Below are 72,089 nucleotides of genomic sequence, written 5' to 3' on the forward strand. Positions count from 1 at the left end.
TTTAAAAACTAAACTGAATTTGCATCAAGGGATTGAATTTGGGCTCTTTATTCTGACTCCATGAAGAACAGTTCCAGGTTATACTAGAATATTAAATTTGCCACAAAGTTAGTGTTCTTAGATATCACTCTGTATCTTGAAAAGTCTATTTCCTTTGTCCTCTAATTCTCTCATTTTTCACCCTACCCTAGATTTTCATTTTAGGCACCCCACTCAGACATGACAAGGATTTACTGAAAATTTTATGAAGTTCAAAAGTGAAGTAACATAGTAGATGAGAAGGAAAAGTCCTATTTCTTCTATTGATTGGTAATTTGATTTAACTTCTGTTTTATTTGTTCGTTGTTTTCCAACAGAAATGGTGCTAGATGTCTGGGCAAAGTCTGGAAAATGTCTTTAAAATCTGTGAGTGGAATTCATCAGTAACCAATGTAGCCTTTTCATGAGCCCTAAAATTTGAGGTAGCACAAACTAATCATTTGCTATTACCACCTTTCAATTCACTGGCAAAGGAGTGAGTTGTAAATGTCTTGAGGTTAGAGGACCGTTTTTATTATCATTTTTCCTTTTGGTAAAAAAAAAAATCCCACATTTCACAAAGAATTCAAGATAGCAACTTGGGCTGGAGAAAAGAGCATGGATTATGTCCATTATCACCAGCTTATAAAAATGGAATAACGTTGAGAGCTAAGCCAACAATGCAAAGAATTCCCAGCCACCCTTGATTTTCTTCTTTCCTACAGAGTTTCTAATATTCTTGCATTTCATTTTTGTGTCCTTATTTTACTTCTTGGGCATTAAAAATATTGGGCTAAACTCCACTGGTAAACCACAGGCTAGGCTTTGTGCCACTCAAAGATTAAATAGAAAGATAATATCTTATTTATCATAGAAAAGAAAATAGTCTTTAACCTTATTTATTTCTATGGAAATGTTGCTAGTGAGTTGCAAACATTTTATAACCAATGAAAAACAAATAATTGCACTCTACAGATGAAATTCAGAACACAAATAGCAGAAGAATATACAACTAAAGAGTTAACTGCGGTTATCTCTGGATAGAAAGAATATGTATTTTTACTGCCTTCTTATTAGTAGCAATTTCTAACTTTTCAGCAAAAGGCATATATTGCTTTTGTAAAAAGAATAAACAATAAAAGTCATGTTTAATTAAAAAAAAACACACAGCCAGAACTTAGTCCACAAAAGAATTACAGAAGCCTCTATTCTTCTATTCAATCCTATGGTCTTGCAGGATGACAAGGATTTAGGAGAGACTCTTCACAAATATAGAAAGATCAGCTGGAAGTAAATACAGTGCAGTGGTTATAGGCATAGGTTTTGAGGTCAGACAGACTTATTTTGGAACTGTAGCTCTGCCTCTTACTCTGTATTTTTACCCAAGTTTCCTAAGCTCTCTCAACTTTGGTCTCCTCCATTGTGAAATGGAACTAACGATACCTACCAAAAAGTTTCAAAGTCACTGCGAGGATTAAGAAATTGCACAAGAGGAGAAAGGGGAACCATCCTACACTGTTGGTGGGAATGCAAGCTGGTGCAGCCACTCTGGAAAACGGTATGGAGGTTCCTCAAAAAGTTGAACATAGAGCTACCCTACAACCCAGCAACTGCACTACTGGGTATTTACCCCAAAGATACAAATGTAGTGATCTGAAGGGGCACCTGCACCCCAATGTTTCTAGCAGCAATGTCCACAATAGCCAAACTATGGAAAGAGCCTAGATGTCCATCAACAGATGAATGGATAAAGAAGATGTGGTATATATACAATGGAATATTATGCAGCCATCAAAAAATGAAATCTTGCCATTGGCAAAGACGTAGATGGAACCAGAGGGTATTATGCTAAATGAAATAAGTCAGTCAGAGAAAGACAATTATATGATCTCACTGATATGTGGAATTTGAGAAACAAGACAGAGGATCATAGGGGAGGAGAGGGAAAAATGAAACAAGACGAAACCAGAGAGGGAGACAAACCGTAAGAGACTCTTAATATCAGGAAACAAACTGAGGGTTGCTGGAGGGGAGGGGGGTGGGAGGGACGGGGGGCTGGGTGATGGACACTGGGGAGGGTATGTGCTATGGTGAGCACTGAATTGTGTAAGACTGATGAATCACAGACCTGTACCCCTGAAACAAATAATACATTATATGTTAATAAAAAATATTTTAAAAAAGAAAGAAAATTACTGAGCAGAAAAGAAAAAAAAGAAATCGCACAGGAACAAGAATATAGCAACATAATACAGGCTAAATAAGTAATAATAACTTAATACTAATAACAATAATAACCACAACATTATCTAACATTTATAGACCATACTGGGTGTCAGGCCCTATTCTAAGTGCATTCATGATTTACCTCATTGAATTGTAACAATTCTAAATGAAGTAGGTCATGCTATTTTCCCATTTTATACTTGAGGCAACTGAGTTATAGAAAGCCTCCAAGTACAAAGTCTTGACTTCCTCACCACCATGTTACACGATGTCTCTTAAGACTATCATTTTTGCTAGTGAATAATAACAATAATTTGTATGTATTGATTTGTTCACAAGAATTATGTGGATAATGTGTATAGTACTTTAGAAGCACAGAAGTTTAGAAGTCTTCGGGCTCTAAGTTTTATGTTAATTGAAACATACTTCAAAGACTATCAATGAGGGGTAATAAAAGGGAAGTTTAATTGAAAAGTCTGAAGCTGTGATTCATCCCCTAGAGCGTTTGTTACAAGGCTTTTCTTCCAAAAGCATTTTGGACTGGGGTTTGTCCTAATTAAGGAAACAAGCATCTTAGGAGCTATTCCGTGGCCCCTCCATATGGCATGATAGGAGACCAGCATTATTTTAGCCTTGGTCTCCTAAATGATGTTTTCTTCTCTTTGGAGTCCCAGAATGTTTCTATAGCCTTAATGGTGATTCCTCTTACAAGAGACATAAGGAGAAAGACAGGTAATAAGCCTTCCAGAAAATCTGTTTTTCTTGAGAATATATGACAATGTTCTGCTGTCTTTAGAATTTTCACTTTCCCTTTTCTAAGAATAAATAACCCCTCACGTAATATTCTAAATCACAATCCCTGAGCTTTTGCACTCAATTTCCTGTGAAATATTAAGGAAAACGATCTTATCACATTAAGAAAAACCTAGTGAGATTCTTTATACTTTGATACAGAAATCTAGTTTATTTTTCTTTTTTTTAAAGATTTTATTTGACACAGAGAGAGAGCGCACAAGCAGGGGGAGCAGCAGAGGGAGAGGGAGAAGAAGACTCCCCACTGAGCAGGGAGCCCAATGCAGGGCTCGATCCCAGGACCAGACGCTTAACCAACTGAGCCACCCAGGCGCCCCAGAAAGCTAGTTTATTTTTCTTGAATTCTATGAGGACTACGGTCACCTTTCATATCAAGTGGGTACATTTATCTACTACTTCTCCCTATGTAGAGCCTAATTTCAAGTTTTCTGGGCATATACATAATTTATTTACAAGAGCCTCAAGACTATTTGTATCCACATCAGAGAGCAGTATAATAATGATGGCCATTTACAGCAAGAGGTTCTTTTATAAATTGCAAAGCATTAATGCTTTAATTTACTCTCTCAGAATCTAGATGGGGATTGAATTCATAAGTTTATTCTTTCCTCTGGCTTCGTGCTGATTTATAAGGTGTGGAACTTTTAGGCAGTTCTGTTCTTTAGGATGTTATTAATCAAAATCTAGAAGAAGATGGCTTTTAGACTGAGGCCAGAACTCCTGGATTCTAGCTGTAATTCTACCACTTCCAAGGTCATTAGCCTTGGATAAGTTTACATTTCTGAGCCTCAGTCTTCTCAACTGCAAAATAAAAAGCTTAAACAGATGATTTTCCATGGGCCACTTCCAGTTCCAAAATTCAAGGGTTTTTAAGAGATGTTTAGTTTTATGTACTGTAGTTCATAAAATGAGAAAATTGGAAAGATATCTTGACTCATCAAAGGCATGTAAACGTTAAATTTTAACTGTCCAGAACACAATAGTCACACATTAGCAGTAATGATTATTTTTTCATGCATATTTCCCTATGAACATTGCCTAGAATATATTCCCTATGTATACAGAATATATTTCCTGTGTATATAGAATATTATTCAGATGTACACGCATCAAAAATTGTATTTATGGTGCATAAATTGTAAAGGGAAACTACTTCTTAGCCTCTGCTTTCACCAATCTTTCCTTTTTAATTAATCAGGTACTCATTCATTTAATTTAAAATTCAATAAGCATTTTTTGAGCATGTACATGTCGTGTGATATAAACAGACATTCCACTATTTATATTTAATTCTCCCAGAAATCCCAAGGGAGAGAAAACCGAGTATTAAAGAAGTTATATCTGGTTCAATGACAAAGAACTGATAAGTAGTGGAGCCAGAATTTGAACCCAGATTTGTTGGACCTATGCCAAATATTTTTGTTTGCCTTCCAGACCCATTTGTTCTCCATTCTTTTCCACCCTGACCCCATCCAGAATGCTGACCTGTATGATCACATCAATATGCCAATAGGGATGCCCAGAAAGAGATACTAGAGAAAATAGGAAGTGAGGGCAGATGAGGGCAAATTATGTTCTTGCCTCCTTCCCTGCAGGTTCACCAAGAGCTGGCTGCATCCCTTCACCAGAGCTCAGGGTTCCACTGAAGTTGGCCTATCCCACACAATTCTCCCTTCCAGGTTATGGTCACATTCCTTACTCTAGTGGGTCTAGTTGTGGTAACAGGTCTGGGGTACTGCATTTCATTTATGATTTCCTACATTTTGCCCCTGCCTTGGGAAACAGTCCCTTTTTAAGCCCTTCTCAGATTATCCTAACTAGAATAAACTTTCTCTTTCTTACTGCAACCCTAATACAGTCACCAAATCTCTTTCTACCAAGCCATGCCATTTCACAAGTTAGGATGAAACAACCAACTGATTTAATCAAGTATTTGAGACCAGATATCTTCCAATGGTGTCAGCAAAAGCTAGTATTTGAAAGACATTATCATTGTTCTGTTCCTGTATTTCTCTCAAGTAAAACTTAAAAAGAAATCAACAAAGATAAATGATTCAAGAATGACCAAAATTCTGTAATTGCCTCAGTGTGTTCTGCATCAGAATGATTCAAACAAACAAATCGAACCCACAGTGGTACTAAGTAACTGACCTATAATCAGCTCCTGCCATTAGAAGGAAATACTCTTGACATGCTATCCCTTCAACTACCCACACTTCAAGACAGGGCCTAGGATTAAGTTTGAAAGAGAATTAAACATTGGAGGGATCATGTGACATCACAAAAGAAGCACACCAACTCTTTGTGTTGTTATTTATATTGCCTGGAGGTTGACATAAACTCTAATTTTTTTGTCTCCTCTATCTGAACAAAAAGTAGTGGGAGGAACTTATGGTGATTCTACCAAATAGGCAGAATTCTAGGACTACTGGTGTTCTTACATCCTAGCTGAGGAAGATACCTACACACCAACCTCTTTGTTTGAATCAATTAGATATTAAGCCATGAGCTTCGAGAATTTCTTGGCCTGAAACAAGCAAAGACTGATTAATCTAAATGTCATTGCAATGATGGGAAAGACACGTTTAAGCATTGAAAAAGAGGTCTCTAGACTGTGAATCCCTAGTCTGGGGTCTACTGACCTGGGATTTTAAGTCTTGGTTTTTGGGAGGCTTTGAAACTACTGAAATATGTGAAAAACCTTGTGTGCATGTGCTTTTGACTGATGAGAGATTCCGTAGCATTAACTGAAATCTCAAAGAGACCTAAGAACTAAAGTTAATAGGGAAAAATGGGCAATATGTCTGCTTCACTGACAAGACAAGATTATACAGATTAGTAGACAAGATAACTTAGATATTATTCTGATTCCATATACTCATCAGGCAATCTTCTGATTTGTACTTTAATTTCCCACATAGAGTTTTGGAAAGATACGTATCTTAACTTCAATTATTGCTTTTAGCTAAAAATCGGTTTTGTGGATTTGAAATAGGTCCTTTATGTCTTTTTTCTCAAGGCTTGAGGTTCCCTGTATAAGTTATTTACTGAATTTCCAGACATATTGGACTGGGGAACTGGACCCAGAAACAAAGACAACCAAATAAATCTCTGATGTCTTTGAGATCTTTTCTCACCACCAACCATAACCCCACAACTACATAGCCTCTCACTGCTACAGGTTTAATCTGGAGTTTTAATATGCCAATACTGAATTCTGAAAAAGCTCACATGTTCTAGTACTTTCCTTCCCTTATATGTTTATTACTTTTTCTCATCAGGGAACCAGCAGTGAGTGATTTAATGACTATAAAATAATTTTTTTTTCATCTGAAAAACAGACGTCCTGAGGATATAATAAAGAATAACATTTGCTTAGAGGGAACAAGGTAATAATTGTTCCTTTCTATCCAGATCAGTGGACTTCACTTTTTGTGCTACAGGGTAAGAGGTAATAATGTATTTGGTCAGCTTTGTCCTCAAAGAGTTATTGATGTGATTTTTAAGAAGTTATATTTTTCTATTATTATGTTCACATGAAGGAGTGCTCTCTTCAAAGGAAATATGCTAGAAAGGAATCCATTATGATGCTGTAATGAGTGTCCTTCACCAAATGCAGAAAGAGAATTAAAGCTGTAACTCCAATGTTCTTATTCATGCTGGAAAAGATTTTGTATCTCTAGTTCCCATCATGGAATGCTCAGCTGTCTTTTAACACCATTATATCCAAGAGAAGCACTCTTAGTTCTCTCTGTAGCCCCCAAGTTTCTTTCAAACCCTCTCAAAATCATCACCCTTCCAATGCCTTCCAAGTCATTGATCATTTAGTGATCTCTGTCATTCTTTTTTTTAATTATGTTACCTCTGAAGCAAGTAATACATTATATATTTAAAAAGAAGAAGAAGAAGAAGAAGAAGATAGTAGGAAGATCTCTATCATTCTTGAACTGACTTTACCATTTGACACTAATAACTCCCTTCTTCAAAAACTGTATCTCCTTGGTTTAACTGCTGAGAATATTTTTTTCTTTTTTCTTGGTCTTATACCTCTCCACTCCTCCTGCCTCCTCTCTATTACTGACCATTCAGTGCCTCAGCCCTCCTCTTAAATGCTTCACTCTCCAAGGTTCCACCCTTGATAATTTTCTCATTGGGAAATCTTACCCACCACTTCTATGGTGGCAACACCCAGATCTGTGTCTTCATGCCAGGCCACTCTGATGAATATCTAGGTCCAGTGCATCTAAATACCAACCAGGCATCCTCAAATGGGTACTTGAGATTTACCTGCCCAAAATGGAATCCATTATCCCCCCTCACCTTCCCCCTAGCCAAACTAGTTCCCCCCTCTATAATCCTTCCTTTGCTTAATTTTGTCCCTGTTTACCCAGGTGTTCAAGTCAGAGGTGACTAACACTCTTAAGACCTTTACACAAGTGATAACATTTGAGCTTCATCCTCATGAATAAATAGAAATGTAACAATTTGGGGGTGCCTGGGTGGCTCAGTTGGTTAAGTTCGACTCTTGATTTTGGCTCAGGTCATGATCTCAGGGTTGTGAGATCGAGCCCTGCATTGGGTTCTGCTCTGAGCATGGAGCCTACTTAGATTCTCCCTTTCTCCCTCTCCCTCTACCCCTCCCACCCTGCTCACATGTGTGCACTCTCTCTCTCTCTCTCTAAAATAAAAATAAAAATTTTTTAATTAAAAAGAAGAAATGTACCAATTTGGAAAAAGCACAGAAGAGCGTTCCAAGAATGAGACAAGATTTTCAAAAAGTCATTGAGTTGAGCATTTTTCCTTATGTGTTCTTTCAAGTTCATAAAAAAAGGAAAGGACAAAGATAGGGGGGAAAGTCACTGAGTCATAAACAGCATGATGTGTTTAGAGAATGATAAGAAACTATACTGGGCTGGATTATAGAGAGTAAAGTAGAAATTGGCAGGAAATGAAATAGAAGTAAACTGGGGTCAGATTGTAAAAGATCTTGTGTATCATGCTAAGGCTTTGTATGTTATTCTATAAGCAATAGGAGGTCTCCTACAATCCTCAGAGAACGGTCTTTTTTTAGCAACACCTTGTGGTCTTTACACTGACTCTAATCTCTTCCAAATTCTCATCATATTTGTCTTGAGTCATTTTTGGGAAACTCATAACTCCCAGAGAAGCATTCAATATTTGTTGCTCAAGGTTCATGGGGGTTACAACAGCATTGTACTACCCTTATAATCTTCTTAATAAGGATATTGTAGTGAACATTTATTGTGTTAGATAGCTATCATCCACTTCCCCATCTTTTGGAAACAGAAACTCAATTTTCGGTGTGCCTGGGTGGCTCAGTCAGTTAAGCATCTGCCTTCAGCTGGTCATGATCTCGAGGTCCTAGGATCAAGCCCTGCATTGGGCTCTCTGATCAGCGGAGAGTCTGCTTCTCCCTCTCCCTCTGTGCACTCTCTCTCTCAAATAAATAAATAAAATCAGAAAGAAAGAGAGAGAGAGAGAGAGAGAAAGAAAGAAAGAAAAAGAAAGAAAGAAAGAAAGAAAAAGAAAGAAAGAAAGAAAGAAAGAAAGAAAGAAAGAAAGAAAGAAAGAAAGAAAGAAAGAAAGAAAGAAAGAAAGAAAGAAAAACTAACAAACTCAATTTTCCTTTGAGGATCACCTCTCTTCCACTGAAGTCTGTGTGCTTTAAGTGGAGGTGACTCTTTGTCCAGCTCCTGCACCCGTTCCTCCACCAACTGGGCCATTTCATCACTCTGACCAATGTAACGCTTCCGGGGTACCCACAACTCAATTAAAGCAAACGATAGTCAGGTCCAGATATTTTGTTTATACTATTTAGGGAAATGCTATCTTTTCTATGGAATCTGAATGTGAGAAGATGTTAATAGTGTAGCAACTGCAAACCAGCTTATCCCCTCCAAGAGCCTGAGGATAAAGACAATGTGGAATACAAAGATACAAATGTAGGGATCTGAAGGGGTATGTGCACCCCGATGTTTATAGCAGCAATGTCCACAATAGCCAAACTGTGGTGGAAAAAGCCAAGATGTCCATCGACAGATGAATGGATAAAGAAGAGGTGGTATATATACACAATGGAATATTATGCAGCCATCAAAAGGAATGAGCTCTTGCCATTTGCAACGACGTGGATGGAACTGGAGGGTGTTATGCTGAGTGAAATAAGTCAATCAGAGAAAGACATGTATCATATGACCTCACTGATATGAGGAATTCTTAATTTCAGGAAACAAACTGAGGGTTGCTGGAGTGGTGGGGGGTGGGAGGGATGGGGTGGCCGGGTGATAGACATTGAGGAAGGTATGTGCTATGGTGAGCGCTGTGAATTGTGCAAGACTGTTGAATCACAGATCTGTACTTCTGAAACAAATAATGCAATATATGTTAAGAAAAAAAGAAGAAGATAGTAGGAAGGGAAGAATGAAGGGGAGTAAGTCGGAGGGGGTGATGAACCATGAGAGACGATGGACTCTGAAAAACAAACTGAGGGTGCTAGAGGGGAGGGGGGTGGGGGCATGGGTTAGCCTGGTGATGGGTATTAAAGAAGGCACATTCTGCATGGAGCACTGGGTGTTATGCACAAACAATGAGTCATGGAACACTACATCAAAAACTAATGATGTAATGTATGGTGATTAACATAACAATAAAAAATTAAAAAAAAAGACAATGTGGAATAAAACATACACAAGAGATATCCACAGCTGTGTTTTGAATGCCATAGGGGATAGAGTGTAGTAATTGCAAGGCCTCTACCTTCACTAAGCTTAAAATATATCTGAGAAAACATAATAACTGTAAGAGTAATGCTTAAGAAAAAGAAGAAAATTGGGAGACTACCCAACTATTAAGACAAGCAGGAGAGTCTGCCAATCTGCGCAAACTTGAGGAAGGTGAGGTTGAAGAAGTATTAAATTAGGCATTTAGGCTTTCCTTTGTCTCTCAGTCTTCTTCTTTCTTCCCATCACCTCACATTCTTAAATATTAATGGGTAAAAATATTCTCACCCCTCAGCCTGCCCTGGCTTTATTCTGAACTATCTTATAACCATGTTTTTCTGTAGAAAAGGAAGGGTGTTGGCATACTAATTTTAAAACAGATTGACAGGCAACAGAAAGTTAGACTGAGAAATGCTCACATGATCTGAGTGCGATCCAGGGATGGCGATGGAAGAAAGATGCTTAAGAAAACTGCAAAATCAGGAGACAGGATGATTGAGTCAGACTGAAGAATGCAGAAAGAACTTAAGGTAATTTGAGCAGACCAGAGCAAAAAAAAAAAAAAAAAAAAAACCCACTAGTAAGTAAAACACTCCAGGCATAGAGAAAGCACCTGGAGGAGAGGTATTATTAAGATATTTTTTGTCATGCTGAGAGGAATCTAAACAAATGGAAGAAATATAAAATGGAAGTTTCAAAGACAGTTGTTTTGAACTGAAACTAAGGAGTAGACCTGAGATCAAAGTACAGAGCTGAAGATCAGAGGACTAAACTGCCTCATCCTGGAAAAGCCCAGCACTGTTTCTCTCTGGCTCATGCTGGATCGAGTAATGAGGCCATCTGCTTGTAATGTTTGCTCCGTGTGTGGCTTATGCCCAGAAATCTCCACGCCTTCCAGCAAAGTCATTTTTACACTGTACTTGACAGACAGAGCATGTGTTTGTGCTAAAAACACTGCAGGAAATGGGTACTGGGAGGAATCAGAAAAGACTTGACCTTGGAAGAAGACAGCCATGAGCTCTGAGGAGGTAGTATCAAAAAGCTAGGGGCAGTAGAATGCTGAGGAACCTACTAGAAGTAATTCCTTAGACTCCTACCACACCATGGTAGGCAAGAACATCTGTTTGCTGTTGCTTTGGGGGAAGACAAAGCATGGTGGCCTCATTCTTTGATTTTTAAGTAACTTTACTTTCTTCAATATTTAGCTAAAAGAAGTAAATCCAAAAAATGACTTTGAAAATCTTAGTGGGGACCCCATTGCCAACTGGATAAAGCCCAAATTCCTCATCATGATCCTTTACAATCTGACCCCAACTTACTTTGCCACCAACCCCATCTCAAGCCATTTACTACCATACCCACTCACATTTTTGACAATCCACAAATATGGCATACCCTTCGATGCCTCCACACCATTGAAAGTGTAGCTTGCACTACCCAAAATATAATTTTCACCCTTTTCCAGTGGATTATAATCCTGATGAAAAAAAGTTTCTATCCAGTTTGCTACTTCCAAATAATAGACATTGTGATTAAATGACATTCATTATATTCCTTTTCTGCTCAGCATCTTTCAGCAACTATTTTCTATCACGCCAAACCAGCTGTCTGTTCTTGTCCATTTAAGTCCTAACTGTTCTCCCACTTTTACTTCACAACCCTGATTGATTTTAGCACTGCTTTCTTAATTAAGCAAACCGGTTTTGGTTACACACACACACACACACACACACACACACACACACACACTTGCCCCCTGACTGTCTTGCATGGAGGGTGCTGGGCAGCAAGGATGGGAAGGGATCTAGCAAGTCTGAGGTGTGAATCAGGTCTAAGAAGCAACCACTCCAATGTAGCTGACAGAGAAACTAGAACCAGAACCCCAAGAAGTAGCCAGCAACAGAGAATAGGAAGACTAGAACAAGTAGGCTTGGAGGGGATGAAACCTCCCAAGGTGTCTACTATAAGCTCATGTAAGAGAAAGAGCCATGGAGGTTACCCTGTTTTTAAACAGGGAATAATGCCTCTCCTCTGCATCCCTCTAGACTCCTAGTTCTTTTTTTTTTTATTCCAGCGTACTTAACATACAGTCTCATATTTGTTTCGGATGTGCAATATAGTGATTCAACAACTTCATACATCCCCCTGTGCTCATCAGGACAAGTGCACTCCTTAATCCTCACATCTAATTCACCCACCCCCCAGCCGCTGGTAACCATCAGTTGTTCTCTATAGTTAAGAGTGAGTTTTTTTGGTTTGTCTCTTTATTTTTCCTTTGTTCATTTGTTTTATTTCTTAAATCCCACGTATGAGTGAAATCATATGGTATCTGTCTTTCTATGACTGACTTAACTTCACTTAGGATCATACCCTCTACACCCATACACATTCTTGCCAATGGCAAGATTTCATTCTTTTTTATAGCTGAGTAATATTCCATTATATATATACACTCACATACATATCACCTCTTCCTTAGCCAATCATCTATGGATGGACACGGGTGGCTTCCATAATTTGGCTATTGTAAATAATGCTGCAATAAACATAGGGGTGCATATATATATTTTTGAATTACTGTTTTTGTTTTCTTTGGGTAAATACCCAGGAATGGAATTCCTGGATCATATGGTAATTCTGTTTTTAATTTTTTGAGTAACGTCCATACTGTTCTCTACAGTGGCTGCACCAGTTTGCATTCCACCCACAGCACAAGAGGGTGCCTTTTTCTAGACTACTAGTTCTCATTTTCCCTGCCATTGCATATGATGCCCAGAACTCACCACCTCTCGGAAATCCCAACTCCACTCCGATATTCTGCTATGTTCCTTGCCCCTTGTAACTTCGTCAGCTTCTTCTTCAAGGCGTGCATGTCTGCCTCCACAATGAGACTGTAGGCAATGGCACTATCCTACTTAAGTTTCTGACATATGCTCAAACATACAGGACAGTTTGTGCTGAAACAGTGTCTGTTTCTGTATGAATTAGAGGTATTGTAGCCCCACCACCCATGTCATAATTGTTCTGTATATGAATTGAATGGATATTTTCTTCACCTCTTTTGCTGTTTGAGATATGTGATTTATATTTTTACAACCTACCATCATTCATGTTTTGTAAAGTTGAATGAAGTTCCCCTTTGTTCTGCAGCACCTTGTTGTATTTCATGTAAAGAATATTAGTCATCCTTCCAGGTCAGGAGTATTACATATTTGGATTGCACAATTTGTATTTTGTGAATAACTGCTTCTTGGCTATTTGTCCAGTTTCATCATGGTGATGACATGAGGAAGCACTTTGAAAGAGAAAAACTATTCCTGATTTTATATATTTCACATGTCCTGATTTTACATGTTCTGTAATATATTACTAGCATATTCAATTAGAGCTTTCAAGGAATTTTTTCTTAATGAAATTTTAATTTTGTTAATTCCAAGCCACAATAATTGGGACAGAGTGGGTTGAATTGGGACTTTATTCAGGAATATCGTTTTCATGGTCAGATTATGCCTTCAAAGTCCCTCAAATCTTCCACCCTACAAATGGATATGTAAAATGCTGTACAGACACTCTCTGTCATTGTCAAAGACAGTCACTGCTCTGCCCTCCAAGGAAAATATTGTGTTCACTTAGGTTAAGATACTTCATGCCAGGAAGGTTCATTTCAAAGTATCTTACAAGGCTGATTTTTTTTATTAGGGCAGGTTCATATTTTTAACCTATAAATCTTCTTAAAGAGCTTTTATTGCATAGTTAAATGTCATTTCAGTTTAAGGTTTTTGGCTTTTTTACTTTAAGAGAGGCGTTATTTCTAGTGGCTTTTAATTTTTTGAAACAAGAGTTGGAGTCCCTAATTCCTTGAGAAACCTCATAATTGTTTGCTCTTCAGTGCATTGTTTATATAGAAATAGTCAGACTTCAGTTTTTCTACCATCTTCACCTCATGTAACTAGAATCTTATTCTAGGAAACAAAATAAATTAAGACATTATGATAATGGCCATTTTGCTTTTGCTTTCTTTTTTTCCATTTGAAATCCCACAATGAATGTGTTTTAGATTTTTTTTTCCTAATCTGGACAGGTTAAAAAAAATTTATTTTCACTGATTTTATTATATGGTACTGCCATCTATGGGTACTACTCAAAGAATAATTTTGGCTTGGGGGAAAGAAATTTTTATAATTTGGAACCTAAAAAACCATCTAGTCCTCACCTCTTAGTTATAAATAAGAAATTCAAGACCTTAAGGGGCTAAATAACTTCAGTATGGGCACGTGGTTGGTCAATAATAGAGGCTGAATTATCGCCTATACCTAATGTTTTAGAACTGTACAAGTGATTTTTAATTTACTTTTTTTTGCCTCTTTTATAACTCAAACAGAAGTATCTGGTTCCTAACATTTGAAGATGTATTGTTTTTTTAAAAAGTGAGGTAAAGATGAGCTATTTTAACTATATAAACATCTAACCATTTAAGGATTCCTATGTTAAGTAATTAACTTACATATCTGTTTTGAGGAATTTTTTAAAGAATAAGGCAAGATCTCTGTACTTAAGGAAGTTTTAAACCTTGTTACATTAAAAAGATATTTGCATATAAAACTTAGGTAAGTGTTATTTAAAGGTAGGAGGAATAGGAATCCAATGTAATTTTTAATTACTTTGTGATAATCTCTAAACACAAGGGGATCAATGGAAGAAAACAAAAGTGTGGCTACTATTTCTGAGAGTAACTACAAAAATATTTTGAAAGTTTAGTGGCAAGAAATTCCAGTGAGAAATTCGTTTTATATTTCTTCCGAAAAAGTTCAAATTTAACAAAAAACACATTGGAGTATACTGATTTTCAACCTTCTTTTCCTTTTTTTTTTTGGTGTTCAATTTAATATTGCCAACGTTTTAATAATTGGAATTGCTTAGCAATAAAAGGGCCAGTGAAAGCAACTGGGAAATCCTTATTTCCAGAACTGCAGGAAGATAGATAATTGAAGAAGGACATACAGAGGTATTCAGATAGGTCAAAAGAGAACCAGGAAAAATGCTATAGAATGAAAAAGAGGAACAAGTTTCAAGGAGGGAATTGTCATATGCTTCAGGCCAGGGGAAGACAATAAGGGCTTAGAACAAATTTCATATTATACTAGGAGATTATCAGTGGTCTTTGACAGAAGATTTTGATTAGAGTGACCTTCCCCAAAATATTAATTTTCACCAACAGTGCCCTTTACCAACAGTGTTAGACTGCGTTATTTGCTCTCGACTACTAATTTACTCCCCATTCTCACCGTTCTTCTCAGTAGGAAGAATATGCCTCCAACACAATGACTTTGGGCTTGGCCTTACCAATTCTTTGAGCCGAAAGAATGTGAGCAGACTTATGTCTTCTTCTAGCGGTGGCATAGACTGTGCTTGTGTGGTTAGGCTCTGCCCCTCTTGTGTTCTGCCTTCTGCCACAAGGATTGCACAACCCGGATAGGGGCTGCTCCTTCAGCCTGGGTCCTGGAATGGGAAGATAGATGGAGCTCATCTCAGCTGAGCCCAGCCAAGACAGCTCAGCCACCTTTCAGCCCTCTTGCAATATAAGTTAAAAATAAATGTTTGTTCTTGTAAACCACTGAGTTATTGCGATTATTTGTTATCACAGCAAAAGATATGTCACCTTTAGAAAACAGATAAGACTGTTTAAAATTTCTAGAATCTTTGGAAATGTTGCTATTTGAAGTTCCTTGAGGCATACAAATTAAAAATGATTTACACTGGGGCGCCTGGGTGGCTCAGTCGTTAAGCGTCTGCCTTCGGCTCAGGTCATGATCCCAGGGTCCCGGGATCGAGCCCCGCATCGGGCTCCCTGCTCAGCAGGAAGCCTGCTTCTCCCTCTCCCACTCCCCCTGCCTCTGTTCCCTCTCTCGCTGTCTCTCTCTGTCAAATAAATAAAATCTTTTTAAAAATAAATAAATAAAAATAAAAATGATTTACATTAATCATTGTCATAAACCTGCATCAATGTTTGAAAAACATTGCCTATTAGCCCTTGGCCATTAAGTAATTTGTAGACATACATGAGCCTTTGTAAAGTCCTTCTAATAATGTGCTATACAAGATATAAAGCATACTTTCTTTTTATTTGTCTCCATGGGCTATTTAATAGCCATACAGCCACAGTCTCCCAATACTTGGATTTACCGTGGAAAGTACTTTTCCTCCCTGTTATTGTTGGCAAAAGCTGCATCATTCTGGTCTGTTCAGAACTCAACCATCTGTACTGCCAATTGTGCTATTACAGTGTCTCTTAAGATTTCCACCACTGTTCCTTTATTCTTGGTACTTCCTTTGTGATTTATGAGTTGTTTTATGGCATTGTAATGTGGCTCTTGACATATACTTGCAAAACATTAAATTACCCCAATTTAAATAAACAACTTAACATGTGAATGTATTGAAGCATTTTTAAATGTGGTATTTTTTCCCCTTGATTTGGCCTGAAAAGCCAATGGCATAAAAGTTTAAAAACACCCTGTCCTAGCTTATAATGTGCACAATGTTTCCATTGCTTCTTCTATTCATGATGTTGCTGGAGACTAAAATTGTGTGTTTTTGAGGAAACATAGTATATTGCTTTACAACATGAGGATGTCTTTCATTTACATCACAGTGTTTCCAAAATCATATGCATGCTTATGCTTGTATAAGCATACTTGTATAAAAATATTGATACTTACATAAAATATTGATAATTCAGTCTTTAATGGCGTTTCATATCAAATAATAAAGATGCAAAAGGTCAATAATGAACAAGTGTACACTATTTTCCTCATAAATATTACTATCCCCGCTCTCAGTGGCCAGAAGCATGTTGCTGATAATAATCTGTTACATCCGAAAAAAGAATGAGATTGAAGACATGCCCCCAAATGTGCTACTATCTTGAGTGCAAAAGTCGCATTTGTTACCACTGTTGACTCAGGTAAGGAGGCAGCAAATGGCACAATGGGGGCAGCCGTAACGTCCAGCAAGATACAAAGAGCCTAGTATGGAATGGTAGTGAGAAGATGAAAGGGATTCTTAAAAAATGAAAACTCACCAGCTTTCAAGACAAGACAAACTGAGGAGGGAAGGTTGTCAGTGGGAAATACATCAGACCTGCTTCAAAAAATATTTTAATAAAAGGAAATCTGGATTCTTAGAAAACAGTACCTGTCCAAATATTCTTTTCCCTGCTTTTATTACTTGGAAGTGTTTAGTTCTCATTCCTCATTAAATAACAGTACTACCTGTCTAATTGTGTTCTCAAGAGTGTATTTAATTACAGTTTCTACATTCAGTGGTTTGGTCATTAAATCAATACACTCTGACATCATGTTTCTACTAGAGCACACTCAAAAAGCATAACCCACTCAACCCTTGGATTTTCCTTTTTTTCTCCTGAAAACATTCCCTTTCTATACATATGGGAAAATATGGCATCTTTTTAAAAGATTTTATTTATTCATTTGAGACACAGAGATACAGAGAGAGAGCACACGTAGGGGGAGCGGCAGGGGAGAGGGAAAAGCAGGCTCCTGCAGAGCAGGGAGCCCAACATGGGGCTCGATCCCAGCACCCTGGGATCATGACCTGAGCCAAAGGCAGATGCTTAACGACTGAGCCACCTAGGCGCCCGAAAATACAGCATTTCAATTCCACTGTAATTTCTTCCTTCAGCAATGAAGCACCTGTAAAATTGCCTTGAACTATGAGCCTACTCACTCTTTGAGCCTTCACAGAGAGGCAGCCCTGAGCTCTGAATCCCATAAGATTGAATGGGAGTCGTACTTGAGCATCTACCTCAATTCAACCTCCATATTCAGTTCTTAGTTCCATTGTGGAGGCTGAGAAAAACCGGAAATTTTTGACCTTAGCAATTCATTTTCTCAAGTATCTCCACACATCAATAAAGCTAATGATTTATTTCTCTCAAGTGTTTTTTTTTCCCTTTCATAGTCTAGAAACCCTAAGAGACCAAAAATTAAATTTCCTACTAGAAACTATCAAATGTAACAATGCAAGCTATTTTCTGGTATAGTTCTCCAACAAAATTTTGGAAACCATGAACAACAGACAACACCAAAAGTACTCATCTTGTAAAATTCACAAAGGACCTATTTCAAGAATTAGTAAGGTAAACAGGAGAACAAGTTAAAGATGCCAACCCATATCATGAGGTTAGGTAAAATTCTACTTATTAATTTCAGCACACCATCCTTAGCAACTTTTGCACTCGAGATAGTAGCACATTTGAGGGCATGTCTTCAATCTCATTCTTTTCTCAGAAACTAAAATGTGTACTAACATTTCCCCTCTTCTTAACGAGTTTAGATGTTTAAGCTCAAATACTAAGTATAGTCATATTTAAATAATCAAATTATCAGTATAAAAAATAAAATTGAAAAGATTTTATTTCTTTAACTGTCAGAATTAGAACTACTTACATGACAGCTTAGGTTCTCATATCCTTTCTTCTGCTTCTATTATTTCCTAAGATCCACAATTTTCTTTCTTGTCGGCATAGCTTCAGTGTTTATAAGATTTTATATAAAGTACTAATACTGCTTCTGAATAAAGACATATGTTATATTTTCAGATTCCTAAAGATACTGGTAAGTTCTAGGTTTATTTAACATCAGTATTTTAATAAATGTATAAGCAAAGCACATACATAGGCTTAATTGAAAGTCAACAAGGTAGCTTGTGTGTTAGGTGCTGTCATCACCATTTTACAGATGAGAAATTGTAATTCAGTGAATTTTTTTTTAATTTTGCTTTAGGTTAAAATTAGTAGGTGAAAGCACCACCCAGATTTGGCTCTTTTTGCCTCATCACCTTTCCTTCCAGATCTGTTCTGTCCAAAGATCCACTGTCATCCCCTGATGCTTCTCACTGCCTACCTCACCTCTACCCTCCAAACTCATGACCATCAGGCCATATTAAACTGCTTTGCACCTCTGAGCCTTTTACCTCACTGTTCTGGAATTTCTCACTCTGCTTATGCCCGCCTGGAAACGAAATAGTTTTGGAAAAAATCACAGCTCAGAAGTCGCCATCTCTCAGGAGAGCTTCCATGAACTCCCTCTTATATTTTGCACCTACTACACCACATTGTAATCTTCCTCCCCCCACCTCTTTACCCCTTCTCTTCCTTGTCCTGAATCTCCTCCCAGATTGTGAGCAATATGAGGACAGGGACTAAGATTATTCATCTCTGAATCCACAACACTTAACGGTTGAAGACACCACTGGCCCTAACTGAAATTTGTTAATTTAGGCCCTCAACTGTGGACAACAACCATTAGCGGCCACACTAGAGTCAACCTGAACAACCAGCTAGTGATTCAGTCCCATTCTGAAGCAGGGTCTATATAAACAGTGGTGGATGTGACAGAAGATGGTGTTTCCAGAAGAAGTAAAAGAGACTTGTATTTTGTATCCTTAATGATTTGATAATACTTTTTAATGTGCTATTCTCCATTCATAAGTAAGAGAAAAACTTACATCCCCTTAAACATTTCTCGTCTCACAAAATAAGAATGGTGTCAATAGATAAGTGGTCCTACTATCTAATGACTGTCAGAAAGTATTACAGATCAGTTACTTCAAACAAAGAGCATTTTACTCAGTTTACAGCATATACTTTCATATGGCAAGGAATCTTATTTGTTTACCTATGTGTTCATATTTGTACTAATTATCTACTGCTGTATAACAAATTACCCAAAATTTAGTGGCTTAAAACAAAGTTTCTGAGAGTCAAGAGTCTAGGAACAGCTGACTTGGGTGAATGTGGTCTCTCATTAGGTAGTAGTCAAGCTGTTGACCTGGGTTGTAGTTATCTCAAGTCTCAACTACCACTGGAGGATTAATTTCCAAACTCATTTCCAGGGTTATTGGCAGGTCTCTTACTTCCTAACTGACAATTGGCTGGGGGCTTCAGTTCCTTGCCATGTGGGCCTCTCCACAGGGCTGCTGAAAACAGGGCAGCTTCTTTCCCCCAGAGCAAAAGAAATGAGAAGGAGGAGGGAGAAATGGAAGGAGAGAAAGAGAGAGGGAAACAGAGAAAAAAAGAAAGAGAAGAGAACACTCAAGCTGGAAGCCACAGTCTTTTTTATAACCTAATCTTGAAAGTGACATCCATAATTTCCACCATTTCCAGTCAGTTAGAACTGAATAAGTCCAGTACATACTCAGTAGGGAGGAATTGAACAAAGACATGAATACATGGAGTGAGGGGATCCTTGGGGGCCATCTTAGAGGTTATAATGTTACAAGTTTATCCTGGAGTAGTCACCTGGAGGATACACTGCTTAAAGCTAGATGTATTTTGGAGATAAAGATATTTATGGCCAAGTTGGACTTCTGGTTACACCTATTTTAATTTTGTTTAGCCTAAAATTACTGCAGTCATACTTTATATTATTGAAACTTGAGTTCTAAGTTATTAGTTGATGCATGTTTTTAGACTAAGTCCCAAATTAATTTTTTTAAAAGCTCTTAGTACTGACTCTAAGGGCTTTGATTTGAATACAGTCTTGTTTCATTTTGTCTTGTAAATATTAAATAACTTCTTTAACCTTGAACTTGGCTAAATTATTAAAGATATGGCTCCATAATTAACTGGCAATACAGACCAGCCAGCCAAACTCCAAATACTGGCTAGGAAATAACAATCTCCAATTGTATGCACAAAACATTTTAGCCCAGCTGAGAGAAACCAAATTTTTGGATGACTGACTGAAGTATATGGAATCCATTTGTTCCTCTAAAGATTCTAAAACAGTGTTTTTCAAGTGTGGTTCATAGACCTCTTGTACCATCAAAGACGCCCAAGGTGATTATCCAAACACAAATTCTAGGAATCCACTTCCAAACTACCGAGTCAGAATCTCTAAGTGGCAATAAGGATGGGAGAGATCCATGAATCTATACTTAAATGAACTACCCATGACCTTTGCTACATTAGGCCAGATCATTAAAGAATGATCATATTGGTCCCCTAGAAAACAGATTCTACTGAATTATATTCTAGCATCAGTGCTACTTTCCAACACTGATGAACCTTATGAGAAATAAATCTACAAGACTCGATATGTTGTATATCTAAGAATCCATGGGATAATTTCCTCAATGGTCTCAGTAGAGTTAACTCCCAAATGAATGACTTGATTCTATGTTATTGCCATTAAGAATCTTGTCACCAATCCTTTTCTTCTTCTGACTGATCACTAGAAAGGTCAAAGTCAATCTGTAGCCCACTTCTGGCCCGCCCATAAAACTTCACAGCTTGAACTTGATGTACTATTTTCATTCCTGCCTTCATTTTACTTGGCTGGCTTTATCCTCCTTTACCTCGCTTTTCCTAAAATAATTTTAATCTACTTAACCTTTCTATATTTTATGCTTCATTGTAAGTTTATTTAAAGACTTACTGGAACCAGGAGGATTAAATGATTTAAAGACATGACTATTTTGAATGAATGAATGAGAAAAGCATATATAATTTTTTTATTTTACCTTTCTAAACTCATTATTTTATCTATCTATCTATCTATCTATCTATCTATCTATCTATCTATCTTTTACCAAGTCTCTGAGCCAAGATCTAAGTTACTTATGTATCCTGAGCCTTCCTTGAGAAATGTTAGCTTGGAAGTACATTTATTATGTGGTTTCCCATCTATATTATTTCCCTTTAAATTTGTACTGCTTTTCCTTATAAATAATTTTACCAACTTATAGAATATACAGGAATTCTTTATGCTTTAATTTTAGAGACCTAAATGATTTTATTAAACAATTCATGAATCAGGCAGCATCCCAGCTAGCAGAGGGGCGCTACCAAGGAATTGTTTTTAAGTCACTCAAGATCTTATCATTTGAACATAGCTATTATTTTTGTTTTGGTGTATTTACTTCGAGTCACATTTTGTTAACCTATAACACTTTTCAATTTTACTCAGCAAATGTTTTCTGAGTGCTATGTGCCAGTCAGTATGTTACATACTGGGATGCAAAGATGAAGACAAAGTAATGACCTTCAGACAGCTCCCAGTCTGGCAAATTATGTCAACACGTAAATAAGTAATGCAATGCAACGTGACAAGTGTGTGGAGATCTAGAACCCTCCACAAACCAATAATCCTTAAGTCAGGACCTAAAAGATGATGAAGAGTTCTGTTGTTAACCATTGGAAAGAAAGGCATTTCACACTGTCACAGTTTGATGGCTTGAGTGGAGCAGTTACAGGGAATGAGGCCAGAGAGGTAGAGAGGGAGGGACCAGGATTGAAGGGTATTACATGCCAGGAAAAGGAATTTGGATATTCATTCTAGAGACAATTGCAAAACCAGAAAGAGTTCTAAGTGGAAGAGTAACATGATCAGATTTGCATTTCAGAAGTCATTTTGGTAGCACTAGAAAGGACTATTTGGAAGAAGGGCTGCCATTAAGACAGATAAGCCATCCGGGAGGTCATGGCAATGGTGGCAAGAGACAGTCTGAACTGTGTCAAAATAGTAAAAGTGAAGAGTCAAGGGACAAAACTGAGAAATGTTTAAAGAGAATCAACATGACTCAGTGACTATACAACAGGAACCATACAGCTCTTTCGCAGCCAGCACCAAGAGAGATGGGCATCTCTCAGGATAACTGGCACAAGCGCCGCAAGACCGGGGGCAAGAGAAAGCCCTACCACAAGAAGCGGAAGTATGAGCTGGGATGCCCCGCTGCCAACACTAAGATTGGCCCCCGCCGCATACACACAGTCCGAGTCCAGGGAGGCAATAAGAAGTACCGTGCCTTGAGGCTAGACGTGGGGAACTTCTCCTGGGGCTCTGAGTGTTGTACACGAAAAACAAGGATTATTGATGTTGTCTACAACGCATCCAACAACGAACAGGTCCGCACCAAGACCCTGGTGAAGAACTGTATTGTGCTCATTGACAGCACACCGTACCGACAGTGGTACGAGTCCCACTATGCACTGCCTCTGGGCCGCAAGAAGGGGGCCAAGCTGACGCCCAAGGAGGAAGAGATTTTAAACCAAAAACGATCAAAGAAAATTCAGAAGAAATATGATGAAAGGAAAAAGAATGCCAAAATCAGCAGTCTTCTGGAGGAGCAATCCCAGCAGGGCAAGCTTCTTGCGTGCATTGCTTCAAGACCAGGCCAATGTGGCCGAGCAGATGGCTACGTGCCAGAGGGCAAGGAGCTAGAGTTCTATCTGAGGAAAATCAAAGCCCGGAAAGGCAAATAAATCTCCCTCCTATCTTCGGTCATGTAATAAAGGTGTTTATTGTCCTGAAAAAAAAAAACCAAAAAACAAAACAGGAACCATACAATAGGGGGCCAGGTGGGAGCAAGGTAGGAAAACTGAATCTTAAGTGATTTCAAAGCTTCTAGTTTAGGCTGCTGGAATGACAACATTGCCATTAACTCAGAAAGGAAACATCTGTTAAAAAGAGTAGAAACAGGATTGTGGGGGAAGGGTAGAGACTAGTGAGAAGATGAGAATTATCTGAGACATCATCCAATTTGAAGTGCTAATGGGGCTCGGAGAGACATCCTTTGTGGCACTTGCATATACAGAGTTGGTAGAGATTTGGAGAAAGAAATTTGGGAGCATTCCATAAACAGCTGGTAATTAAAACTTGCTAAGCCTTTGTTAGGGCTGATTTAATGTGTACTGGAGGGAGGAGGGGAGGAGGCAGTAAAAACCTGATGGAAATGGATGGAATGGTTAACGAGGCACAAGGAAACAGAACCAGCACAGACTGGAGCCAAGATTTGGCTATAACTACAAAGACATACAAAGCCACAGGAGAGACTTCTTTAATTCAAGATGAGAGAGGCTAGAGTATATTTTTAGTTCACAGAACAAGCACTTACACTTACAGCAGACAAGGATGAGAGAAAGGAGAGAGGAATTAACCAGTGGAGTAAGAACACAAGGGGGGAAAGGGATGGGATCAAGAGACAGATGCAGAAATCACCCTGGAATTGGGGAGGAAATGCTTCTCGTAAGAGGAAAGGGAAGAAAGAGAAAATGGGTAGTGACAGAAATAATATTACAAGCGTGGAGTGGAGGTTTAAGGACCTTCAGATACATTAGCTTCTTGATGCTCAGGAGATGATGTCACCTGCTGGTCATGGACCGGGTGGGCAAGGTTGTCAGAAGAATCATAGAGTGTGGGGCACCTGGGTGGCTCAGTTGTTAAGCGACTGCCTTCGGCTCAGGTCATAATCCCAGGGTCCTGGGATCGAGCCCCACATTGGGCTATCTGCTCGGTGGGAAGCCTGCTTCTCCCTCTCCCACTCCCCCTGCTTGTGTTCCCTCTCTCACTCTCTCTCTCTCTCTCTGTCAAATAAATAAATAAAATCTTAAAAAAAAAAAAAGAATCATAGAGTGTGAGTGGAGCTACCACAGGAAGGGAAGAAAGCACCCACCAATGGCAAGGGAAAGATCACCCAGCACCATCCAGGCATCATTGCAAATTTACAATAGTAGTGAATTGATTTATGATTTGCTTCTAGCCATACTTGGCCAACTGAGTAAAAAGGAAGAGAACCCATATGTAAGCACTGATTCAGAGTTAGGAACTATTTTTAATTTTTGGTAAGACAGGGAACAATACATAACAACCTTTAATGATAAAAGCTAGTTTGCAGGATGGCCGAAAATTTAGGGAGTGATAAACAATGTGAGGCCTCCCCCTTCACTTCAAGGAGTGCAGCAGAATGTGTGCTCTCCATAGGCAGGCAGAGTTCAGAAACAAGGAGTGCAAGCTGTCTCTGCAAGCAGGCAAATCTGAAAAAGGATCTAGAAGAAGTTAAGCATGCTTAGATCTTCTTCCAAAATTCATCATCTAGGTAAGTCATTCCTTGTCTCCTAAAACGAATCCATGCAGGAACAGAAGCCAGGAAATTTTATTCTAGTGGAGGTCTGGCCACAGGGAGGAAGAAGAGGAGAGAAAGTGTCCCTTGTGCCTTAACAGAAGCTAGAGAAAAACAGGGGATAGAAACTGAACATGCTAGTGAGAGTGATTCTAGTGACTGTCCAGCCTAGAATAGGAAGGAAGCACAGACAAGAGAGGCTGATGGACATAAAAAAGAGAACTGCAAAGGGTGATGAACCTTTTTCATCAAACCTATAAGAACAGGTTTGATAGGAGTGAGGTAGATTTGGTGGAAAAGAGGGAGTTTGATAGTCCGATTTTTCTCAGCAAGTAAAGGAGCTCAGAACTTCAGAAAGCAAGCAGTTCTGATGACAGAAACAGGAGGGTGAAGTGGGCGTGGCTGCAGGTCACACTGCAGTTGAAAACATCAAGAAACTAAGAGGTGAGGTACTGGATAGGCTGACTACATGGACACTCAGATAACTCCCAATGTTGGCAAGACTCAGTGTAGAGAAGAAGACAGTCAAATACCAGAGTCCTTAAAGAATGTGAAGCAATGAACTACACTAGGTAAGTAGATGACACTAGCTGCTGGGATGATCCTAGCAACAAGTACGGGGATAGGTAACATAAATGTTGGATAAGCCTGGAGAAGACTTTGTTTCTAGTCTGCAAAAAAAATGCCTTAGTAACAACAGGAGAGCATTAAGAGAATGCATTCATTGCCTCTCTCCCCTGTTATCACTGGACCAAAAAGAATGAGCAACTTTAACTCAGGGCCTACGAATGTGAAACCTCCACTCTTCCATACTGTCTTCTTGAGTGTCCAGGATAAAACAGAATGATAGAGGAGTGGTAAAGGACCATGGATATCTTTCCAAATCATGTTCCCTTACAGTATACCAGGTCATGTTCCTACATAGTACATCCACTCCAAGGAAGTCTCGATAGCCAGAGAAGAAGACCTACAACACAAAAACCTGTTTAACTTGCATAAACCAAGACTTTCCTAATGATGTGATTAAAAGAGTTGCCCAACGGTTATTAGTGAGTTAGTAATACAATCCAGGTCCTTCTGAATATGAATCCAGGGGTCTTTCCAAGCATCCAGCTGTGCTTTACCTGTGTTCCTTGGAGTCAGGTGCTGAGAAGATACCTCAGAAGCCACCAGATGAGATAAAGAGGAGACCGGGTAGGTGGAGCTCCAGGTATACCCTGCCATTTCACTCAAAACAGCTTTGCCTTTGTCTGTTTTATATATCGGTGTTCCATTTAAAGTTTGAAATTATTTAATGTTTTAAAATAGTCTACTAGGCAGATGCATGTTTAAGATGGAAAATCATACTTTGATATAGCTAGTTGGGTGATTTTGTTTGGATCAAAAGCTCTAACCACCCAAACAAATTAGAGGCTCCTTAAAGGTCAGAATTTTGTCTTAAACTTCTTTGAATCTACTGTTACCCCTCTTACCAAGGGGTTTACACAAAATAGATGACCAGAAAAAATATTTATGAATGACAAGTTTGATGCCTAGACACTTTATTACTTAGTGGCCTTGCCTAGACACTTTATTACTTAGTGGCCTCTTCCCAAATGTCTCCATTAATAAACAGAAGACATAGGGAAAAGTCTTGTGCTAACAAAGGATCTTCATTTTCTCTGAAGTGTGAGTGTAAGGTGGGGCTCTTGAGAACAAAGCAAGTCTTGTTTATCAGCCAATGTGTTCCAACACCTGAGCAAGACAGGAAGCATGAGATGGGACCTGTGGTTGGAAGGTCAGAGCTCAGCCCCTTCAGTGGCCCAGAAACTAGACCCCATGAATATAAACAGAGAAAAATTAGTTCAGAGTGCCTAAGGAATTTCTCCTTTATTTTTACAAGAATCAGTACCACATGGTAGAAGGGAATGAGATAGACATAGATATAAAACCTGTTCCATGACTTAATAACTATGTGACTTTGGTTAAGTTCCTTAAACTGCCCCATCTTCAGTTTATTCATCCGTAAAATGGGGTGAACACTACATGCCTCACAGAGATGCTGAAGATTAAACAAGGTAATGTGTTTAACATGCATTGCACTATATAGTATCTCTACATAGTGCACGTAGTTATTTCTCAATAAGCAGTAGCATTATGTAAGAAACAGCGCAAGGTATAGTAGGAAAGATTGGTTTTCGGTGCCAGGGAGGATGGGAGGGACACACTGAATCTAATCTCTATCTTTGGCTCTACCACACTGATGGTGGGTCCCCTGTTCTTTATATGTATAGTAAGTTGGCGACACCTAATTCCCTCACCAAGTGATAGATCCCTGAGAAGGATTAGAGATCTGGAATCTTTTCTTTCATTTTTTTCATCTTTCCACAACAATGCAATGCTCATAAACCCATAACCCATGTAGTCTAGGTTGTAAATCATGCAGCATTTAAGAAAGCAATTGCTAAATCTAATTTCCAGCTTTATTTTCTTCTTTCAAAATTAGCCATTATTTCATATTTTCCAGCACCGCATCATCCCTGAGAGCCTCATATTCTTCCCTGTGAACTGGTCCCCGCCATCTTGTCTCCTCCATCATATCTCCCCCTCTGTCCTCTCAACCCAGCACATCCTCCATTGCACACAGTCCCCCAGGTGGACAGTGTATCCTTTGAATTTCTTTAAAGCTGGAAAAGAAGAAGCCGAGTGGTACTGTCTAAGGCTTTTCTGTTCTTGTCACATGGGGTATGGGAAAGGCTGTTTACCCCTACATGGAAATGATTCTTTCTTCTTTTTTTTTTTTTAAGATTTTTTATTTTTATTTATTCATGAGAGGCAGAGGGAGAAGCAGGCTTCCCGCTGAGCAGGGAGCCTGATGCAGGACTCAATCCCAGGACCCTGGGATTGTGACCTGAGCCAAAGGGACGCTTAACCATCTGAGCCACCCAGGCACCCCAGAAATGATTCTGTACTATCACCAAGAGATGATATTATCTTGTCTTCTCTACCCAGGGTCTATGAATTTGTAATTTTGTGCCTGTGTGAACTCAAAGCATAACAACACTTGGCTTACGAGCTCACACTCTGCTCCCTAAACATATACCATGGCATGGGCTGAGAAACAGGCATGTTTTTACTAATTCTTCCACTTACTAGGTTTTGTTTTGTTTTGTTTTTTTGTAATTCACAGAGACACCATTTGTGTTAGGGACAGCTCTGGCATTGCTGAAGAGTTCATTCTAGGGCAGTGGTTCTCAAACTTTGATTCACTTTTATCTTTAGAGGAACCATATGGCAAATCAAATCAGAATCTCTGGAGGTAAGATTGAAGCATCAGTATTTAAAAATCAAAACCAAAAAAAAACCCCAAAAACAAACAAACAAAAACATCTCATGTGATTACACTGCATACCCAAGTTTAAGGAACAGTGTTCTAGGGCAGTGCATCTCAAACTTGAACTATATAAGAATCCCCTAAAGAGGTTTGAAAAATTCTAATTCTTAGTCCCTATACTAATTATATCATAATCTATGGGGCCAAAGAGTCAATATCTTTTAAAACACCCTGTGTGATTCTATGTGGCCCATTTAAGAAGTACTGTTCTGTCAAGAGAATAACAAACCACAGACTGGGAGAAAATATTTGTAAAGCATATATCTAAGAAAGGACAACTACCCAAAATATACAAAGAACTCATAACTCAACAGTAAGAAATTGAACAACCCAATTAAAAATTGGACAAAAATCTGAACAGACACCCCAGCAGATGGCAAATAAGCATATGAAAAGATGTTCAACATCACATGTCAATACATCTCAGTTCCAACCAGAGATAATTCTCAATCCAGCTCTGAAACCAGCAATTATTTAAACTGTATGGAACTAGAGAAAGAGGAGGAAGGTGAGAAGGCAGAAAACAAGGAGGAAAAACATCCTATAAAGACTTTGGTTGAAGTATAGATGTACCATCCTTAAAGGATCAAGTGGCCAATACCCCTTCCAGGAAAAGATGATCCAGCAATTCTCAAAACACAACTCCTCACACCTACATCACACGCAGATTCCTGGGCCCCACCTAGACTTGCTGAATCTGAATCAATAAACATGAGGTAGAGAAATGAGAATTACTTTAGCAAGCATGCCAGAAGATTCACATGCCCAAAATATGTCTGTAAAATACTGATTTAGAGGAAAGCGAGTTCTACTCTCATAATGCCAAGTCATATAGCTCTCTTTTCAACTACCTGGAAAAGTAAAGCTTAAGTCTCTGAGGGCAGAATGAGAACAAAGCTCCAGCTGCCCTGAATGGAATTTGACACACAGTGCCCTTCCCAGGACTGAAGGATAAAGATTCCTATCATTCAGACATTTTACTGAATTGCACCCAGATGAGACCCAATCAGCTTACAGTAAGAGATGCCATGAAAAACAGGAATTTGGGGTGCCCGGGTGGCTCAGTTGGTTAAGCGTCTGCCTTTGGCACAGGTCGTGATCCCAGGGTCTTGGGATCGAATCCCACATCAGGCTCCCCGCTTAGCAGAGAGCCTGCTTCTCCCTCTCCTCCCTGCTCCTGCTCTCTCTCGCTATCTCCATCTCTCCCTCTCCAATAAATAAATAAAATCCTTAAAAAAACAAAACAAAACAGGAATTTGTTCTATCTCCTGCAATGAAGGCTTTGAAGATGTTGCTGATTTAGAAAATGTATTCTCTTTGTAAGACACTCAGGAGACATTTCTTTCTTACGCTGTAAATAGTGGTCCATCTTCTGAACAATTAGATTTTTTTTTATCTTTGGAGGAACTGAATTGCTTAAGTAATCAGAATTACCTCTGTACATTGACCAGTAGAACATTTACAGTTTAGTCTGAGGCTTATGCCCATCAAACGCCTAGAATTTAATAATGTGTATTTCTGAGTTAATTTCAGTCCTAACTCTTTTTATGATTTCTCCTTTTTCCCCCTTGCCTTTTTCACCTACTTCCAATTTGTTATCTTTCTTTTATGTATCCTTATAAGCCACTTTAAAACACTTTTTTGAAACAAAGCATGTTCTAGGCAAATAGATGGGTAGACAGAAAGATATAATCCTTACGGACCTCATTTTCCTCAGTTATAAATGAGGGATTCAGACCAGGTGATCATTAATGTATTCTTCCAGGTCTAAAGCCCAAAATGCTTACATAAGTTTTGGTACAAGAATGAAATCTTCTTTTAAACATACCATATTTCTAATGTGTTCTTGCAACATTTTGCTAACCAAGAGCTTAGTCAGAAAAGTGAAGGAATATCAATTTCAGAAAGGATTTTATATCTACATAATGTAACTGCTTTTCACTCCATCTGATTTTAGGATAGTGCTTTATGACTCTATGAAACCAACTGAAAAAGAGAAAAACTACAGTGTCAGTAAAAAAAAAAAAAATCTTAATTTTAATCAACTTTGCTTATTCCACCATCTTCCCCCATATTTTTAATCTTGTTGTTCCATCTTTTCCTTCTACCAGTAGATATAGATATGAAATTTTTTAGAGGCAATAGTTACAAAGTTTTGATTTTCAGACTATAACAACATCAAATATCATGAATGTATTCACAGTACATTATATGCTTACAAATAGTTAAAATGATACATATTATGTATATTTCACCACCATTTTTTAAAAAAACAAAAGTTAGCCATTATCAATCACAAGAGGTTGCTACCTTTAAACCTTACCCTGTGCGTTAATATCTTTGTATCATTCTTTTCTAATTTATGTTTGAATATTTCCTATATTCAAAAAACTATAAAATGGCAGTGTTAATTTGTAAATTCTAATTTCTTTTCAATAATGTTGCTATCTAAAGAAACATAAACAGTAGTTCACAGAATACAGCTGCCACAGAATTACCAGGGAGATACTGTTTTCTCCTAAATAATTTAGACACTTTTTAAATTTATTATCATTAACTTATTTGAATAACATTCGAGAGTGTTTCCTAGGATATACTTTCACTCCAAAACACTTCAGTGAGACTTCCATAAATCATCATCCCTGCCTAAATAACCCACTAGGTCTATTTTCAGCCCCTCTGTCCAAACATTAAGATCTTATTCACATTCCCTAAACAAAAGTCTGCTTTGTTTTACCTCAAAAAAAAAAAAAAAGTGTAAAGTCGTATATGTAGATATAAATGTAGCTAGACAGAGACACAGACATAAAGGTGACTGTTACTGCCAGATTGAAAATCCGCATTTAGCAAGCATGGGAAGCATGGAAAACTCAAAAAGGTGAGAGACAGTAGGAGAGAATTTAACCTGATCTTTATCAAGACCTTTTGTGTTTTGCAAGATGTTTGAAATAGAAAGTCTCATTGAATTCTTGTCCTCCAGTCTCAAACCAACAACACACCACTAGCACTTGAGACAGACTTGCACATCTCTTTCCTCTGTCCTCCTTCTACCTACTTTAATACCTTAACCCTAGTTCTAAACTGTTGGTTCTGTGGTGTCACTTCAGGCCCCACATTTGACCTCTTCAGATATGGCATTTGGACCTTTCCTGTAACAGAGAAAAAGCAGCACAATGCAGCCTCACCACCTGCTTCCTGCTGACCCCAAAAAGGCTGAATGAACGTACAGTTCCACCCACTACACCTTCTCTGAAGCAGGCTTATTTTTTTTTTTTTAAGATTTATTTATTTATTTGAGAGAGCGAGCACAAGCGGAGGGAGGGGCAGAAGGAGAGGGAGGGAAATCCTCAAGCACTCCCCGCTGAGTGGGGAGCCTGAGGCAGGGCTTGATTCCAGGACCCTGAAATCATGACCTGAGCCGAAATCAAGAGTTGGTCGGGTCGCCTAACCGATTGAGCCACCCAGGAGCCCCAAGGCAGGCTTATTTTTTCACGTGTGTCTGCTGACGGAAAGCACCACTCTGACCAAACAACAACCTACCCTAAAGGCAAAAGGAGAACTGGCCCCTTTCTGTACTTGCAACAAGTGGAATGTTGGAAATGATGGAATATTTTGGAAAACCACAGAACTAGAAGTAGCAGTCACTGGTCTCCCAATCCACATCACGGTAAATTCAAGAATCCTGTGGAGTTTTATAGACTTGACCTTGGTCCCACCCAAAATGGTCCCATGTAAGTGCATTAAGTGGACAGAGGCTCCTTCTTAGGAGCCAGCCACACAAGAAACCCTCTATACACATTACTGATTCTTCCCTTGGCCTTCTGTCTCTCATGGTTGGACCCCATACGCTACCACTGATCAAACAGTCCCGCCCTCCATTTTATACTTGGGTTCTCTCATTAGCCCAGATTTGAGATGTAAAGAATGTGAGCCTTCTTAATACTCCCAACCTACACTTCAAATAAATTTAACTGGCTGTCAAACCTTACTTTATCAAGTTATCACTACCGGAGACTTCATTTCATATAACTCATGGTTATTTATAAGACTTTATATTAAAGCAAACACCCGAAACAGGAAAAAGAAAGAGCAATAAACAGATTTTAAATATATAGACTAAAGCCTATAAGAATAGCTTCTTTCAAAGTCCTTCTGAAGTCTTACATTGAAACAATCATTAATACAAGTTAATTCACTAGCATAATGACAATTAAAAGTTGTTACAAATAAGAAAAATGAGCAAGTCACATTGTTACAAATATTTTTGTTGCCCTTTTAAAGATTTGTGAAATATAAGGTTGAACACAGTAATTTAATGTCTTTTAAACTGTCACCTAAATATCATGTTCCTTTTAAAATTACAACCTCTCTTAGTCCTAATGAATCATAAATCCATTACTGTTAAACTCATGACTGATTCTAGGCTAAAGAGCACCCCATAGTTGGCTTACATTTTATTATGCCCCGTTAAATTGCTTTTGCTATGTTCTTTCAAATTTTTTAAAGTGTGTTTTTCATTGAATATGCAGTAATTTTATATAGTTAGAAAAGAGGCAATTTTTTAAATGAAAATCTTAAGTTTTATTTCAGGATGCACAAGCTTCATCTTAATCGTCTTTATTAGACTGGTGCTTAGCATAGAGCCTGGCATATTACTGGCATCTAATAAATGCTGATTGAATTAAGAAAAAATGTTTTTCACACAATCAATTCCTGTATATATCTATGCTAAAGTTGTGCTATGATCATGACACTATTCTCTAGGCCTGCCCATGAAAGACTTGAAACTTCTAAGAGGGCTGTTCAGTTTTGCTTTTTTGCTTTCTTCTGGTTTGTTTTCCTCTTAGTGTGTTTAAGATGACATATTTCTTTAATCCTAAAGTTATATGGATTATAAAGGAAACATCAATTTAATAATAGCTTTTCAGGTGAAAAAAGAAAAAAAAGGAACTACCCAAGTGAATGTATACATCGATTTTATTATGTATCCCAATCTTACAAATGTGAAAACACAAAAACTTTGTGTCTTGGAACCCAGTAGATAAAGCATAATGGTGGTGATTTGTCATGTTATTATGAACTGTCTTTGTTCTGTTTTCCAGCCCATCAAATGAACTTATGATGGAAGGTGTTCTCATGATGCTGTTTGGGAGAAGTGTAGGGGCAGTACAGAGAGTGTGGTGGGTTTTTCTACTCATGACACTGTTTGGAGGAAGTCTATGGGAAGTATTAGATCAAAGGCTATATCTTCCCATAGCCTTTTGTTCAGTGTCTATTGTACCATGGATTCCTAACAAATATGAAATAGCAAGCATCTCATGCAACAAGGGAAAGCGTAATACTTTTCACCAAGCACAAGTACCAAGAGTACCTTGAAAGAGAATTTTGAAATGTGTATATGGAAATTTATATAATGGAGTTGTTTTTATCTAAATAATTATGAGAGGAATTAAAGTTTAAATTGCTCAGATTTCTCCTTCCTTATAACCCAGTCTAAATGACTCTATTTTGAAAACTTGAAGTTCAAACAATTACCAGGTTTATAAAGGCAGGTAAAAATAGCCTGGAAGAATAATAAGGAATGGAGAGACGAAGAAAAGAAGAGAGAATCAAAGGTAAAATATAGGTTAAAAAAGTTCTTGGGAGTTCTAGGACATTCTAATACAAATCATCAATTGTTACTTGTCCAACATAAAATGCCTGCCCTGCATTTATTTCTGGAATTGTAAATGGCCTGAAATAAACATCCTAACAAGGCGCATGAAACAAAGCATAAAAATGCTGTCACTGAGTCTCCTAAACAAGATGCTTTATTATGCCCAGATGATTTTTAATTCAACTTTTAATTCTTCTCTGCCTTTGAGCATGCTTCTGAGTTGTTTTTCCCTAATAAGAGTTTTCATATATCCAGGAAATGCAAGCTAATTTTAATTTCCATCTAAGCAAATCAAAGAGGAAGATAAGCATGATCCTGAAAATAAAATAATATGATGTATCCCAAATTCTCATCTAAATGATAGAAGCCTGCTACTATTTTTATTTGTGAATGTGAATAAGCAAAAGTTGATTATACAACAGTTGGAAAGAAAAGATTTTTTAAAAATTTCCATCATCTACTTACTTAATGCCACTATTTATATTACATTTAGAATGATTTTGTTAGTAGAAATTCTTTGTAGCAAATATAATTCTCAAATGCTTATCTGCTCTAAATAGAAAGCAACTGTGTTTGAATAATGATCATAGTCCCACTGGCACAATTCCTAATTTTTTATTCCAATTAATGATTATTGGAATACAAAGGTGATGGTTTTTTATAAACAGAGCTCTGATTTAGTAATGAAAATAAACATTCAGTATATCAATGTAGAAATTACATATTCATTCTAGTATAAACCATCAGAAGATCATTTAATTCATTCCCCAGGTTTCTATGTAAATGATGCAAAATAAATTATAGTTGATGATGTTCTTAAACATATCTAGTGGAGATTCTACTTTTTTTTTAAGATTTTATTTATTTGACAGAGAGACAGCGAGAGAAGGAACACAAGCAGGGGGAGTGGGAAAGGGAGAAGCAGGCTTCCTGAGGAGCAGGGAGCCCAATGCGGGGCTGGATCCCAGGACCCTGGGATCATGACCTGAGCTAAAGGCAGACACTTAATGACTGAGCCACCCAGGCACCCCAGATTCTACTTTCTTGAACAATAATTAGTTCTAGTGACACATTTCTGAGAATTCTTAAAAAAAAGTAATCTACCCCTGGCTAATCTAAATCCCTTCTGAAATGTTAATCCTATTTTTTTCTCTAGTGTCAAGAAGAGCCCAACTGGTAAAACTCTCTAAAAATGCATTTATCGGGACGCCTGGGTGGCTCAGTCGTTCAGCGTCTGCCTTCAGCTCAGGTCATGACCTCAGGGTCCTGGAATCGAGTCCCACATTGGGCTCCTTGCTCAGTGAGGAGCTTGCTTCTCCCTCTCCCTCTGCTGCTCCCCCTGCTTGTGCTCTCTCTCTCTCTGACAAATAAATAAAAATCGTTAAAAAAAGAAAAATGCATTTATCTTCTTCAATATGCACCAAACAAGACTGTGATATGAAATCAAGAAAGGTTTTTTTTTTGTCTTAGCTTCTAAGTTATCTAAGGATAAGGTGTGTCATTACATCTCCATAACCCTGGGTGAGACTACAGGTATGTAGATGTGCATATCTGTATACAATGCTTACATCCTGAGTTAGTTGTTTTGTTGTTGTTGTTGTTGTTTTTCATGGATACTTCACTTGAAAAAATCCTTTTCTGAGTGCCTTGAGTATTAGCTATAGGGTACATTGGAAAAGAGCTACAAAACATTACTCACAGTTATTGTTCCCCAAATAAGTAAAACAAGAGTTGGGAGGATTTAGAGTGTACCACTATCAGAGTTTCTCCTCCACCAGAATTATTCTGAGAGAGTAAAAAAAAAAAAAAAAAAAAAAAAAAAAGATTACATCTATAACTGGAAAAAGTTTGATCATGAGGGTTTTTTTTTTTATCCCCAGGAACTGAAGAATACATTACAACTTCTTTGAAATCAGTAAGGTGGATTATTACCTAAGGTTAAACAAACATCCAGAATTGAGCCTTGAAGGAAAAGCTACCTGGGATTTGAAGCCAATTTAGGATTCACAGAGGATAGAGAAGAAAATAAAGCTTTTAATGTGTATAGTAAAAAGAAAGGAGGAAAGAAAGAATGACAAATATCACATGAGAAAGAACACCTGTATATACCAGAAACTTTGTTTTGATTCAACAGGCTGCTCTACAATACTTCAAAGTTTTGGAATTTATTTAATACTTAAGTTTTAGCAATTTTAAGAAAGTTGGTATTTTTTTTAAGTAATGTCTACAGCCAAGGTGGGGCTCAAACTCATGACTCCAAGATCAAGAGTCGCATGCTTTTCCGACTGAGCCAGCCAGGAACCCCTGTATATTTTTAATTGTAAGTAATTTGTGGTTAATATTTCTAAAAATTTTCTCCAGTGAGAATGAGCAATCTAAAATACCCTGCCACCATCATGACACTGAATGTGTACTACAGTAATAGCTCCAGTGAAGAGAAATCTCACCACTAGACTATAGAAACTGCAAGATAACTTATAACTGAGAAATGGCACTTCAGAACTGTAATAAATTTTAGGATTCTGTTTTCTATTTTTGTAAAAAATGTCATTGGGATTTTGATATGAATTGCACTGAATCTGTACGTTGTGTTTGCCAATCCATGAACACAATTTCTTTGTATCTTTTTAGATTTCTTTCATCTATGTTTTACAAATTTCGGTATACAAGTCTTTCACCTTCTTTGGTAAGTTTATTCCTAAGTATTTGATTCTTTTTGGTCCTATTGTAAATGGGATTGTCTCTTAATTTCCTTTTCAAATGGTTCATTGTCAGTGTATAGAAACACAACTGATTTTTGTGTTGGGTTTGTATCCTGCAACTTTAATAAATTCATTTATTAGTTCTAACAATTTTTTGTGCAGCTTTAGAGTTTTCAATATATACAATCTAAAATTCATATGGGAACCACAAAGAACCCCAAATAGTCAAAACAATCTTGAGAAATAAAAATAAAGCTGGAAGCATTACACTTTCTGATTTTAAAATATATTGAAAAGCTACAGTAATTAGAACAGTATAGTGCTGGCATAAAGATAGACATGTAAATCACTGGCACAGAATAGGAAAATAAACCAAACATGTATAGTCAACTGACCTTCAACAGGGTACCAAGAATACATAATAAGGAAAGGACAGTCTTCTCAAACAAATGATGTGGGGAAAACTGTATATCCACATGCAAAAGAAAAGGACACAGTCCTGGGACGCCTAGGTGGCTCAGTCGTTAAGTGTCTGCATTGAGCTCAGGTCATGATCCCAGGGTCCTGGGATCGAGCCCCGCATTGGGCTCCCTGCTCCGCGTGAAGCCTGCTTCTCCCCCTCCCACTCTCCCTGCTTGTGTTCCCTCTCTCACTGTGTCTCTCTCTGTCAAATAAACAAAATCTTAAAAAAAAAAAGACACATTCCTTCCCTTCTAGAGTCTTTGAATGGCCTAATAATTAAATTGATATAAGACAGATTAATGGTAAAAAATAAATTTAATTTCATATGTACATGAGCTCATAAAAATATGACTCAAACAAATGACCAAAGCAAACAGCTTTCATACCTTTTAGACAGAGAAATAATGAATTTTTGAAAAACTGACAAAACAGAGAAGTTTGAGCTTGGGGTAGTAAATTAGCGAAGAAGTAACAAGGTTTGTTTATATAGCATTCACAGGTTATATAATTCCTTATCTTTGGTAATAAAGATGTCTTTATTAAATTCCTTATCTTTGATAATAAAGATGTCTTTCTTTTCTCTGGTACAAGGAGGGTACCTTCCAGATGGGAAATGTATTTTCTGCATTCAGGAGAACAAAGAAAGACCAGTGCATTTTTCTTGCACCAGCTGTTTCTTGAGTAACTTTAATTCAAAATAATCAAAATGCCAGAGTCAGTTTAGCATCCAACTCTTGGTTTCGGCTCAGGTCATGATCTCAGGGTCCTGGGATCAAGCCCTGCATCAGGCTCCATGCTCAGTGCACAGTCTGCTTGAGATTCTCTCTCCCTCTCCCTCTGCCCCGCCTGCTTGTGCTCTCTCTCTCTCTCAAATAAATAAATAAATCTTTTTAAAAAATAATTAACATGTCAAAGTGGAATATTTTTGGGTAGCTTGCCCTGAACCCCATCACACTATAGGCAAAAATCAACTCAATATGGATTAAAGGCTTAAATGTAAGACCTGAAACTGTAAAACACCTAGAATAAAACATAGGGGAAAAGCTTCAAGACATTGGCCTTAACAATGATTTCTTGAATATGACACTAAAAACACAGGCAAAAAAATCAAAAATAGACAAGTGGGGCTACATCAAACTACAGTGTTTCTGTACAGCAAACAAAACAATCAACAGAATAAAAAGGCAACATACAGAATGGGAGAAAATATTTCCAAACCATATATCTGGTAAGGGGTGAGTATCCAAATATACAAGGAACTCATATAACTCAATAGCAAACAAACAGAAATAACTAGATGAAAAAAAAAATGGGCAAAGGACCTGAATAGACATTTCTCCAAAGAAGACACACACAAGATTAAGAGGTATATGAAAAAATGTTCAACATCACTAATTATCAGGGAAATGCAAATCAAAACCATAATCAGATATCACCTCACATCTGTTAGAATGGCTACTATAAAAAAAAAAAAAAAGGATAGCAAGCGTTGGCAAGGATGTGAAGAAATTTGAACACTTGTACCCTATTGGTGGAAATTTAAAAAGGTTTTTCCACTATGGACATTCCTCAGAAAATTTTAAATAAAGCTACCATATGATTTAGCAATAATAATTTAGAAGAACTGCAATATAGATCCTGAAGAGATATTCACAGTCCCATTCAACACATCATTCACAACAGCCAAGATGTAGAAACAAGCTAAATGTCCAATGACAAATGACTGATGAAAGAAAATGTGGTATGTACACAGAATGGAATATTGATTGGCCTTTAAAAAAAAGGAAATGAGGGGCGCCTGGGTGGCTCAGTTGGTTAAGCGACTGCCTTCGGCTCAGGTCATGATCCTGGAGTCCCGGGATCGAGTCCCACATCAGGCTTCCTGCTCAGCGGGGAGTCTGCTTCTCCCTCTGACCCTCTGACCCTCTGACCCTCTTCACTCTTGTGCTTTCTATCTCTCATTCTCTCTCTCTCTCAAATAAATAAATAAAATCTTTAAAAAAAAATAAAAAATAAAAAATAAAAAAAAGGAAATGTTACCCATATGCAATTACATAAATGAACCTGAGGACATTATGTTAAGTAAAATAAGCCAGTCGCAAAAGGACAAATATTGCATGATCCATTTATATGAGAAATCTAAAATAGTCAAACTCATAGTAGCAGAGTAGAATGGTGGTTTCCAGGGTGCTGGGGAAGGGAGCAGTGGGAGTTGCTGTTCAGCAAGTATAAAGCTTCAGTTATGCAAGATGAATAAGTTCTAGAGATGTGTACAACACTGTGCCTGTAGTTAACAATACAGTATTGTACACTTTAAAACTTTTTTAAGAGGGCAGATCTCATGCCAAGTGTTCTTACCACACACACCCACACAGAACTGTAATAAAACCCATTTACAGCAAACCTAATTATTATAAGAAGATATATATATATGCACGTGTGTATACATACATATGTGTTATATGTAGAGCTAGAGTTCTGAACGTGTTTCTTTTATGTTTCTTAGAAATGAAAATTGAGTAGTACTTTTTGAAAATCACAACAGACTCAAGCACTGACTTTTTTTTTTTTTTAAGATTTTATTTATTTATTTGACAGAGAGAGAGAGAGCATGAGAGCAGGAACACAAGCAGGGGGAGTGGAAGAGGGAGAAGTAGGCTTCCTGCCGAGCAGGGAGCCCGATATGGGACTCGATCCCAGGATCCCGGAATCATGACCTGAGCCGAAGGCAGACGCTCAACGACTGAGCCACCCAGGCACCCTCAAGCACTGACTTTTGACATATGATTGGTAGCTCTTTATAAACATTTCTAAGAGAACTTATAGAAGGAATGGACATTCAGAACTATATTTCTACACACAAGTATATACACATAAGCATATATGGAAAGATATATACATATACACAACATACACACATATATGTAAATATACATATATATGCTTGCACACATATAAATGCATATAAATAAATGTACATACCACAGGTCAAATCAAAGCTAAATGAAATAAGTATCACATCATAATATGACATTATAAATGACATCAATATCCCCTTCACCATGCTCTATCCTACTAAAAGGGGCATTTTTTTCAAGTTTTTATTTTAATTTCAGTTAGTTAGCTTACAGTGTTATATTAGTTTCAGGTGTACGACATAGTAATTTAACACTTCCATACATCACCCTGTGCTCATCATAACAAGCATATATGTATGTGTGTGTATGTATATATATATGTACATATATACACACATATATATGAATATATATATGAATTAGTGTTTTTGTATTCTTTGGGTAAATATCCAGTAGTGCGATTGCTGGATCATAGGGTAGTTCTATTTTTAACTTTTGAAGAACCTCCATACAGTTTTCCCACAGTGGCTGCACCAGTTTGCATTCCTACCAACAGTGCATAAGTATTCCTTTTTCTCCACATCCTTGCCAACACCTGTCGTTTCTTGTGTTGTTGACTTTAGCCATTCTGACAGGTGTGAGGTGATAGCTCATTGTAGTTTTGATTTGTCTTTTCCTGATGATAAGTGATGATGAGCATCTTTTCATGTCTGTTGGCCTTCTGTATGGCTTCTTTGGAGAAATGTCTGCTTATGTCTTCTGTCCATTTTGTAATTGGTTTATTTGCTTTTTGGGTATTGAGCTGTATACATTTTTTATATATTTTGGATACTAACCCTTTATCAGATATATCATTTGCAAATATCTCCTCCTATTCCATCAGTTGCCTTTTTGTTTTGTTGATTGTTTCCTTTGCTGTGCAGAAGCTTTTTATTTTGACATAATCCTAATAGTTTATTTTTGTTTTTGTTTCCCTTGCCTCAGGAGAAATATGTAGAAAGAAGTTGCTATGGCTACGATTGATGTCAAAGAAGCTACTGCCTGTGTTCTCCTCTAGGATTTTTATGGTTTCAGGTCTCACATGTGGGTCTTTAATCCATTTTGAATTTATTTTTGTGTATGGTATAAGAAAGTGGTCAAGTTTCTTTCTTTTGCATGTTGCTGTCCAGTTTCCCAACACCTTTTGTTGAAGAAAGTGTCTTTTTCCCATTGGATATTCTTTGCTGCTTTGTCCAAGATTAATTGACCATATAATTGTGGGTTTATTTCTGGATTTTCTATTCTGTTCTATTGATTTATGTGTCTACTTTTGTGCCAGTACCATCCTTTTTGATCACTACAGCTTTGTAATATAACTTGAAGTCCAGAATTGTGATGCCTTCAGCTTTGTTTTTCTTTTTCAAGATTGCTTTGGCTATTCAGGGTCTTTTGTGGTTTCATACAGATTTTAGAATTATTTGTTCTAGTTGTGTGAAAAAATGCTGTTGTATTTTGATAGGGATTGCATTAAATGTGTAGATTGCTTTGGGTAGTGTAGGCATTTTAACAATATTTGTTCTTCCAATCCATGAGAATGGATTATCTTTCCATTTCTTTGTGTTGTCTTCAGTTTCTTTCATTAGTGTTATATAGTTTTCAGAGTACAGGTCTTTCATCTCCTTGGGAGGTTTATTCCTAGGTATCTTATTATTTTTGGTACAATTGTAAATGCGACTGTTTTCTTAATTTCTCTTCCTCCTGCTTCATTATGAGTATATAGAAATGCAACAGATTTCTGTACACAGATTTTGTATCCTCACACTTCCTTGAATTCATTTGTCAGTTTTAGCAGTTTTTTGGTGGAGTCTTTCAGGTTTTCTATATATAGTATTATGTCATCTATAAATAGTGAAAGTTTTACTTCTTCCTTACCAATCTGGACTTTTCTTTCTTTTTCTTGTCTGATTGCTATGGCTAGGACTTCTAGTACTATGTTGAATACAAGTGGTGAGAGTGGACATCTTCATCTTGTTCCTGACCTTACAGGAAAAGCTCTCAGTTTTTCCCCATTAAGGATGATGTTAGCTGTGGGCTTTTCATATATGGCCTTTATTATGTTGAGATATGTTCCCTCTAAACTTACTTTGTTGAGAGTTTTTATCATGAATGGATGTTGTTCTCTGTCAAATGCTTTTTCTGCAACCATTGAAAGGATCATATGGTTCTTATCCTTTCTCTTGTTGATGTGATTTATCTCGTTGACTGATTTGCAAATACTGAACCACCCTAGCAATCCAGGGATAAATCCCACTTGATCATGGTGAATGACTTTTTAATGTATTGTTGAATTCAGTTTGCTAGTATTTTGTTGAGAGTTTTTGCCTCTATGTTTATCAGGGATATTGGTCTGTAGTTCACTTTTTTAATGGTGTCTTTGTCTGGTTTTGGTATCTGGGTAATGCTGGCCTCATAGAATGAATTTGGAAGTTTTCCTTCTTCTTCTATTTCTTGGAATTAACTCTTCTTAAATGTTTGGTAGAGTTCACCTGTGAAGCCATCAGGTCCCAAACTTTTGTTTGTTGGGAGTTTTTTGATTACTGATTCAATTTCTTTGCTGCTTATTGGTCTGTCTGCTCAAATTTTCTATTTCTTCCTGTTTCAGTGTGGTAGTTTAAATGTTTCTTGGAATTTATCCATTTCTTCTGGGTTGTCCAAATTGTTGGCATATAGCTTTTCATAATATTGTCATAGTTGTTTGTATTTCTGTGGTGTTGGTTGTTATTTATCCTCTCTCATTTGTGATTTTATTTATTTGAGTCCTTTTTCTTTCTTGATAAGTCTGGCTAGAGTTTTGTCAACTTAATTAATTTTTTCAAGAACCAGTTCCTGGTTTCATTGATCTATTCTATGGTATTTTTAGGTCCTGTATCATTTATTTCTGCTCTAATCTTTGTTATTTCTGTCCTGTTGGTTTTAGGTTTTGTTGTTGTTCTTTTTCTAGCTCCTTTAGGTATAAAGTTAGGTTGTTTATTTGAGATTTTTCTTGCTTCTTGAGGTAGGCCTAGATTGCTATAAACTTTCCTCATGGAATCACTTTTGCTGTATCCCGGAGGTTTTGGACAATTATATTTTCAATTTCACTTGTTTCCAGTACTTTTATTTCTTCTTTTATTTCCTGGTTGACCCATTCATTGTACAGTACCATGTTATTTAACCTCCATGTATTTGCATTCTTTCCAGATTTTTTCTTGTGGTTGACTTCTAGTTTCATAGGTGTTGTGGTAAAAAAATATGCACGGTAGGAGTCAGCTGACTTTTAAAGCTCCAGGCTCCAAGTCCTACTAGTTTTACAAACTCATGGAATTCAGCCTCTCTGGTTTCTAGAGCCAAACATTATGGGGATTAGTCTTCCTCATGTGAGCCCCCTAGTAGGAGGGCCCATTTCTCTGCCCTCTCCCCACACCCTGCTCCCCCCCTCCTGCGAGCAACCTCCCTACACCTTCCCGATCTTCCTAAACTTTCAGATGCAGCTTCTTCTCTATATTTAGTTGTGGAGTTTGTTCTGTCAGTCTTCCAATCAAACTGCTCTTCAGTTTCTTGATTTTGATGTGGATGATATCTAGTTGTAAACATGAGATGGAGTGAGCTCAGGGTCTTCCTATTCCACCATCTTCCCAAGCTCCCTTCTAATAGAGGCATTTTTTAAACATTCACAGAAGTGTAACAAAAAGTAGTGTGAAAAACTTTTCTTTATGACACAATTAAAATGACATTCTTTTTAGTCATAAATTTTGGCTTACATTGAATTTTATGTTTATGCATCTAAGCTCCCAATCCTTATGTTTTTATAATCTATTTCTATATCTAATTCTGCTATAAAACTCTGTTTTCTCTTGGTATAGGAATTTACATTTTTTTAATGTTTGTAGTCTTAACTTTAGTCTTTCAGACAACAAATTTATGCATTCATTTCATTTACTTTTGAATATATTCTGCCTAATTTTGTCAAAAATCCCAAGAACATCTTGGAGAAAAAGTAGACCATTTACAAAATGAGAACACATGCAAATATTTGTCTTGAGGTCATAAAATAATCTAAGCATAAACCATAAAGATGCTGCTGATCAATTTTTAAATCTTTCATTTACCCACACAATTTATTTAAGGAGCTTCATGGTATCATTACACATGATATAGATGAAAATTCCCTAGATAAGAATTTATGAAGTTTGTTAAGAATGATAGTAGAGCTTTCCTCTGATAAGACTAGCCACATCAAAACTTTGATAGGTTTTTGTGGGTAAAATACTTTGAAATTTCTCATGTGTTTTGAAGGCAGGACACTGAGCTATAGACTAATTGTTAAACAGCTCATTTGTCATATACTTGAATATCATAATAAGGACAGACCTGGGAAATCACACATACCATGTGCCACCTTTGAAATATTGTTATTCACTCTTTATTTTAACCATTTCTTAAAAAAGAACTATTAAAGGAAACCATATGGTGTATACCAATTGGTTAAGTATTACTATAAGCATATTCCCCAGTAGGCATGTCTTCTGTGGGTTCCTGGGCTAAAGCAGACAGAAATGTTCGGTCTGGTGGTATGATGAAGTCTAAGAGGTGCTAGCTCTGTGCGTATCAAGTACTTATCACATTTCACAATCTCTAGCCCACTAAACATAAGAGATGAACGTGGGGAGGGAACTGTGCTAAAGACTGCAATCACAGGGGCACCTGGGTGGCTCAGTCGGTTAAGCATCTGCCTTCGGCTCAGCTCATGATCCCAGGGTCCTGGGATCAAGCCCCACATCAGGCTCCTTGCTCAATGGAAAGCCTGCTTCTCTCTTTCTCCCTCGGCTGCTCCCGCTGCTTGTGCTCTCTCTTTCTGTCAGATAATTTTTTTTTAAATCTTAAAAAAAAAAAAAGATTACAGTCACAGTCTCTGCCCCAGTTCAGAAATGTATATCCTCTGGGACCCCATCTAATGATCTAAGTGTCTTTTGTGAGACTTAGAAATCTTGTGATAGGTTACATGCTCCAGTTAGCACTGAAAAAGTTCCCCAGTGGCTTTTGGAATCTCCAAAACCTTGGCACAAACGTGATAGCTTAGATTCAAATATTTCTCCCCAACATTCAGCCAACACCAAGACTGTTTAAATTCTAAACACTCTGCTTGATCCATATAAATCTAATTCAACCACAAAAGGAGACTATGCATTGCTCTGGAATAAAGGAGAATGGAAGATTACATAAAGCATCAACAATGCATCACAAAGGCACAGTCTCCCAAAAGGGAAAAGAGAAGGGAAGTTGGGCTTTCAAATCTCTGTCTAGTATAATCATCACATTTCATTTCCCAAACACACTGGACCTCCAACATTTTAGTCCATTAGCATAGCAAGAAGGGTTCATTCTTCAGCCAGCCACTCACCAGTCCATCCATATCTCCGCACTCAAAAGGCCTTTCATTCACACATACACATACCACACCCGTATATTCCTACATCTCCTCCAGTAACTCATTCTCTTCTCTCTGCCCCGGTTATACCATTCCAACTTTCAAAACCATTCAGAAGGCCACCAAGAAACCAAAATGCTCCAGTTAATGGTAACAAACTTGAAAGAGAACATTATTATTCTGTTAGAAGTCAGACTTAAAGAATCCTGATCTTGGTTCTCCTTCTAATTTAGACAATGCTCTTACCATTTGTTTCCTTTTTTAAAATGTGCATTCAAATAGGGATGTGTGGTAGAGATGGCTAGCTCTCTACCTCTTTCATTGTTGCCCTACTTCACACAGGGCAATGTAATGCACCAGATAAATGACAGTGTTCCCAGATTCCTTAACATTCAATACCGTGAAGGGATTTAGCGCTCAACACTGAAAGAGGATTGCTCTGTGGAATTCCATGGAGGTTTCTTAAAGGGCTCCGACTGAGCTGGTAATTGCTCCCCTTTTGTCCCCCTCCCTTCTTTTGTGTTGCTTAGAACACAAACATGATGACTGGCATACATGCAGCCATCTTAAACCATGAAGTGACAGTGGAAGCCATATTCCAAGACAGTGGAGCCAAAACATAGAAGTGTCTGGCTCCCCAATGACAGAGGAATGGCCACCCCAGCCAGGGACATCATACCTCCAGACATCTTTCACTGGAGAAAGAAACAAACCTCTATTTTGTTTAAACCTCTTTTGCTTTGGATTTTCTGTTATATGTAACTGAACTTAATCCTATCTGAAACAACATTACGTTTTTTTCTGACTTGAAATTATATTAAGCCCCTAAGTGCTGACTTATTGACATAACTATTGTCCAGAAAAATCATATTCACTATAGAAATATAAAATTATTCAATAGAAGATTGAGTAGTACTTCTGCAAAATCATAACAGACTCAAGCACTGACTTTAGACACGATTGATAGCTCTTTATAAACATTTCTGAGACATTACAAAAGACATTCAGTACTCTAGCTCTACACATAACATTGCTTAAATGAGGGCCAAAACAGATCTCTGATAAAATATGAGGTTAATTCATTTGTTAACACATTGTCAGCATCTTTCTCATCATTTTAGTACATTTTCTATCCATTTTAATAGTTACCTTTTTAAATTTTGATCTCTCTATTCTTTATCTATATTTTCTTTTTAGATGTCATTTCTGCTAAAATTCTGAAATGAGGTATGAGTCACACAGACCTAACTCTGTTAACTCAACTATGCCAAAAAGCAGGAACACACTGCTTACATACCAATTAGTTTTCCTGAATTAAGGCCCTGAGCCCTGTTCAGTAACATTCTTCTCTCTGGAAGATGCACATTGAGATGTCCCTCTGTAAAATAAATGTGATCAAAGACTGGGACCTGGACAGAAAGCAGGAGGCCAGAGAAAGGAAATGTTTCATTGAGAAATGTTTTGGCAATTAGGATTGAATATTATTAATGTTTCACAGAAGCACTTCTTGTATTTTAGAATACAGGTCTCCAGGATAAGTACAGTGAAATTCACCAATCTCTATTTCTGATCTCTCAAATGTGCAGTTCCTTGACATTTTGTCCTTGACATCCAGAACTGGAAAATGAGCTTGATTTAACTTCAGGAACTTGAGTTGCTGAAGCCTAAAAACTATAAAATCTACATCATCCTGTATAGTTGGAACATAAGACATGCTTATCACCCTATCAAATTTTATTTTAGTGTTAGTAGTCAGTATGAACCACTTCCTCCAAATTAGAAACATTTCACTGATTTTATAAAAGCATCTGGACTAAGATTTGGCATCTAAACATGTTCATATTTCCCACCCCAGTACTCAGCTCTAGCATCTTCAAGATGCCAATGCTATACACAGAACAAAACCCTTCAGATACCTCTCGACTTCCCCCACTTTCCCAGGATTCAACCAGTGAAACAGAACAGTAGGAGATATATAATATATTAGACAGTTATTGCAAAAAATTGGCTCACACAATTGTGGGTGCTGTCTGGGCAAGTGTGAAACCCACAGGGCAGGCCATCAAGAAAGACTGGAACTCTCAAGAAAGAGAGAAGTTACTGTCCACAGGCAAATTTTTTCTTATTAGGGAAGACTCAGCTCTTAAGGTCTTTCAGCTGTTTGAATCAGATCCACACAAATTATCTAGGATAATCTCCCTTACTTAAAGTCAAGTGATTATAGCCTTTAATCACATCGACTAAATACCTTTACAGCAATACCTAGACTAGTGTTTGAATAACTGGTAAAGACCATCACACCCTCCTCCACAAACTCTTGGGCAGTTAGGTAGAGGGTTCACCCTCTGCCCTGGATTTTGATCCCTGTTAACAAATACTGACGATACAGACAGGCTACAGCTATTAGAAGTCCTGATCTTCACCTTCTCACAGAGTGTTATGTAAGAGGGTTTCAAGAACCTGTCATTGCACACGTCACTTTTCACTTTTTTATCTTCTCATATATGCTTTAGTTTCCTTGACTAAGAGGATTATGTAGTAAGTTCCCAGTTTAATACTATCCCAACTGAGACCTATGACACAGGAAAGAAAAACTCCACCTCCTATGGAGTAATTTTCTCAACTGTTATCTCAAGGAGGAAAGAGGAGAGCACAGCAAAGGTGTGACCTGGTTTCAATCCAGCAAATTGGTTTGACTTTCCTGGAGGCAAAGGCCATCAAAAGTCTTGCAGGTTCTCTGACCTCCTCTTTTCCCCTCTTCTTTTGTCTTTTACCACAGCAAAAACACACCCATTTTTATCTTGTACCTGCTATCCCTGGGGCTTTTAGTCTGCTTTCCCCACAGAATCCCAGCATTTTTAGCCAAAATTGTTGCATGCTGGGGCAAAGGAACAGAACCCTTAAACAATGATGATTTACTCTAAATAAAAATTTGCCATGGCAAAGGTTCAGTGGTTGAGTTAGAATTTCAGGATTGAGGAAGAAAAGAGGAGCGGCTTTTTAAAAATATTAACAAGGGGGTTAAAGTAGTGAAGTTTATCTTCAAAGACAGGTTTGGGTCTAATTTGTTTCCTTTATTAATTATACGACCTTTGAAAAGTCTCAACCTTCTTACGTTTCAGCTTTCTTGCCTATAAATAAGGGGAGGAGACCAACTTCTCTTACAGTTCTATTTTTCTTTGATCCTATGGACATAAAGCAGCATAACATGGAGAAGAGCTGACGAGAAAAAGTATAGAAGAGTAACTTAAAGTATAAAGTAGCATGAAATGCTCACTCTGGAAGGAAGGAAGGAAGGAAGGAGAAGGAAAAGAATAAAGAATGAGAGAAGAAAAAGCTGGGGTACAAAGGTAAAGTGTAAGAACATACAGGTACATACAAGGAGAGAAAGGTGGGAACTGTGGCAAACTGGAGAGTTCATGGCCCCTTACAAAAAGTAGCTACTATTCATCTCTATCCAACAGCTGGTGTGGGAAATACAGATCTAATGGTGCCAGGTTTTAGAATTTTTCCAAAAAGCCATAAATTTGGATTCTTATCTGACAACTCCTAATTTTTAAATGTGGACAAATTAGTTCAATTTTTAAAGAACAGTATGCAAAACAAACACAATATATAATAATTTTTAAGTAAAGATTATTGCAAAATAATGCATTAACAACAAAATATCAAAAATTGCTTTTTTATACATTTTAAACAGCTTTATTGAAGTATAATTTACATATCATAAAACTTATCTCTTATTTATTCATAATTTTTAAAATTTTAATTCCAGTATAGTCAACATATTAGTTATATTAGTTTCAGCTGTACAATATAGTGATTCAACAATTCTATACATTACTCAAGTGCTCATCCCGATTAAGTGTACTCTTAATCCCCTTCACCTATTTCACCCATCTCCCCACCCAACCCCTCTGGGAACCATCCATTTGTTCTCTCTAGTTAAGAGGCTGTTTTTTGGTTTGTCTCTCTTTTTTCTTTGTCCATTTGTTTTGTTTCTCAAATTCCATATATGAGTGAAATCATGTGGTATTTGTCTCTCTCTGGCTGACTTATTTCACTTAGCATTATACCCTCTAGGTCCATCCATGTTCTTGCAAATGGCAAGATTTCATTCTTTTTTATGCTGAGTAATATTCCATTGTATATATCTACCATGTCTTCTTTCTCCATTCCTCTATGGATGGATACCTGGGTTGCTTCCATAATTTGACTATTGAAAATAATGCTGCAACAAACATAGGGGTGCCTGTATCTTTTTTGAATTCGTGTTTTTGTATTCTTTGGGTAAAAACCCAGTAGTGGAATTACTGGATCATATGGTAATACTATTTTTAATTTTTTGAGGAACGTCCATACTGTGTTCCACATTGGCTGTGCCAGAAACTACCAAAAATTTCAATAAAGACAGGCTCTGACCCTGTATTTGCACAATTCACATCCCTGGCCTCACCCCAATCCTGGCTCTGTACCCTTGATAGCCTCTGGGTTAAAGGCTTACAACAGGGAGCCTGGTATTGCCATAAATGCAAATAGAAAAGAGGAAGAAAAGCAGGATTGGGAGTGGAGATAATGAATTCAACAGCAGGAATTCTATCTGAGGTGCTGTGTGGGCATCTAGATGAAGGAGACTCTAAGCATTTGAGAATAAGGAAGTGATATCAGTAAGTGGAAAAATTAATACTTGGTGTCTGTTATATGCTGGACAGTCTACATATATTACCTCATCCACCAACAGTTGTTAAGATGACTCTTTGATTATGAGGTTTAATCTCCATTTAAGATATTTTTTAATGGATATTAAGGTCACAGCCCCAAGATCATACAAGTAGCCAATAACACAATTGAGCCTGTCTGAATTCCAGGTTTGTCTGACTCCAAAATCCATCCTTGCCAACAAACTTTGCTGCCATGAGAAAGACACATACAAGTGCATGTCATCAATAAACCTGGAGATTGGATGAGATTCCCAGAGAGCGTAAATGACCCTTGCTGTTCATCAAGGCTGTGTTATTATCCTAGTGACCCTCTCAGGGATGGGGGGGGCCTTCCCTCTTGCTATTCTCAGGACTGGAGCTGTTCTTTGGACTGGAGCCTTTCCATCCACTAAGAAATTTCCCCTGCAGCCTTCTGGTCTGCAAGTATTATAGCCTCTGAATTCTAAGCTCTACTCACATGTAAAGACCCCTGGCTCTCTTCCATATTTACTCTCACCACTGCAGCTTTGTTAAAAATTACAACCTGTTTCCACACTCTTTGGAACCTTGTGACTTGACCACCAGTTTCTCTTAGGACTTGCATATGAGTCCCTACATTTTGGCAACATTTAGTTTCAGGTCATAACTCTTACCAAGTGTCCTGTTAATCAGGGCAAACCTAGCCATGTCTCAAGATAGGACATCCCCAAATTTCTGGTTCAGTCTTACTTCCCTAGCATTTCTTAATAGGTGATTGACTAAGGAAATGAATTATTTGTTTCTCAAATAAATTTTATATCTTCCTTCTCCACTCATTTCTTACAGTCATGTCTTTCCCTTAGACCATCATATTCCCTCCACTACTCCAGTATGAATCTTATCATACTTCTAAGAGTAGCTTATATTTTACTGCCTCGCAAAATGTTCCTTCACCAGCCCAGTCTGAATCAATCACTCTATCTATGAACTATGACACTGTTGATTCATTGGACACTCATGTGCCATTTTTAATCAACAACACATCAATCGTATCTACCTAACTAGAAGGAAAGGGGCCAATGTTTTATGCTTTGTTAATATTCCCAAAACTTCACACACACTGTAGGGGCTCTGATAAATAGCCATTGAATGATGTGTTTCTAAAGCATGGAAACCTGAAGTTTTAGTCCTGTATATTACTGACGGCCCTTAATTTTTCTCACTGGCCTCTTATTTCTAAAATAGGGATAGCATTATATGAAATTCCAGGGGTATTATGAGGAAGAGTATAATGAGGATATTTTAAAAATATCTACTGATATATTTTCCTTTTTGATCTCTTTCCTAGCAATCCTTAATCATTTTCTGCCCCAGTTAGGAGAGGGCAAATCCAGCTAAGAAAATAGAAGGATTTGACTGAAAGAAGTCCCAATGAGATAAGAGGAGAAAGAATAAAGCCCTTTTGACCAAGGGAAAAGGAACCAAATAGAGAGAGAAAGGGAAAAGAGCTTATTCACGAGTGTCCTCCCATCTCCTGCTTTGTTCCCAAAGTATCCTCAGCACCAGGGCCAAATCTAAGGAAAAGTGGTAGGAAGAGCCCAAAAATGCCAGAGAAACCAAAAGCAGGTTTGTGCCATCATTCCCATCCGGGACTCTAGAAGAAGACCACCATGAAGAAAGCTGTGCATTAATATAAAGCAAATATAGCAGAGTCGGGATGCTGTGTTTTGGCCTATGTCAGTTATGGAGATGGTGTAGAACTCCCAGCAGGTCCCAGAGAAGATGTAAAGAGTAGCTGAGGGTTCCAGGTGGTGAGCTCACTAATAAGATTCTTGCAGGAAGAAGACAAGGGATTCTGTAATAGAATATTTATAGGAAAGACCATCTAAGAAAATGAGCAAATTGGAGTCTCAGCCAGAATCAAAGAAAGTACTACCAGCAAGACCTGAAGACAAGAAAGGGTCCACCATTGCATCTTGACCGTGCCAAAGAAAAAAACCAAGAATCACACCAGACATGGACCATCATGAGCAGATGAAAGAGAGCAATCACACCGATTTTGTTTTCCAGAGACCATTAAGATACACAACTCGGGTGCCTGGGTGACTCAGATGGTTAAGCATCTGCCTTCAGCTCAGGTCATGATCCCAGGGTCCTGGGATTGAGCCCCACGTCTGGCTCCTGGCTCAGAGGGGAGCCTGCTTCTCCCTCTGCCTCTGCCTCTCCCCTGTTCATGCTCTCTTTGTATCTCTCTGTCTCAAGCGAATAAATAAAATCTTAAAAAAAGATAAACACCTCAATGGAAGAACAATAAATGTGCATAGGGCTCTCATTCAACACCATGTGGGAATTGGTTCTTCTCCATTTCCCAAGATAAGAACAGAAAAGACTTGAACTATTTGTCAATCTCCTCTAAAAAATTAGTTTTGACTAGGGAATAATGGAATTAGTTTAATTGACAAATTAAGTTTCCCTCTCCCTTTGTGAGATGAAGGGCTTGAGGGCAAATGAGAACAGTGATAACATAAAGATAGTTTTCTTTATACATTTGAATTATGGTGGGCCCATCTTGACATATATCTCCCCTCACAATAAATTTACAATGAATATTTTGTATTAACTTAAGAAAGCAACTTATGCTACAAAACTAAGGACAGTGCATCACTAGATGTGCTTTAAACACTTATTTTCCTGACTGCCTTAAAGTAGGTTAAGAAAAAAATCTTCCCCAAGTAAGAAAAGAAGACAAATCATTATGACACAAGACTTAACTGAAATTCTGCCCTATTAGATTTTGCTAAGAAGAGAGAAGTGCCAGATGAGGGGATTTCAGGGATAAGTTATTATATTTGCAAATTGGTATAATGAAAATTACCTAGGCAGTACCATGAATTTAAGTGAACTGTGATTTTTTTCCTTAAATTTTAATATAAAATAATTGTTCATTTCTTCCAAGAAATAGTTAAGGTTGCTGACTCTTTTGCATAAATCAATATGCTCTGAACAATAAAGCTAATAGCCCAGTAAAGCCACCCAGGTGCCCCTAAAATGTAGCTATGTAGCTGTTTCCAGGGCTTTATTCCAGGGGCTAAACAGCAGTTTCCATTTCTAGTCAACTGCTGTCTTTATCAAATTACTTCCTTGACTCAGGGACAGCTTTTTAAGACATCTTCTAAGGGAAAACTTTAATTTCTCATCTCTGTTCTTAAAGAATATAGTTTTTTTTTTGTTTTTTTTTAAAGATTTTATTTATGTATTCATGAGAGACAGAGGAGGAGAGAGAGAGAGGGAGAGAGAGAAGCAGAGGGAGAAGCAGGCTCCCAAGGAGCAGGGAGCCCGATGCGGGACTCGATCCCAGGACCCTGGGATCATGACCTGAGCCGAAGGCAGACGCTTAACCATCTGAGCCACCCAGGTGCCCAGAATATAGTTTTTAAAGTAGTAGGATTGACTACTATATATTTTTGAGGGTTTTTGATAATATTAAAAACAATTATGTACATGTAAAACTAGTACAAAACATAGTGACTTTGTTATTCATCATAGAAACATGCACGGTCTTACTAATTTTACTAAGAAAATGTTATCATATTTCATAGTTATCTAAAGTGTTAAGTTCTTTTTTTTTAAGATTTTATTTATTTATTTGACAGAGAGAGACACAGCGAGAGAGGGAACACAAGCAGGGGGAGTGGGAGAGGGAGAAGCAGGGAGCCTGATGCGGGGCTGGATCCCAGGACCCTGGGATCATGACCTGAGCGGAAGACAGTTGCTTAACAACTGAGTCACCCAGGCGCCTCTAAAGTGTTAAGTTCTAATATAAGCAAACAAAAGTATTTTAGTCCAATGACAAATAATTTGTTTTTAACCTTGTGTTCTTAGTCATGTAGCCTTTCCAAAAAAGAGATCCAAAGAAACAAATATAAGAAAGCACAATCAAAGAAAAAGCTTCTACTGAGAATGGGGTTAACAGTCTCAGAATTTTAGATTATTATGTTAAATATATCTTATTAGATATAAGATGGTAATGCTAATGGATGTTCACCCCTCAGCTTTCTCTGTGCAACAAAATTACGAAATGTGTTCTTAATGAATAAAGCACACTGGTTATGTTTATCTGACATGAAAATGGCTTAAAATATTACGTGGAGGGGCACCTGCATGGCTCAGTTGTTAAGCAACTGTCTTCGGCTCAGGTCGTGATCCCAGGGTCCTGGGATGGAGCCCCGCATTGGGCTCCCTGCTCTTCAGGGAGCCTGCTTCTCCCTCTCCCTCTCCCACTCCCCCTGCTTGTGTTCCCTCTCTAGCTGTGTCTCTGTCAAATAAATAAATAAAATTTTTTAAAAAAACTATTATGTGGAAAGTTTTAACTAATAATCCAAAAACACTTTAATCAAAAAAATATTTTATATCTAATTAAAGTACATTGTTGCTTATTCTTATTGTAACTCTTTAAAAAGCTAGAATAAATTGATCATTATGAATTCTGATGCCACAGTAATTTAATGTCCTATAAAATTTAAACCAGATTTGTTTTCCATTCTGTATATAAGCAAAATGAATTAGATGAACTCCATGATTCCCAAGATTATCTGCTGGTTTACCTAAAATTTTCATGCTAGAATTCAGTCATAAGGCATATCATTTATCTCAAAAATTTCTTAAAATACAGAGCAATTGTGGCAGACACACAGACTGTATGAGCTCAGAGTAACCTGAGACTTGAACTGTCCCTCTGGCATTTTCCCATTCTAAATATAGAGTGGCTTGATAATCCCTTTGGTTTCTAAATTGATTGAGAATGGTCTGAAAGGGAATTGATTTAATTCATACCCTCTGGTATAGCTTCAGAGCAGTCCCTTAGGGAGAGAGCATCAGTCCGAACCCAGACCCCAGGACATTCTGATCCATCTCCCAATCTGTCTAGGAATCCCAAAACACTTACAGGGAAGTTATCAAAGCCCAGCTCCAACAGGGTATGACTAATTATTTTTTAACAATTTAAGAAGGGGTATATGTGTTTGTACACATACACATACACACATACATACAACTTAATGATAAGTTGTCCATTCTGAGTATTCAATTTTTTATTTGTAGAATGAAAGGAACACACTAATGATCTCTAACCCTTTGCCGGTTCAAAAATTCTATGATTCCTCAAATTAGATCCCTTTCTCCCCATCTCCCTTTAAAATGGTGATGGATGAGACATAAAATTTTTCAGTAAGAAGAGAGTACTAAAAGTTTGCGTAAAAAGCTAAAAATCTAAAAGGTGTATTATAAAGAAAAAAGTTTATATTAGGCATAGAGTTTAAAGGAATAAATAACATTAGTTGTTAAAATGGAAGAAATCGGGGCGCCTGGGTGGCTCGGTCGGTTAAGCATCTGCCTTCGGCTCAGGTCATGATCCCAGGGTCCTGGGATCGAGCCCTGCATCGGGCTCCCTGCTCAGCGGGAAGCCTGCTTCTCCCTCTCCCTCTGCCTGCCTCTCTGCCTACCTGTTCTCTCTCTCTGCCAAATAAATAAATAAAAATCTTTTTTAAAAAATGGAAAAAAATCAATGTGAATGCAAGGACTTAGGGACAATTTTTTTTTTTTTGCATTTCTGTCATTAAAAGTAACCCAACTCAAAATGTTTGCTCATCAACATTCATGCACACCTCCTTGAAGCAAAAAGACAAGGAAACTTGGAAGATAACCAATTCCAAGTAAACTCTCATGAAGGAAATGCAACACCTTGTTGTGGTTAAAAAGTAAGAACATTTTCAAAACATATGTGATATTGGGTGACTAAAGAGACATCGGCCGAGAATTTTAGGCAGTTCTTCACTGGAGAATTCAGAAAAGATGGGGTTCTGATAGGATACAAAGGGAGCACCTTCCACAGGGTCATAAAGGATTTCATGATTCAGGGTGGGGATTTTGTTAATGGAGATGGTACTGAAGTTGCCAGTATTTACCGGAGGCCCATTTGCAGATGAAAATTTTAAAACTGAGACACTCAGCTCCAGGCCTGCTTTCCATGGCAAACAGTGGTCCCAGTACAAATGGCTGCCAGTTCTTCATCACCTGCTCTAAGTGTGATTGGCTGGATGGGAAGCACGTAGTGAAAAATCATTGATGGACTTCTAGTGATGCGAAAGATTGAGAATGTTCCCACAGGCCCCAACAATAAGCCCAAGCTGCCCGTGGTGATCTCACAGTGTGGAGAGATACAGTCCAGAGCAAGACTGATCAGGCCTTCCCTTGCTCTGGGTGACGATCTTGAGTAAGATAATCCGGATTGGCCCCTGTGTTTGCTTCCCTGCCTGCTGCAGCCCTTTCTGATCAAGAGACCTTGGAAATGTCACAGATTCAGAACCCAAGATTTTCTGTTTAAGTTTTCAATTGTAAATAAAGATTTGTTTTGGGCACCTGGGTGGCTCAGTTGGTTAAGCGAGTGCCTTTGGCTCAGGTCATGATCCTAGAGTCCCGGGATCGAGTCCCACATCGGGCTCCCTGCTCAGCGGGGAGTCTGCTTCTCCCTCTGACCCTCTTCCCTCTCATGCTCTCTATCTCTCATTCTCTCTCTCAAATAAATAAATAAAATCTTTAAAAAAAAAAGATTTGTTTTGTTTTGGTAAAAAAAAAAAGAGGGCACGTACTGAATGGAGCACTGGGTGTTATGAACAAACAATGAATCATGGAACAGTACACCAAAACAAATGATGTAATATATGGTGATTAACATAACAATAAAAAATTTTTAAAAAATGACAAAAAAAACTAATGATGTAATGTATGGTGATTATAATATAACATAACATAACATAATAACATAACATAATAAAATAATATAACATAACATAATATAATAAAACATAACATAACATAATAAAAATAATAGTAATAAATAAATAAATAAATAAAAATAAAGAGACATCTTACAGGAACTCTCATTGGCTAACCTGCAACCATCCAAGGGTGAAGAATAGTCAACTGACCAGCCTGAATAATTAAATGTCCATTATGTTATTTTTTTAAAGAAAATTAACATAAAACTACACAAGAAAAGTGATCCTAGCAGAAAAGAATCACTTTGTATTAACTGTAATACTAAGCAATATGTTAATATGAGTATTCTGTTTATTAATTATGTAACACATGCAGACGTACTGTCCTCATCTCGCGTAAACAGGGTAGATACAAGGAATTGGAGTAAGTCATACTGTCCCATTAATGGCAGAAACTACTCCAAGAGCAAGAAAGATTCACCACTAGTGGGCATTTCCAATAACCAGGTGAAAAGTTGATCCAAAGTTACTCAACATTGCTGGTCATGTACAGCATAGCAACTGTGTTCCAAGATGATAAATTAGCCAAATATCCTAAAAAAGAGATGTTTTTATGCAGGTTTCATCCCTTGTCTCCTGGGAGATGAAAACTTGATGGCCTTACTAATTAAGGCATTAATATATGTATTAAGGATAATTTTCCAGTAATACCTGCAAAGGAGGTCAAAATATAACAATTTCAGGACGATGAATATAACATTGTCTAAATGGAACTTAAAGAATATACCATTTGGAGAAAAACATGAAGTTCCAAACAACTAAAGCCTACAAAAAAGGGATATATTGAGTTTTTTAAAGCCCCATTGATAGAGCAGCTACATTCCTATTAAAAAAGGGCCGAGCCCACAGCATGTCATCTCAGATTGGGGAAATTGCAATTGGACTCTAATAGCTAATAATTCAATATCCCAATAAAAAAGCAGTTGCTTGGTAATTCAAAAACCTATAACCTTGGAAAGTTCAAGGTAGGATTTCTAACCCTAGGAAGGAAGATATGACAATAATAATATGTTCTAAGCTAATAAAGCAGTAAACTGAACTTCATAGAATCAATACCTCTGTAATTCATTTAATAAGTCTTATAAGAATTTTGGCAATGTTTGTGCCTTTTTCCTGATCTTTAAGGTATTCAAAGCTGTTTTTAAAATATGACCGTTAAGCTCTTAATTTTAGATAGGAGAATTTGATTAAATAGTTTTGTAATCCATGTTTTTGTCTCTGTAAAATTTTAACTTGATAAAGGTATAAGTTTTAATGTGTATATAATGTCTAAAAGTTTAGAGCTGTGTAGTCCAGTATGATACCTACTAGCTACGTGTGCTATTTAAATGTAAACAAATTAAAATTAAATACAATTAAAAATTCATACGTTTGATCACACTAGCCACATTTAAAGTGCTCAGTAGCTATAGGGCTAATGGCTAGCATATCTGACAGCACAGAGATTGAAGTATTAGCTTATTTTTAGATGTGTTAGTTAGGATATGGACTGACCAACTATATTTAGATAAGAGGCTCAAAAATACAGGTTCAGGGCGCCTGGGTGGCTCAGTTGGTTGAGCAACTGCCTTCGGCTCAGGTCATGATCCTGGAGTCCCGGGATCGAGTCCCACATCGGGCTCCCTGCTCAGCGGGGAGTCTGCTTCTCCCTCTGACCCTCTTCCCTCTCGTGCTCTCTATCTCTCATTCTCTCTCTCTCAAATAAATAAATAAAATCTTTAAAAAAAAATACAGTGGTTCACTCAACTCAGTTAAGAAAGAAGTTCCTTTCTTTCTTATCTAACAATCTAGAATTGGTGGGTGGTCCCAGCATAGGATTGGTAGGTAGAAAGGCAAGTTTAGCCCATGAGGTCTCCAAGAACCCAGGTCCTTCTTTCCTATTTTGTATTCTGCAGGACTGGAACCGCAACATCTTATCTGCATGTTCAGTGTCAGAAGAGGAAGAAGAGAAAATGAAGGGCAAGAGATTTCCTTTACAGAGAATTTGACAGAATGTTGCACACATTACTTCCATTCACACTTTGTAGCCCACATCTGGTTATTATGGAGGCTGGGAAAGGTGGTCAAGTTGTGTGGCTATATGCCCGTCTACAACTTGGGCCACGGCAGTGTTATTTCTAAAAAAGATAGGAGAATGGTTATTGGAGAACCACTCTTCCACAAGGGAATACTGTTTAATGGATTTATGATGGGGGAGGAGGAGATGTGGAGATTAAACAACATTTAAACAGTAGAAGATGTTCTCCTCACTCAACAGTCTATGGAAAGTAAAACTCCAATCAATAGCCATTCCACTGGTTATATAAATTCTACTACTAATACATTTTGTTCTAGATGAAGTAATGTAAACCAGTTAATAGAAAACTTACAGTTTCATTTAAAAACTCACTAAAAAGTAAGTTTTACTGTCTTGGCTATTATAAAATAAATATTAGCATTCACTTTTAACTCAATTTCTTTATAGGAAAAAAATTCTTTAAAGAATGATGCTATCTGTAAAATCTGTAAAATAATGTACTCAAATCAACACTGCATAATTATTAGGTCATAGAACACTCCAGCCAAAAACAATAGTTAAACTACATATATAAATAAATTTAACAATATGACAGGCCTGTTTTATAGATTAAACTTAAAAAGTAAATGTTTTTAATACTTGATTTCGTGCATGAACTAAAAAAGGACATTATTAAAATACACTAAAATAAAAATTCACTTTTCTTTAATAAAAGATGATTTGCTTTTGAGCTTCAATCCTAATCATTTTTAACCTGCCAATGAAAGTGGTATTATATAATAGTGGTTTATATACTTACCTTCCAATTGTGAAAAATTGCTTCTTAAAACCACATATACTGTATATTAAATATTTAAATTATATATTTTAGGCAATAGAAATTATCAAAAGGACAGTAAAAATTACAATATCACCACCATCTTTTAAATTGCATCTAAAAATTCAAAAATGTGCTTCTTAATTGTTGACAGTAATCTCTTCTGATATGCTTTTGCTCAAATGAAAATGTATGAAGAACTTTAAGAACAAATTTCAACTGTTGGCTGAAAACATTTCAAAAATCAAAACTGATCAATTTTGCATCAATAATAAAAGTTTCTCAGACCAATAATTCCCATGTGGTGCTAAATTATATTGATCAGATACCCCTAGTACTGGCAAGTCAATGTTTATGTTAGTCAACAGTGTCTGTAAGGCAATCGTGTGCATTTCATTACCTATTAAAGTGACCTTAAATAATATGTTAAATGTACTATTTGTAAAGCAAATGAATTCTATTTTAATTTCTTCATCATTGGATTTAAGCAGGCAGTTTGAGAAATCAGTTTCAAGAGCAATCAAATATTTTCCCTTCTTACTTTCTCTTATCAACATCTAAGAGGAAAGAGTACAATATGAGGGTAGAATCCTCTCAAGCATCCTCACCCTTTCTTTCTTCATTGTCTATTATTAGTTTTTGAATATTTTCCCTTCTGACCCATATGGCCCATTTACATGCACATTTCTAATCTGTTAGGATTAACCCCAACAATTTCCAACCCATTCAAGAAACAACATAAAGCAAGGAAGACTGACATTTTATAATGATTATTTTGTATCTGTTCTACAGCTTATTTAAGAAAAAGAAAATACTTTACTCCTTATTCCACAATATGAGTCATCAGATATCTTGCAAAATCCTTAGAGTATAGAATACTTTAAAAAGCTGGATTCAGGGGGTGGGGGGGAAAGCAGAAAAAAATCTCTAAAACTGCACAAAAGAACTGACAAGAAATTGAAAGCAATCCTCAGAGGCCAGAAATGACAAGGAGAATCCAGAGAGAGAACAAAATGCTTATGTTGGTACCTGTCATGGGAACATCTGCTGATCCCGAGAGGCCTATATCTTCATGCTTACCAAGCTGTGTGACTAAAGAACAGGAATAAACCTAGGGACTAAACCAAATGGGAAGTTGGATTAGACTCTCATAAAAAAAATAAATCCCTGAGAGCTGATATCTTAGTGAAAGAATGAACTGAAATTTTTTAAAAGACTCCATACTGCACAAGGAGAAGATAAAGATACTTGCCTATTTTATTTCTCTTAGCTCTGGATGAGAAGGAATGACCATCTCTTCTGAAAATTCTTAACCAGAAACCTAATCTCAATTGGAATGGAGCTGAAATCATATTACTTGCTTCTGAGGCTCCCCAGAAGCCTTAGGTAATAATTTAAAGTAGTCATGAATTAGGGCGCCTGGGTGGCTCAGTTGGTTAAGCGACTGCCTTCGGCTCAGGTCATGATCCTGGAGTCCTGGGATCGAGTCCCACATCGGACTCCCTGCTCAGCGGGGAGTCTGCTTCTCCCTCTAACCCTGCTCTCTCTCTCTCTCTCAAGTAAATAAATAAAATCTTTAAAAATAAATAAATAAATAAAGTAGTCATGAATTAGTAGTATGCCTTGACACCAAGCAGAGGCAAACTCAAGTACTCTAGAAGAGAACACCTTAAAACCAAAACTTGAAAGAATTTTCACAAACTCCCACAGAACATGAACTCACACTCAAAAAAACTGAAAACACACAAGGAGTCAACCTACTATGAGCAAAAATCAGTAGAAATAACACATAAAATCAGACCCACTTAGATGGCAGATATTAGAATTACCAAGTAAAGATTTACATATACATGTTTACTCTATTTAAAGATTTAAGAGACTTGACATAGAACATATATCTAGAAGGGATTTTAAATTTTAAAATTCCTAGAAATCAATATAAAAGACAATCTATTTTTTTGTTTTTTTATGTCCAAACATTTTATTTTATTCTTCCCCCTTTTTCTCTTTTTTAATTATATTCAATTAGCCAATATATAGTACGTCATTAGTTTTTGCTGTAGTGTTCAACAATTTATTAGTCACATATAACACCGAGTGCTCATCACCACACATGCCCTCCTTAATACCCATCACCTGTTACCCCATCCCCCCACCCCCTCCCTTCTGTAACTTTCAGTTTGGTTCCCAGAGTCCAGAGTCTCTCGTGGTACAATCTAGCTTTAAAAAAAAAAAAAAAAAAGAGGAAGAAGAAAAAGAAAGAAACATAAATGGTCAATGAACACATCAAAAGGTGTTCACCCAGTGAAGTAATAAGTAAAATGAGAGAAAAACTACATTACACATCAAAACACATTGGCAAATTTTCAAAAGTCTGACAATGTCAAATTTGGCAAGTATGTAGAGCAAGAGGAATCTCAATCTCATATATAACTGGTAAGAGAATAAACTAATACATACACTTTGGAAAAGTCTGGCATTATCTATTAGAATGGAAAATACCCCATACCCAATGTAATTCCATTAATGTATGAATACTCGAGAAAAACTCATGTATACTTGTATGCTATACAATAATGGTAATAGCAGCATTATTCAAAATATTAAAAAAAAACCCAGGAGACTAAATGCCCATCTGTAGCTGACCAATGGAATGAACAAACTATAACTAGATCCAGGAACACAGATGAATCTCATGAAATAAGCAAAACAAACAAACAAACAAAAAATATGTACAGTATATATAAAGTTCCAAACAAGCAAAACTAAACCATATTATTTAAGGATGCATTTATAAGTGAAAAACCATAAAGAATAATAAGGAAGTGGTTATTATAAAAGTCAGGATAGTAGTTATCTTTGGGAGTAGAAAAATTATGATGAAGAGAAGCAAATGGTATGCTTTGGAGTGCTGATAATGTTCTTAACCGCGGTGGTAGTTATATGCAAGAATTTCTTATCATTTATTAAGCTGTACATATAGTTCTATTTTGCTAATACATTTATGTGGCAAAACAAATTTATAAGTTAATGTAGAAATAGAAATTTAAAACAGAGATTTTGCAGAGATCATTATTATTCACTGATTATTCCATGTGTTCCTTTACATTTTCTAGGCTCCTCTGAAATTTGGTTGTAGCCAATGTGAATATTTCTGGCTAATGGGTTCTTAGCAGAACTCATATATGTCCTTCCAGTCTGAAGCACTTAAAATAGACCTAAATTCTCCATACTCTCTCTTCCTCTGCTGTGGCAAGCCTTGAATCCCCATTTTGAGATAGTAAAGCCATAAAATGTAAGCAAACTAGATTCCTGGATCCCAGTGTGGAAAGGAACTGTTTTGCAGAAACACTGGACCCTCAGACCAATTTGCATGAATGGGAAATAAAGTTCATATTTAAACCTATTACGAGTTTAACATTTAAATGTTAAACCTAAGACCAACACAAAAGAATTCAGAGTAAATAAGATAAAAATAGAACTAAACATATTAAACAGTATGCTCCCCAAAAAATTTTTTCATGGAAAATGTGAAATAGAGGTAAAGTGACATGGAGAATAAAATGAGAATTACAGCTCCAGAAAATTTTCCACAGAGAAGGGAAGAAGTAAAATTCATAGCGGTACTGGCTCTGGATCTTTCCAAATTATTTAAAGAGAGGATTCCTCAAATTCAAGAAACCCTATCATGTCAAGATGAAGAAAAAGAAATCCACACCTAGACATGTCATATGGAACTGCATAACATCAAAGACAAAAAAGAGATCTAAAAAAGTAGTCAAAGAACTAAAATCAAAACACAATAAACAACAAGTGTTGTCTTTTTTATGCTGTTTCTACCACTGGACAAGAAGGAACCCTCGTGTACTATTGGTGAGAATTATGTAAATTGGTGCAGCCATTGCGGAAAACAGTATGGAGGTTCCTCAAAAAATTAAAAATAAAAATACCATATGATCCAGTAATTCCAATACTGGGTATTTACTCAAGGAAAATGAAAACACTAATTCCAAAAGATATATGCACCCCTATGCTTATTGCAGCATTATTTACAATAGCTAAGTTATTACAAGCAACCCAAGTGTCCATTTATAGATAAATGGATAAAGAAGACACACACACACATTGGAATATTACTCAGCCATAAAAAGGGATAAGAACTTGCCATTTGTGACAACATGGATGGACCTAGAGGGTATTATCCTAAATAAAATAAGTCAGACAGAGAAAGACAGATACCACATGATTTCACCTACATGCGGAATCTAAAACACAAAACAAATGAATAAGCAAACACACAAAAAGCAGAAACAGACCCATACAAAGAACAAACTGATGGTTGCCAGAGGGGAAGGGAGTGGGGGAATTGCCAAAACGGGTGAAGGGGAGTGGAATCTACAGGCTTCCATTTATGGGATGAGTAAGTCACAGGAATAAAAGACACATATTCGAGAATATGGTCAATGGTACTGTAGCAGTATTGTACCATGACAGACAGTAGCTATACCTGCAGTGAGCATAGTATAACATACAGACCTATCCAATCACTAAGTCATACACCGGAAACTAATGTAACATTGTATATCAAATATACTTCAATTTTTTTAAAAAGTAGCCAAAAAGTCACACTATCTATAAAGGAACAATAATTTAGTCTGTCAGCTGACTTCTACAAGCTACAATGACATCCAAAATACAGTAGAATAATGTCTTCAAAATACTAAGAGAAACTAATTGCCAAGGTATAATTCTATACTCAGTGAAACTACCATCAAGAGCAAGGGTAGAAAAAAGAAATTTTTCAGACTTTCAAAAATAGAGAATTTATTGCCAAACAATTTTTAGCAGGCCATCGATCTGTCACAGGTGGGACTGCTGAAGGGAACAACCTGGCAAGGCCTTCAAAAATATCAGTCACCTTCCTCTGGACCAACAATCCCATTTCTAGGAAATGTACATCTTAATGGATGGTTAAAGCCAAACTCTGACCCATCTTTGATCCCCTTTCTCATCTCACAACCCATATTCAATCATCTGGAAATTCTTTTGTCTCCCCCATCAGAATACTTACAGAAGTGGCCATTTCCCACCATCTTCATTGATCCTACTCTCAAGTAAACCAATTCATATATCATCTGAATTATGGCAATGGCTTCTAAACAGATCTCCACGATCGACCTTACGCTCCCCAGAGACCATTCCCACCCTGGCAGTCCCACCGCTCTTTGTAAAACTTACAGTCAATCAGGACCCTCCTGTTCACCAAGCCCTCCAGTGTCTCCCCATTTCACTCAGAGTAAAAACCAAAATGCACATAATGGTCTAATGTGAACTGGTTCCACTACTCTTTAAAGCTCTGTTACTACTAATTTCCATATTGCTCATCTGGCCACACTGTGGTCCCTGCTGTTTCTCAAACATACCAACCACATTCTCCCCCTTGGTCTGCGGGCAGACTGGTACCTTCAGCTGGACTTCTCCTCTCCCAGATAATCACATGGTTAAATCTGCCACTTCCTTAGTCTTGGTTCAAATGCTACTTTCTCAAGGAAGCCTACCCGATATGAAACTGCAAACCCTCACCTACAGCTCCAAATACTTTTTACCCTGCTCCTTTTTTATCCGTAGCACTTATCATCTTGAAAATACTGTATAATTTACCTTTTTATTTTATCTATTGTTTATTGTCTCCCCCACCAGAATGTAACCTTAGTTTGTTTCAAGCAGACCCTGAAATAAAGATGTGAATGCAAGTAGTTCCTTTGAAAGGCATTGCCAGAAAGCATAGTGAGGGGTTGGGAAGTGAAAGAGGAAAGAGAAGAAAGCCAATATAGTGCACGATACTGATCAGGCTAATACTGGAGAAACAGGTGCCATCCTACTGGGGACCCTCAGAAAGACTGTGTGGGTGTGCTTCAGAATCATTCCATACTTCACTGGTTGAGGATCACTCCTAGGCACTAACTCTACAGCATTTCTGGATTACCCACATGACCAAGCTTGCTTCTGTGGCTAAAGAACATCCTCTGGCAGGGCGCCTGGGTGGCTCAGTTGGTTAAGCCACTGCCTTCAGCTCAGGTCATGATCCTGGAGTCCCGGGATCGAGTCCCGCATCGGGCTCCCTGCTCGGCAGGGAGTCTGCTTCTCCCTCTGACCTTCTCCCCTCCCATGTGCTCTCTCTCTCTCTCTCTCATTCTTTCTCTCAAATAAATAAAATCTTTAAAAAAAAAAAAGAACATCCTCTGGCAGACAGATGCAGAAAGACATGAGCATATATGGGCCCTGCCTCTGAGACCTCAAAGATAAGCAAAGAGATACGGGTAGGTACCAAAAGCTCCACTACCATAGAGAATTTTGTCATCTGTGTATTTGTTTTAATAGATATACCCCAAAGGTCTAGAAAAGACCCTGGCACATAGTGGGCACACACAAAAAATCTATGTTGAATGTTGATGAATAAAGGGCCAAAAAGAAATCACACAAATTTAGAAAATACTTACAACTAAACAAAAGAGAAAATCCCACATGTCATAACGTGGGCTACAGCTAAAATGGTACGTTGAAATAAATGAATAGCTAGAAGTACTTCTTTACTAAATAAGAAAGGCTAAAAATTAATAATCTAAGCATTCCTTTAAGTCCTTAGAAAAAGAACAATATAATAAGTTCAAAGAAATACAAATAAAGACAAGAACAAAATTTAAACAGACAAGAAAAGTATAAAGAAAATGAAATAAGCCAGAAGTTGGTTTTTAAAAAAGAATACTAAACTGATGATATTAGCAATATTTGTCAAGAAAAAAAGAGAAAATACAAACAAAAATGTGATTAAAACAAGAACACAACTGCAGATAGAGAATGAAAAGAACAAAATGAATTTAATCAGTAACTAAGCATCTTCCTACAAAGAAAATACCAGACCCGGATGGCTTTACAGGCAAGTTTCTACCAAATGCTCAAAGAACAAACCATCCCAATTTTGTGCAAACTTCTTCACAGATGACCGAAAAAGAGGTGGTGGGAGGGGTTAAAGAGACTACTTAATTAGCAATCACTGCAACAGTGTTCAGTATTTTACAAGTGACCGTGTGATGTTGATACAGAAAGAGAAATATAGATCAACAGAAATGAGCAGAGTCCATGAAGAAGTCTGCATCCATACAAACATCATATGTGATGGAGACACAGGAACAGGAAGGACCATGTAGTAAATTGTGCTGCAGCAAATGGTTTTTCATATGGGGGGGGACAAAAAGTGAAATTGGACGCTTAGTTACTACCTTAACTATTATTAATTTTTAAAAATTCCTACCTCACCAGTAATTTCAACATACCAATACACAAAACAGCAGTTATGATCTTGGCATTGGTTCGACATCACATGCAATTGCCAAATTGCAACAAATGAAGGAAAGAAGGAGAAAAGAAAGCCCTGTGCTACCACGGTTCTCATTACATAGTGTAGGCTCAGCCTTCTCAAGTCATTACTGGTAGTAGCTCCATAAAGTTCTGGGTGTTATTATATATGGAAACCTCTGTTGGCTGGACTCTTCCTGACTATAATGATCAAAATAATTGGATCCCACAACAGCATCCTACAGACTGAGTTTTGTCTTAGCCAGATGTATTCTCTGTAGGGATGCAATATATTACATAGACACATCAAAATATATTTATAGTTTTTTACCCTTATTTGAATTAAAATTTAAGTCTATTTGGAATAATATATCAATTAGATTAAGTCTATTTTTAAAAAACTCATATCAGAAGCTATTAAGAAAAATTGCCACATCAAAAAAAAAAAAAGAAAAGAAAAGAAAAATTGCCACATCAAAGTCTGGCTGTAGGATGCAGCTGGGCAGTTCTCACATTATTATAGAATAAAAAGGCATTAGTTCTGTCAGTTTCTTTTAAAGTTAAGTTTAACAGTTACTTATAGAACTAAGTATTCATCTACCCTATGACAGCAGTTGCACATCTACATATTTACTTAAGAGAAATGGAAAATTATGTCCACAAAAAGTATGTGCATATGTCCACAAAAAGACTTGCTCAAACAGCTCTTTACATAATAACCAAAAACTGAAAACAATCCAAATGTCCATCAACAGAAGACTAGATAAACAAATGGTGGTATATTTATACAATGAAATATTATTCAAATTTTTTTACTTTATTTATTTATTTATTTATTTATACAGAGAGAGAGAGAGAGAGTATGCAGGGGGGGCAGAAGGAGAGAGAGAATCTTAAGCAAAACAGGGCTCTATCTCATAGCCCTGAGCTGAAATCAAGAGTCAGACACTCAACAAACTGAGCTACCCAGGCTCCCCTCAGATTTTTTAAATTAGCTACTGATGCACATAAAAATGTGAATGAAGGGCGCCGGGGTGGCTCAGTCTGTTAAGCGTCTGCCTTCGGCTCAGGTCATGATCCCAGGATCCTGGGATCAAGTCCCACATCAGGCTCCTTGCTCTGCGGGGAGCCTGCTTCTCCCTCTCCTCCCCACTTGTGCTCTCTCTATCTCTGTCTCTCTCTCTCTCAAATAAATAAATAAAATCTAAAAAAAAAAATTTTTTTTTAAATGTGAATGAATCCTAAAACTTTATATTTAGCAAAAGAAGCCAGATACAGATTATGCATTACATAATTCCATTTATATGAAGGTTCAAAAGAATTTGAATTTAATCTATAGTGATTGAAATCGAGCAGTGGTTGCCTATGTTACCAGTAAGGGAATTTACTAGAAATGAGCACAAGGGAATTTTCTGGAGTGACAGAAATATTTATCACCTCAATTGTCATTGTGGTCACATGGGGTGTATATTTATCAGAAGTCAACAAATCAGACACGGAAGGTCTGTTCATTTCTCCATTTTTAAATTTTACCTCAACAGGACATTAAGCTTTGAATGTTACATATTAAATGTAAAAGAAATGAAATATTTTATTCTGGCAAATGAACATCTTTCAGCCTCTAATCTCAAATGAAAAAAATTTTTCGTGCTGTATTTGGCTCCTTACAAAGGTATTTTTCAGGCAGCCTTTTAAGAGAGAAGGTACCTGGGGAAATTATGTATTGATACACTATGGTTTATTTGAAAAGGCATACAAAAGCTTTGTACATTCATTAAAATTTATAGTAAATAATAGATTCAAGAGTGTTTCATTGTTGGCATAAATCACTGGAAATGATCTGCTGTCATCAAAGTTCTCAGCTAGTCATGAAATGGAAATGCATAAGCAAACTATACTCTATACATGTTTACTCAACAGTAGAAGCTAAAAGGAACACAGAAGAAAATCAGCATAAGAGAGGAGAAACTCAGAAGGCCTAAAACCTTTAGTTTTATAGAGTAGTTGAAAGAACTGTTCTCCAAGTGGAAAATAGTTGGTAAAATATAATGAAGACAATATAGTAGGTAGAATTCATTGTAAACATTCTCTGCAAGAGTTAACACTGTTAAGATAAGAACAAAATCTAAAGGCAAAATACAAGATACTGGGTAGGTCCACATGTGACCCGGTGTTGTATGAAGGAAGCTACTCTAAAATTGGAATCTGGCCTATTCCAACACCCTTCCCCACCTCCAACTGTACACAGAAACATAAACACACACACACACACACAGGCACGCAAGGCTTATTAGGCATTTCCAGATGCAGACAGGAAATTTAGTGACTGCCTATTAAAAAATGAAAATGGGTATAAAAGGCCCCAACTTTCTTAGCAAGAGAAATAAAATTAAGCCCCACAGTATACTCTGAAACTAATATCTTGCTGCAGTCAAAAAGCACTTCAAATATTATTTGTTAGTGATGACTTGTGTCTATTGCTAAGGACTAGGTTGATGTTATTTTTTCAAGATTCATCACTCTGTGCCACTCTGGATGACAATGGATATAGAGTATAGGCCCCATAGGAGACAATTAGGGCCATTGGACAGAAGTTAGGAGCCACCAACATCAGGGCAAGATGAGGAAGACAATTCTCACACTCAGAGAATGAGCTGCCCTAGACTGCCATGAATTCCTGAGTCAAACCTAACCCATATGACACAACTTGCAGGATTGTTGCAGAGGCAAGAAGTGTAGTGGTTAAGAGCATGTTCTTTGGACAGAGTCCTCTGTTTAAATTTGGCCAAGAAACGGAACTTACAACTCCAAATGTTGTTGTCCTCATCTTGTAGGATTCTGGTGTGGATTAAACGAGATGGTATGTGTTGAAGGTCTAACCACAATGCGTGACATGGGTAAGTAGTCAGGAGTGTCACGATCACAGGGAATGAATTCCTTACCTGAAGGAGGACCAGCAGGTGAGGAGATGAGGCTACACATCTGATATCCAGGCCAATTCCAAGAATACATGAATCAGTGAAACAATGCCTTGCAGATGAAGTACATATTTTGAAGAGTGATGAGGAAGTGGGTTTTTTATTAGCTTATGAATAACATTTTATACATCAAAAAATAAAGAGATATGGTTATTTTATTTAGAAAGAATTATGTGAGTACAGTCGTTATTTAACTGTAAGAACTAATCTTCTTGTCTTCAATTTACTGAAAACAGAAGTTTGCCCAAAGTCGTATTGGACAGACGTTAAATAGCTAAAGGATTCTAAATGTGCAGTTTTCATATAGTCAAACCTATGCGTCCAGTGACAAAGACCAGTACAGCCAGAGGGCTAAGTGGCTTACTAAAAGGACTACAAAGAGGCCAAAGGGAGCAGAAGGGCTTCATGAGGAGCCAACCTGGCCTCGAGGACACTTCTACTGGGCTTGCCTTCAGCCTCAGGACGTTCAGCATAGCCTCTCCTGGAACACCAGGGCAAATGATTTGCCTGTTCTCAGCTTTGGGTTCTCCATGAGAAAATTGACTTGACAAGACCACTCCAGTTGCCTAAGGATGGATTTCATAAATCACAGGCTAATGTTGCTAGATTTTATCTTCTCCTCCACTGTACTCTCTCTTCAAACACTCTGTGTTGCAATGCTGTTTCAGTATTTCTGACTATGTTCGGGATCAAATCTTAGTATCATCTCATTTCACTTTTATCAAGGAAGGTATAACTTCAAGCTGAATTGATATGAGGAACCTGAAGTGATAATGAGAAGAGGTAACAGAACCCACATGAGGGCACACAGAAAATCCTACACCCTCAAATTTAAGAGTAAGAAGGAGGGAGAAATTTAAAGAATTAAATATATGGGATCAGTTCATTCACTTACTCAATAAAGATTTGTTGAGTGTTTAAGTACTCTTGGGTGCTTGGGTGGCTCAGTTGGTTAAGCGACTGCCTTCGGCTCAGGTCATGATCCTGGAGTCCCGGGATCGAGTCCCGCATCGGGCTCCCTGCTCAGCAGGGAGTCTGCTTCTCCCTCTGACCCTCTTCCCTCTCGTGCTATCTCTCAAATAAATAAATAAAATCTTTAAAAAAAAAAAAAGCCAAGTACTCTTCCTTTGATAGTACATTCTGTAGAATGTAGTTTACATTCTAGCTGAGGACAACAGATGATAAATAACAAACATAAATAATTAAACCACATAGAGTACAATGTAATAAGATATTCTGCCCCTCTGGGGGGAAAAAGTAGAGTAGGGTGAGGGAGACTGGGTTGGGACCATCAGATTTGGGTGGGGTTAAGAATGCTAGTCAAGGCAGAGCCCACTGAGAAGGGAGAGTTAAACAGACACTTGGTCAAAGTTTCAGTCCTCAGTAGTAAATCATTCACTGAATAGCCAAAAAGAGATGAAAATTATAAGATAGGTGTTTTGTCATAAGAATTGTGGTTATAAATACATACCTACATATATTTTTTCTCTCAATAAAACAAAGCTTTTGCTGTAAGCATTTTGATCTAAATGCTCTTTTATGGGTTATATTTTTAATCTGATGTTTTCAACCTGACCTTTTATTAATGATACTTGTTACATCACGGATTGACCTAAAAATACGAAATTTTAGTATCAGTTAACGTTTGATTTTTAAGAAAATCTGCTATGCAGAAGTAGATGACATAAACAGTCTACACACTGAACCTCTACTAGATACTGTGGATACAGCAATTTGAAATATACAGTCAATGACCTCAAAGACTTTACAATCTAGTACTTTTAATTGTTGATACTTATTTAAGTGTTATATTTGTTACCACACCAGGCACTGCTCCAAGTGTTTTATATATATTAACTCACCTTGCCTTCAGGACAAGATTATAAGGTTGGTCCTATTATTAGCCCCTTATTTTGATGAGGAAACTGAGGCCCAGAGTAGTTCAGGGACTTGCTCAAGGCAACAAAGCTAGTTAGTGGAAGAGCCAGGCAGTGTAACTCTAGAGCTTGCTCACCTCCACTCCCCTAAGAGGATATAGATCAGTTAACAAACACATTCAGCATGATGATTCTGAGATCTGCCTAAAATGGGGCAGGCGTCGGCTTCTTCTTTCAAATTCATGTGCCAATTTTTTTTTAAGATTTTATTTATTCATTTCGAGAGAGAGAGAATGAGAGAGAGAGAGAGCAC

At 37.3% G+C, this 72,089-nt stretch overlaps 2 pseudogenes; both read left to right on the forward strand.

Moving 5' to 3' along the window:
* Positions 1–22,455: 22,455 nt before the first annotated feature.
* LOC114219649 (small ribosomal subunit protein eS8 pseudogene) lies at positions 22,456–23,082 on the forward strand (annotated as a pseudogene).
* A 5,406-nt stretch (positions 23,083–28,488) lies between these two features.
* LOC114219611 (peptidyl-prolyl cis-trans isomerase H pseudogene) lies at positions 28,489–56,170 on the forward strand (annotated as a pseudogene).
* Positions 56,171–72,089: the final 15,919 nt, after the last annotated feature.

Source organism: Eumetopias jubatus, unplaced genomic scaffold, assembly GCF_037043125.1.
Source record: "Eumetopias jubatus isolate StellerSeaLion01/CBP00866 unplaced genomic scaffold, mEumJub1_p1.0 scaffold_9, whole genome shotgun sequence".
NCBI classification, from domain to species: Eukaryota; Metazoa; Chordata; class Mammalia; order Carnivora; family Otariidae; genus Eumetopias; species Eumetopias jubatus.